The following is a 68460-nucleotide window of genomic DNA, read 5'->3' as shown; positions in this document are numbered from 1 at the left end:
TCCTCACCCCAGCACTTCAGAGGGTGACTGTGCTTGGCGATGGGTCCTTGCGGAGGTGATTAGGGTAAAGGAGGTCACTGGGGGCCCTGATTCACGCTGACTGGTGTCCTTACAAGAGGGGAGAGCAGGACGCAGACACGCATGGGAGGACATGGGGAGGGGACGGTTATCCCCACGCCTGGAGGCCCAGCTCTGCCCACTCCTGGAGCTCGGACTTCCGGCCTCCGGGACTCCGAGGCAGCAGCTTTCTGTTGATTGAACTGCCCCATCTGTGGTATTTTTGTGGCGATCCTGGCAAACAACCGGCCCCAGGTGATGAGCGGGGGTCCCAGTTCTCTGCAACCTGCCATGGATGCCTGCTGGGTGAAGGGAGGGGGGGAGGAAGAGGTGTGTGAGGGGGTGGGGGGAAGGGAGGGCCTGGGCAGCTGTGGGCATCCAGGGAGCTGGGGGAAGAGTTTCTTGCTTTGAACACACCTCAGGTGAGGAGGGATGCTCGGCTGGAGAGTATCGGGAGTGAGCGAGGGCTGTAACTGCCCCACGACAGTCACAGCTGGACGGAGGCCCTCTGAGGACAGGCCAGCCTAATCCAGGCCGGACACAACTTGCCCGCCTGCCCTGCTCCTGCTGTCTTGGCCGGTGAGCCAATGGACGAGCTGGCTCCCCCCGCCCCTGCACCAAGAACCCTGGCTGCCATCCCGAGGGCTGGGAGCTGACCTGCTGGAGGGGTTCCTTGCCGCCCAGAGGGGGATACCAGGGCACAGAAAGGGAGGGGCTTCCCAGAGGTCCCACATCAAATGCAGCCAGCACCCCAGCTCTGCTCCTCGCCCCGACACGCCCGCACCCGTCTGCCTTTTCCTAATTCACCCAGACGTGTCACCGGACACACTGTTGCTTTTGCAGCCCTGGAGAGTCGTCCTCCATCGGGGTGGCCGACGTCCCTGGAGAGGCTGTGAGGGGCCGTGGGGCTGGGCTCCCGCAGAACCAGGACCTGCGCTTTGTCCGAGTTCTCCTCTCAGGGTTTGCGCTGCTCTCCCCAGCAGTCAGCCACAGGCTCTGCTTCTCAGTGGCTCCTGGTCAGAGGCTACCTGTGCCCCCGCGGGGTGGTGGTGCTCACAGGCCTCCCCGCAGAGGTGGGGAGACGTGGCCGGCAAGCTGGAGTTCCCAGGGACTTAGTTTGGGAGGCTGCCTGTGAGGCTGTGGTGTCAGAGGGCAGGGCAGGAACCGGGCGAGGCCTCCGACTGCCAGCTGTCTCCCCAGCCGGGGTGCTGAGGTGTTGGGAGGGCTCCTTGGTGACCAGGATAGGGCTTCCAGCTCACTTCTTGCAGAGAACGCCTGCTTGGGGTGCCTGGGGTGACTCAGTCGTTAAGCGTCTGCCTTTGGCTCAGGCCATGATCTCGGGGTCCTGGGATCAAGTCCCGAATCCCACTCCTTGCTCAGCGGGGAGTCTGTATCTCTCTCTCCCTCTGCCCCTCCCCCATTCCTCTCCCATGCTCTAGAGCTCTTCAAATAAAGAAAACCTATCAAAAAAGAGAGAGGGTGGCGCCTGGGTGGCTCAGTTTTGGGCGTCTGCCTTCCGCTCAGGGCGTGATCCCGGCGTTCTGGGATCGAGCCCCACATCGGGCTCCTCCCCTGGGAGCCTGCTTCTTCGTCTCCCGCTCCCCCTGCTTGTGCTCCCTCTCTCTCTGGCTGTCTCTCTCTCTGTTAAACAAATAAATAAAATCTTTAAAAAAAAAGTAAAATTAAAAAAAGAGAGAGGGAACACTGTTCTGCCAGACCCCACGGAACAGCGAGCCCCTCCCATCTGGAGGGCAAGGAAGCGGGGGGGGGGGGGGGGGGGTGCTGGGGCGGGGCTCCTGGAGGAGCTGGGAGATCCGAAGAGTCTGAGAAGACCCTGCTTCTTTTCTTTCTCTTTCTCTTCCTTCCTTCTTTCCTTCTTCTCTTTCTTTCTTTCTTTCTTTCTTTCTTTCTTTCTTTCTTTCTTTCTTTCTCTTTCTAATTTATTTTTAAATCATCTCAACACCCAACGTGGGGCTCAAAGTTACAAACCTGAGATCGAGTCACATGCTGCACTGACTGAGCCAGCCCGGCGCCCCAAGAAGACTCCGTTTCTAATCCAGTACACACATTTGCCAGGCCAGTGCTGTACCTGCCCCGTCTGTCTTCTCTTTCCAAAATGGGAATGAGACTGTTGTCTCCATCCCGAGGTCCTTAGGATGAGTGAAGGAGACGGTCCGCATGGGACAGTCCATGCGGCATGTGGCACATGCTCAGTTTGTGAGACAGATTGCTGCAATTATTGAACGGAGGGTATCGGGGGCACGTAAAGGAAGAGGGAGAAGTATGGGGGAGTGACTAAAAGACTTGATCCTGGTGACACTCTGGGCCCTGACCCCGGTCACACTCTGGGTCCTGACCCTGGTGACACTCTGGGCCCTGACCCTGGTCACACTCTGGGCCCTGACCCTGGTCACACACTGAGCCCTGACCCTGGTGACACTCTGGGCCCAGACCCTAGTCACACTCTGGGCCCTGACGCTGGTCACACTCTGGGCCCTGACCCTGGTCACACTCTGGGCCCTGACCCTGGTCACACACTGAGCCCTGACCCTGGTGACACTCTGGGCCCTGACGCTGGTCACACTCTGGGCCCTGACCCCGGTCACACTCTGGACCCTGACCCTGGTCACACACTGAACCCTGACCCTGGTGACACTCTGGGCCCTGACGCTGGTCACACTCTGGGCCCTGACCCCGGTCACACTCTGGGCCCTGACCATGGTGACACTCTGGGCCCTGACACTGGTGACACTCTGGGCCCTGACCCTGATCACACACTGAGCCCTGACCCTGGTCACACTCTGGGCCCTGACCCCGGTCACACACTGAGCCCTGACCCTGGTCACACACTGAGCCCTGACCCTGGGCACACACTGAGCCCTGACCCTGGTCACACTCTGGGCCCTGACCCCGGTCCCACACTGAGCCCTGACCCTGGTCACACACTGAGCCCTGACCCTGGTGACACTCTGGGCCCTGACCCTGGTCACACTCTAGCCCGACCCCTCATCACACACTGAGCCCTGACCTGGTGACACTCTGAGCCCTGACCCCGGTCACACACTGAGCCCTGACCCTGGGCACCTGCAGAGCCCTGACTTCACGTGCCTTTTCCTGTGCATCCCCATAGAATGGGAGAGTAATCTGGGAGGCTCTGGGCAGGCCATTAGGAGGTTTGCTCAGAGGGGTGAAGCGTACGTTCCACAGGTCTCAATCAATAGCCCCCCGTCCTGTGTGTCCCAGGTTCCCCAGGCCAGGAAATAAGAGCGATAAAAACACCTGCCCTGGATTCCGAGAGAGTCTGGCTTTCTCCGAGGCCTCCCGTTGTCACCCGGCGCTCTGCAGCAGTGCAGTGAGCTGCAGTGGCGGGGGCGGCTGGCCCTGCCTCCTGGCGCCCAGCTCCACAGCCGGCAGTGAGGCCCGCCTTGGGGACGCTCCAGGGGTGCAGTGTTAGGAGTCTAGAGCCCGTTCGCATTGTGCAGCTGACATGCTGTGTGACCTCAGGCATGATGCGTCCCATCTCTGGGCCCCACCTCTCTGCCCCAGTTCCTGGCCTGCCCCAGCGTCACCGGGCCCGGCACCTCCATACTGCAGATTCCAAGAGAGAATGGACACATATGTGGGACACTTGTGTGTGTCTGTGCCGGGTCCTTGCTGCTGTCCAGGGTGAGCCCAGGACTTGGCCACCGCTGGCCTTCCGGGGCTCCTGGGCCGAGGCCCCTATCTCCCTCCCCTCGCTGCCTCCAGGCTCAGGCCTCCGGCCTCCAGTCAGTCTCTTAATCCCTGAAAAATGGCTGCCTCTTCACTTTGTCCCATCCCTCTCTCTTGAATTTATTTGTTTGTGCCTTTTCAGATATGAGTATAGTCATAAATGCACATTGCATTTTTGATTATTGGCTTTCAATAACTTTCTTAAATTGGGACTAGGTCAGAGGCCGGGGACAGTCTAAGGCTTTGGGCACAGATCAGCCTACTGCCTTCTAGAAGAATCCACAGCTGTGTGCAGTTTTCCTCCGTGCTCATTCCTCACTCTGAGTAACACTGGGTTTTACTGAAAATCACATAAAACAGAGGAAGGCGTGGGCCGGGCGAGGCAGCGCCTCCTTGTCTGCAGGTTTTATTGCCAGGGAAGCCGAGCGCTCCTGTCTGTCCTCCAGCCCTCCTTCCTGCGTTAGCCCGCAGGCAGTTTTAACACTTGCTTGTATATCAAAGATAAAAATCTCTTGTTGTGCATTTTTCTCAGCTTTCTATGTACTTTTAATTTTTGTGCATAAGATTGACATTTTCTTTCTTTTTTTTTTTTTAAGATTTTATTTATTTATTGTCAGATAGAGAGAGAGAGCACAAGCGCGGGGAGTGGCAGGCAGAGGGAGAAGCAGACTCCCCGAGGAGCAAGGAGCTTGACGCGGGGCTCGATCCCAGGACCCTGGGATCAGGACCTGAGCCGATGGCAGATGCTTCACCGACGGAGCCCCCCAGGTGGCCCAAGATTGACATTTTCTATCAAGGAAACTATGAAGCCTTCCCTTTGCAGGAGACCCTCCCACAGCAAAAGCAGAGTTTCTCTGAAGTTGTGTTTCCCTCTGAACTTTGATCCATCTGGGTCTTGATGACCTTTGGCACAGAGCCAGTGATGACAAAGTGAGGGGCTGTGGGGAGGTGAGGGAAAGCCGGCAGAACGCTGTGCGGCCTCGTGTTTCCTGACGGGAGACGGCACTTCTCTGAGTTGCAATCCCTTCCGTCCTCCGCGCGCCTGACGCAGGGTGTGGGGGGCACAGGGGGTCCGTGGCTCCGCAGCTCACAGCCTCAGGCAGCCCCTCACTTTCCGACCAGCTTGAAACGCCTCCGTGTGACATGAAATTGGGAAGATGAGTCCTTAGAATAAAAGGCTAGGGTGGTCTCAGAAAGGTCGAAAGTGGGCCTACGGATAAAAGCCTGAAACCGCGCACTCTTGGAATGGACCTCGACTATTCAGATTGCTGTAAATTCGGCAAGCCGGATTTTTACTACTGGTCAATCTACCATGGTTTCCTTTTCTAGAATGTGACCACCAGCCCCACCTGCTGGTGGACAGGAGGGACAGGACAGCTCTGCCCTTGGGAACAGGGGCAAGTCCAGGCTTAAAGATGCACTGTGGTTTCTGCCCCCGCCCTGGCCGGGCACACGGACCGCCCTCCGGCCCCGCACACAGCCAACCCCTGCAGGCCTTGTCAGAGATCGGACCCGAAGGACACCCCTGGGAAGAGTTGGCAGGGAGGGGACCGTGCCAGGACAATGGAGGTTCCAGGGGTCTCTGCCATGTCCCCCCCCCCCGCCCCCCCATGCAATTCTTCTACTTGACTAACGTTCCCTGTGCGCCTCCCGCACCTGGCCCGGAGCACCAGGGCTGAATGACGCCTCTGCCCCCAAGGAGGTCACTCAGACCAGCGGTCACCAGCCCAGCAACAGGTGCTGGGAAACTCTGGTGAGAAGTCGCTCACGGGAAGGGAGCTGACACCTTGCCCTTTGGCTGTCTTCCCTGGGTCCGTCCTGTGGGGCAGGTGGTCGTGAGGGCGGAGCCCACCCGCAGGGTTCAGGCCTTCCGGTAACTTCACCCCGAGCACTGCTTTGGGCCTCCACATCTTAGTCAGTGGGGCAATGGGGCCGGGAGGCGCCTCGATTCTTAACCCTAACAACACGTCCTAGAGGTACTTGAATTTCAGAACCAGGATCTGATTTGTTCCGCGAGTGTCAGGAGCCGTGCTCCGCGACGTCCCCACCGCTGGTGCTTAGCGTGTCCGCGTCTTTGGCTATTACGGCTCCATAGACCGTCCGCACGCCTTTGCACCCAGGTCAGTATTTCTGTCGGACGACTCCTGCAAGAGAAATTTCCTGAAAAAGGAGAAATGCTGGCACGTTTAAAATTTTGGTTCTACTGGGGCGCCTGGGTGGCACAGCGGTTAAGCGTCTGCCTTCGGCTCAGGGCGTGATCCCGGCGTTCCGGGATCGAGCCCCACATCAGGCTCCTCCGCTATGAGCCTGCTTCTTCCTCTCCCACTCCCCCTGCTTGTGTTCCCTCTCTCGCTGGCTGTCTCTATCTCTGTCGAATAAATAAATAAAATCTTTAAAAAAATAAAATAAAATTTTGGTTCTACTAACAAATCACTACCCCCTGTTCCCCCCAAAAGGTTGCATCAGCTTATAGGGGTGTGTAAGCTCATTTCTCCAGCCCTACGAACACAAAGTTTCAGCCGACACGGACATCTTTGCCACTTCCCAGAATATTCTGGACATGAGCTGCTTTTCACTTACTCATGGTCAGGTGCACTTTCTCGCCTATAAACTGCCTACTCATATCCTTTGCTCTTTTATATGTTGGGATGTATATATTTCATATTAATCTGGGGACATTATATGTCCTAGATATTAACCTTTGCTTGTTACACGATCGGAAATACTTCCTCCTTTTCATTGTTTGCTGTTTTAATTTTTTTTAAAGATTTTATTTATTTATATGGGGGGAGAGAGAGAGAGAGAGCATGAGCAGGGGTGGGGGGAGGGCAGAGGGAGAGGGAGAAGCAGGGGGCTTGATCCCAGGACCCTGGGGTCGTGACCCGAGCCAAAGGCAGATGCTTAAGTGACTGAGCCACTGGGTAGTCCCTCATTTGCTGTTTTTAAGTTCTATTAACGTTTGTTATGCAAATGTTTTTACTTTGAAGAATTTAGAATTTACAAATATTTGTCCAAGGTATTCTGTTCTAAGGCTATCAGTGAGAACCTCTTGCCTTCTCTAAATTGTTTTCGGTTTTCCTTCTCTTGCCTGCTCTTGCGTCTGCCGGCCGTGCGTCGCTCCCTCTGCCTGTCCCTGCGGCTCTCTCTTCGCCTGTCCAGACGGGTAGGATCGCGCCCCAGTGCTGCAGGTTTGGGGCACCGGCTCGAAGCCTCTTGTGCATCCGTGGCTTACATTCACACACCCCTGCATCTGTCTTCCATTCGTCTGTCTGTCCTGCTGCTGGTACTACAATGTCGGAGTATCTGCAGCTTTACTCTAGTTTGGATGTCTGCTGAAGTTCCTGCTTAATTTTTCTTTTCTCTTTTTTCCATTTAATCTTCCAGGTGAGCGGGACCCACACATACGCCACACTGGGAAGTATTTGGAGCGTCTTTTAATATAATGACGTGTCTCCCGCCGTAGAAACAGCCCCGAGGCGGGGATTAAATGCGTGAGGGAGGCACCGTGGAGACCCCGAGAGGCCACAGGGCAGCCGGGCCAGCTCTGAGTCCTGCCGGCCCGATGGGACCTGGGCTGAATTGTTACGGTTCATGGGATTCCAGTGGCTACGGCTCACCTACAGAGAGTAATTTTTTGGACTCTTTTATTTTTCAGAGTTCAGCATGAAGAGTTGTCAGTTAGGTAGTTAATTCACAGCTCTGATGGCAAGGTTCATGCTGGACCGAGGCCGTCAGCGGGCTCAGGGCTGCGGGGCAGAATGGTGCGCTCTGCTCTCTTCGTGGTTGCTCCACGTTGTATTCGCGCTGCAGGTGCCCCGCCTCACGGCCTTTCACGTCCACTTTAAGAGGCAGCGGATACCGGCTTTGTTGTACTATGACGTTAGGAAGCAGTCCCCGAGACCCCGTCGGGTCCGCCGATGCGCTCGAAGGGCTCCCAGAGCTCACGAGAGCTGTCATGCTCACCGTTCCGGCTTGTCGCAGGGAAAGGGCACAGACTGCTATCAGCCAGGGGAAGGGGTGCCCCGGGCAGGGCTCAGGAGGGTCCACACCGCCTCTCCCCGTGGAGTCGTGGGCAGCGTGACCTCCGCTGGCCCCGAAGTGACAGAGCGCAGGAGTGTTGCCAGCGAGGAAAGCCCCCAGCCTCGGTGTCCAAGGTCTTTATCTGGCTTCGGGTCACGCAGACCTGGACGGCTGCCCGCATGGCTGACCTCAGTCTCCAGCCCCTCGGGAGGCTGAGCTGATACCGTGTGGCCCAGAGCCCCAGGGAAATAAGGACCCTGGACTCGGGACGTCCCCGGGCTTGGTGATGACCTCCCAGCAGCTGAGGACACACGCCAGACCTCCCTTGGGCCAGATTAAATTTTTACCAAGAGGACCCACGAAGCTTCCCGGATTGTCCCTTCCTGCCCCTGTTGCACCTGAGCAGCCCCTCTTCCCCGTCCTGAACCAGGCGTCCATGGGGTCCTGGTGAGTCTTAGCTTGGACTTCAATGGGACCATCCCTCCTCCTGTATAATGGCCTGAACTGTGTCTGTCCCAAATTCAGATGTTGAAGTTCTAACCCTCGGGACCTCAGAAGGTGACTGTGTTTGGAGATGGGCCTTTAAAGAGGTGAGTAAGGTAAAAGGGGGTCCTATGGGTAGCCCTAAAACTATATAATTGGTGTCCTGATAAGAAGGGAAAACCAGGACGATGGCCATGTGAGGACACGGGGTGGAGACGCTGGCTGCTCGCCAGGGAGAGGCCGCAGGGGGCCCAGCCCTGCCTGTACAGCGGGGCCAGGCTTCCAGCCTCCGGGACCAGGAGACACTAAACACCATGTGTAAGGTGCCTGCTCCATGGCCCTTCGTCACAGCAGCCTGAACCAGCACTCAGACTCTCACTGGGTCGCTTCAGCAGACAAAGGACAGTAACCGTGATGCCTGATTCTCAAGGCGGATTCAAGACTAAAGGAGAAAAGGAGGTGAGAGCCCCCCCCCAGTGCCTTCTCCCACCACGTTTGGTAAGGTTTGTGGGAAGAGCCCCCCTCTCCCGGCTGTGTAGGGGGCCCATGAAGAGTACCCTCCTGCACCCCACAGCCACCGTCTCTGCCAGGCACCACCTCAGGGGTCTGCGTTCTGCCTGCAGGGCCTGGGATGGGCCAGCCCTGCCAGGTGCTCCCGCTGGTCACCCCGAAACTGCAGCTGAAGCCGCCCGGGACTCTACTCCCATTGCCTCGGAAGGAGGAGGAGGCCGACAGGCCCCTGGGCTCTGGCTGGCCCCAATCCTGCCACCCTGGACTGTGGCCATCTTGTCCCCAGAGGGCACCCAAGTCACTGCTCCTCGGAGCGCCCCGAGTGCTTCTGGGCCCGCGGCCTCAATACCACACGAATGACACACTTTGTGGTTTTGTTTAATGGTTTCGCCGGGTGGAAGGAGTCATTCCCCAGAGACCTTGGACCCCAGCGCGGAGAACACGCATCCGCCTGTGCTCCACGGCCACAGCGGGCATGCAGCCGGGCTTCAGGCTGGGTGAGTCCTGAGGCAGGACCACATGCACGAACTTCATCCCAGAGGCTCCCGGGAGCCAGTGAGGGAGCGGGGCTGTCGGGAAGGACACGTGGCAGGCCCGACCCCAGCCTGACCAGGGGCTCCGAGGCCTAACTCGGGCCTCGGGTTCTGGCTGCCGGGCCCCCCAGGGCAAAGGAAAACCCCTGTGCACTGCTGGGGGGCAGCTCCCTGAGGACCCTGGCAGGGCTGGTTCTGCTGGCCAAAGGGCCGGGGAGGACACCCAGGAAAAGCCAAAGACCCTGGGAGGTTCTCTGCGTTGGTGTGCTGGGGGGGGACATCCATTGGCCTTGAAGGTTTGGGGTGAACTGGCGGGGTCCCCCACCTCTCCTGTACTCTGTCCCCCATTGATGTGCTCACAGCCAGCTTGGTGGGGACGGGGGCTTGGGGCTCTGGGAGTCCTGAGTTGTGCCGCCTCACGCATGTCCCACACCTCTGGGTCACAGGGAGGCCCCTGAGAGGGTTACAAGGACACTGGCCCCAAGCATCAGGCCCATGGCGGTGGCCCCTGGCCCCTGGGTCCCAGCTCCGTTGCACAGGTCGCTGGTGCAGCAGTGCGCGTAGACGTACACGTCCTTGACGGAGGCTCGGGCTTGGATGGGCACGAGGCTCTCGCAGGACTCCACGCAGCTCTTGGCCGCTATAGCGTACTTCTCCTGGGACAGCTCCACGCCTGTCACATGGAAGAAACGTACAGAGGCTGCCGGTCTGCTGACTGTGCTTGGATCCTTCCTCCGGACCCCAGAATGACTCATCCTGGAGCCTCAGTCCTGAGAGCCCATGGACCTCCTCTCCTCCTTGGCACCCACCCCTATAGTGCCCGGAGAGTCATGCTGGCCGCAGAGCCCTGGCTGGACCTGTGGGTGAGGAGTGCCCTCGAGGCCGGGGTCTGGCTGTGCTATGAAGCCACGTTTGATTCACGGGAAATCCCCCGGGGATTCTTTCTGACTTTGGACTCTTTTCTTTTCTTTCTTTCTTTCTTTCTTTCTTTCTTTCTTTCTTTCTTTCTTTCTTTCTTTCTTTTTGAAAGAGAGGTGGGGGAGTAGGGAGGGGCAGACGGAGAGCTAGGGAGAATCCCAAGCAGGCTCCCTGCTGAGCACGGAGCTCCATCCCTAGACCCTGAGACCTTGACCCCGGCAGAAATCAAGAGTCAGACCCTCACTGATTGAGCCACCCAGGCGCCCCAGACCTCAGGGTTTTTTTTTAATAGAGTAAGACTTGTCACACCTCTTCCAGGCAGGGAAGTAGCCCCACCCCATGCCTGCCCTGGCCTGCACCCCCACTCCTGCCGAGAGGTCTTCGGGTCCCAACTCCCCCTCTTGGCTTCTAGGAAGACAGAGCCTGGGAAGAGCAGGGAGGAGAGAGACTCACTCAGCATCCCTGAAAGGCAGGCTTGGGCGCTGCTGGGGCAGTCTACGGGTCCTGAGCACGTGCTCCCCGCAATGTTAGTACAGTTGTGGCATCTTAAGGCCCAGGCTGTGGGGGAAAGAGGTCAGCGTCAGCTACCCAGTGTGCCGGAGCCCCAGGGCCTGGCCACGGCAGGAAGAGAGGCAGGTCCCAGTCTGCCACCCAGGACCCAGGATCCAGGAAGACTTGGGTGCAGAATCAAAGTGTTCCAGGGAGAAGGGGCAGGTGAGGGAGGGCCAGGGAGGGGTTTAGAAAGTACAGCCGAAGAGCCATGGCAGGGAGTGGGAGAGATGAGGCTGGGAAGAGGTGTCCTTCTCCCACCCCGTGCCCCCCTTCCCCCTCCTCACCTCCACCCTGGCACAGCAGGACCAACAGCACCACGGCAGCCTTCATCCTGGCGGCTTCCCTTGCAGAGAGCTCCGGGCTGGGCTGGCGGCTGGGCCTTATGTAGCTGCCACTCCCCTCGTCCTCCGTGGGCTCCTTCCTCCCACCCAGAGGGTCACTGTCACACCTGTCTTGGGCACGCCCCCCCCCCCCCCCCCCGCCTTGGCCAGACACACCCCTACAACAAAGGTCCTTCATCTGAGGCTCAGACAGACAGGAAATCAAGACAGCACTTGGCTGCACTTCTCAAGCTCTCCACCAAAGACAGAGGCAAGGGGGCTTGGGCTCACTGGTTCCCTCTGGGGTCTTTGCGGCAAAGGACGTTGAAAGGAGACAACAGCCAGAAGCAGCCTCTCAGAAATGTGGAGGGCTGGGGTGCCTGGGTGGCTCACTTGTTAAGCATCTGCCTTCGGCTCAGGGCGTGATCCCGGGGTCCTGGGATCGAGCCCCACATCAGGCTCCTCCACTGGGAGCCTGCTTCTTCCTCTCCCACTCCCCCTGCTTGTGTTCCCTCTCTCGCTGGCTGTCTCTCTCTCTGTCAAATAAATAAATAAAATCTTAAAAAAAAAAATAAAGCAGTCTTGCGTACAACTGGTCTGAGAAGTGGCACCCTGCCTCTTCTGTGCTTCGGAGGCCTGGGGCCCCTTGGGGAGAAACCCTGGAGCCTGCGTACCAGAGATGCCCACGCGGCCTGGGTACCTGCTGGCGCTCAGACAGGAGTCCCGTCCAATGCCCTAACGCAGTAGGTGTGCGGCCTCAGGCATGGGGCTCAGCCTCGCCAGCCTCCCTGCGAGGAGATAAAAGTCGGTAGGGCTCTGGGTGGCTGACACGGCGACCAGGTGAGCGGAGGCCTCGCAGGAGGCGCTCAGAGACAGGGGGTTTTTGTTGCCCCAGGGGAAATGGAGGGGAGCAGTATGGAGAAGTGAAGAGTGGGAGCCAATCTGTATCCGGGGAGGGACGTGGGTGTTGTTACTCGGGGGCCCACGCAGGTGTTGGGGAGCAACATGGGCAGACGGGAGGGGAGAGCAGCGGGGCAGAGGGACCACAGGGAGGCAGCTGGGGTAGATTGGCTGGGTTTTGTGGGTTTGGGGCTGTGATGAGAAGGAAAGAGAGGGGCAGCTGTGGGGGCTGCAGGCAGAGGACTTTGTTCAATGGTACTGAGGTAAGAAAGCAAAGAAGTAAGCAGGCCACTTGTCGTTTAGGGAAGCCTCAGACCTTCTGAATACCCTCCTTGTATCTTTTTACAAAATCGTGTTGGGGGCGTCTGGGCGGCTCAGTCGGTGCAGCGTCTGCTTTCGGCTCAGCTCACAATCCCAGGGTCCTGGAATCGGGTCCCACTTCGAGTCCCACGTTGGGCTCCCTGCTCGGCAGGGCTGGGGTGGGGGAGCCTGGGAGGGGTTCTGCTTCTCCCTCTGCCTGCTGCTCCCCCTGCTTGTGCTCTCTCTCTCTCTTTCTCTCTGACAAATAAATAAAATTTTTTAAAAAATAAAAAAATAAAAATTGTGCTAAAATATACATAACATAAAATTTACCATTTTGACCATTTTTAAGTGCGTGGTCTAGTGGCACTAAGCACATTCATGTGGTTGTGCGACTTTCACCCTGGCACATCTCCAGGATTTTTCCATCCTCCCCCCCACGCTGACATCCTGTCCCCCTCCAACACTCCCTCCCCACCCCCTCCCCCCACGCTGACATGTCCCCCTCCAACACTCACTCCCCCAGCCCCCTCCCCCCACGCTGACATCTTGTCCCCCTCCAACACTCCCTCCCCACCCCCTCCCCCCACGCTGACATGTCCCCCTCCAACACTCACTTCCCCGTCCCCTGGCTCCGCCCACCCTCACTTCGTCTCTGTGAACTGAGGACTGCAGGTGCTTCACTGGAGTGGAATACTGCAGGATTTGTTTTTTTTGTGGATGGCTTATTTCACTTACGTCCTCAGGGTTCATCCACGTTGCAGCAGGTGTCCGCATCCCTTCCTCTGAAGGCTGAGTAATACCCTATGATGTGCACAGACCGCGTTTTGTTTACCCGTGTTCATCCCTCCGTAGACCCTGGGTTGCTTCCATGTTTAGCTTCTGTGACTAAGGCTGCTACGAACGTGGGTGTGCAGATGTCTCTTTGAGACCCCGCTTTCCATTGTTTTGAGCATATGCCCGGAGGTGGAATTACAGCATCCCAAGGGAATGCTGTGCCTGCGTTTTTGAGGGGCCGCCACACTGTTTTCCACAGCAGCTGCACCATTTTATATCCCCATCAACAGTGCACATGGGTTCCAGTTTCTCCACATCGTCACCAACACTTGTTATTTTATTTAATAATTGCCACCCTAATGGGTGCGACTGGTCCCTCTTCATATTTGGAAAGCTCCCCACACTGTGGCAGCTCCTTCCCCCACGTGGACTTTAGAAAACTACATTTCCCAGTCTCCCTTGCTGCTGTGGGTCGCCATGTGACTTGGCTCCACCAATCAGAAGTGCCAGGTGGGACCTGACTGGAGACGGGGTTCCCGAGCCCACCAGCAGGTACAGAGTGGTGCAGTTCGAGGCGCACTGGAGCCGGCTCCGGGGATGGCCGCTGCGGGAGTGGCAGAGGAGGCGCGGTGCTGGGGCCACGGTGGACAACAGCAGAGGCCAGAGCGGCCAGTTCTGCAGGGTGTGTCCGGGTGTGCTTTCTGAAAGCCCAGCCTGCAGTTTGGCGGGCGGGGCGGGGGGTGGGGGGAGGCTGCGGGGGCATTCTTTGCACCGAAACCTCCCGCTCAAAGCCTGGTCCCATGGGCTGCCTGGCCACGGAGAGTTGCATGTGGCTTTGTCTGAGGCACCAAATCAGAATCTGCACTTGGTTTCACCAGAGCGCCGTGATGCTCGTGGCAGCAGAGTCCGAGAAGTACTGTTAAAAACAGCAACAATATATTTCCTTTTAAAGCAGCCGCAGTGGGTTAATCGTGTGCAGTGAAAGGCCCCTGGTCTACACACATTTGTCGTAGAGCTTGCTCTGGCTCAGAGCTCCCTGCGGGCAGGCTCTGCTTCCCTCTCTCTACCCACCAGCCTCCTCCTTCCTGGTCATGCCTGCCGGTCCTGGCTGCCTCCTCTCACCTCAAGAGGCAAGGAGGGGCCTGGCTGTGGGTGGGGAGTGGGGGCTGCCACCCAAGGGGGGGTGCTCTGCCTGGTTCCTGCGTCCTCACGGCCGGCTGGCAGGGCAGACGGGTAGTGGCGGCTAGGGGGGTGGAGGGCGTGGTCGCGGTGACACTGGGAAACGTGGCTCTGTGCTGGCACCAGAGGAGGGGCCCTCAGAGCCTCTGCTTATCTGCCCGGCTTTTCAGAATCACTGTCCGGGCGGGAAATGGGCGTCAGGACCCTGGCATTTACCGAAGGCTTTCAGTCTGTTCCGGGAACTTTTCAATGTTCTTTAGGTAATTTAGGCTTAATTACAATGTTCTTCTGTACCTAAGGGCGTAGAAGGGGATGAGGCCGGTGACTTCCTCAAGATCATAAACCCGATGGTGATAAGGGAGTGAACTTCGGGCCAGCGGCTGACTCATTCGGTTCACCAGGCCACTAAATTGTGGTGTTGGTTAATGGTCAGGGATTTTCAGGGTGTGAGGGTTCCAAGAACAGAAACCCAAACATGAGAGCTGGTGGGGTACATTAGGAAGGTCAGTTAAAAGACACTGCATTCTCAGGGATGGAGAAAACAATAAAACAAGACAAAACCAGGGAGCCTGAAGGCTGACCGTGGCTGTGTGTGGTTGTGCGGGCAGGGCCCTAGAGAGATGATGGAGCTTCCTGTTGGCAAGTGGGGTTCGGGGCTTGGGAGAGAAAGATTGGCAGATGGTAGGTTCCCAGATGAGGTCATGGGACGGGGTTGCTGGATTCCAACGGAGGGGAGACCATCGGATGAGGCCAGGAACTGGGCGCTGGGGGCCGAGGTCTTCCGTGAATAGAAAGAGAGATCAGGCAGGAAGCAGGTGCCCGTGTAGAATGGGCACGCGTGGGACCTTTGGGGCAAGGGTTTCCCATGAGGAATCTGGGCAGGTGCCTCTTCCGAGAGCAGCACATGACTCCCAGGCTCACTGCCTCCCTGTGTTGGACGGAAGCTCTCCCGAAGCCCCAGCTCATCCCACCCCCCAGTTGCCAAATGGCTCCTGTAGCCGACCCAGAGGCCGAATGAGTTCCCGTAACTCCACTCTTCCAGGTTTCCCTGTCCTTGAAGCCAGGAAGGAGGAGGGGCGGGGCGCCACTTCTAGCGGGACCCTTGCCAGGTCTGAGAAGCTAAGTTCTTGCTGCCCCCGGCCACGCTGGGCACAGCTTGATCGCCAGTGAGGAAGAGTCCTCTGAAAGCTCCGGTTTGGGGAGGCCCCTGCTCTTGAGACAGCACCACAGCCACCTCCTAACTGGAGCCTATGGGGATGGGGGCAGGCGCTTCTGGCCAGAGAGGGCAAAGAGGGTCGCTGCCCAGGGAGCGGCCCCGAGGAGGTTTTTCACCTCCTAGCCCCCTGAAGGCTTATCACCCTGCTGTCCACTCTCAGGGTCTGGGGGCCGGAGGGCATATACCCGAATCCACTCCCCTGGGCCTGAGCTGGGCCTGAGCTGGGCCTGAGCAGCAGGGACGGAGAAGAGCTGACCTCTTGGGGGTTGATGATGCCGAGAAATGCTTCTTAAGAACGGCCTTGGCCTTGGTTGAAAGTTGATGGTGGTGAGTGTGGCTTCTCTTCCCTCTCTCGTCTCAAAGGTCCTGACCCCAGGAGCCCTCCGCCTGGCATTGTGAGGAGTGTCTGAGTCCGGTCCAGGGGCTCCCACACCCCTGTGAGTTTCACCTCGCATAGTTGCTCCCTGAGTGCTCTGGTCTGGCGCCCTTCGGTCTGGTCTGCTCCCTTTCTCCATCCGGCTCCTCCCTCCTGGGTGGTCCTGCCTCCCTCCCCCAGAACAGTCGGCCTCCTGCCCGGTCTGAATGTGGCCTCTCAAGTGACCGCTCCCCAGCGGGTGTCGACTGGACATTACTTGAGGTGGGAGTTGTGGGGCCTGCTGATCCTCTGAAAGCGACCGTGTCCTCTTTTAATTTCTTTTCTTTTCTTCACAGTTGTGTGCAAGGGTGAGGGGGTCCCCCAGGGCACTCTTTCCCGAGCATGGTCAGTTGGGCGGTCTGGTGTTTGTGACTCAGAGAGAGTCTCCACGGCTCCACCTGGCTGCGTCTCCACCTCACTGGTTCCAGGGAGGATCCCAGCCGCAGTGAGGGCTCCAGGTCAGGGGCCGGGTGGCACCTCAAGCCCTCATCCCCGCCGGACCACGTGCTGTGAGAGGGGGGACCGTGTCCCTGTGGACACCGCTCTGCTCCCGCACCTGCTCAGGTCATGGCGCACACCTGGGGAAGGAGGTTGCACAGCCCAACAGGGTTTAGCTCGCCTTCCCACTCCTCAACCTTCCGCCCTCCGAGCCGGTGGCCTCGCTTCCTATTTCACTGAGGACAGAGTGACCATCCTCAGAGGAGGCCAGCCATGGCACCCAGCACCTCATCCGCCCCGTGGCTCTGCCGGGAGCCCTGTGGCCAGCCCCCCCTCTGCCTGGCAGCGCCCCCCCCAAGGACGAGGCTCCAGGAGTTGCCCCTCTCTCTGCTGCCCCCACCGGCCTGTCACCCCCACTGGCATGTCCAGGTGCTGGGATGACACTCTCCTTTTCCTGAACTTTCATATCCCGTCCAGCTATTCCCCAACCCCGTTTGTCTGCTTCCTTTTATAGAAGATGCCAGAGAATCTTCTCTGTGTGCTGTGGCTGCAGCTTCTCCTGAACCGGCTCAGAAGGTTTACGGCTCAGAAGGTTTACAGCCGGAAGGTTTACAGCCCGGCCCTCCACCAGCACAACTGTGTCCTGCTCCCCTTGACCTCCGCACTGCAAACCCAGGGCTCGGCTTCAGTCCCCGCCTCACTTCCGTACTAAGGCACTCAGTGCCCCCCCCCCCCCGTTCCTGAACTTCCCCCACCGCGGTGGCTCTGAGCCCTCCTCTGGCATGGCCCCCTGCCTCGGTTTCCAGAGCTGGGGACGAGGGGGAGTGTGCGGGTGCGGAGGAGCGCGGGGAGGGGGGAGTGTGCGGGTGCTTCCCACCGCAGCAGCGCAGGGAAGTAAGTCAGCTGGGGGACTTGTAGGGGGCCCGGTGTCAGCGGAGGGGTCGAGGGGTCGAGGGGTAGTTACAGCGGAGCTGCTCTGGGAGGGTGGGGGGTTTTCGATTACGGATCACGAGGCGCCCTGTTCTCCGCTCTGTGTCCCCTGCCTCCTTGCCCTGCCTGCAGCCCCCTCCGCCTTGGTCAGGCTTGCTCTGGGACAGAGGAGGAGTGCTTTCTCCTGTGGCCGGGGACATGCGCCTGAACCCCTCCTCGAACCGCGGCTCCCCCGTTGATGCCCACGGCAGCCTGGCCAGAGCTTCAGGAGGGGCGCCAGCCGCCTCCTCTGACCCGTGGACCCCTGTGGATCTTTGGAGAGGACTGGCCTGGCCTGGTGGCTGTGTCTGTGCGTCTGTGCGCCCGTCAGTGCTGCATGTCTGGCTAGGGGAAGGCTGTCCTTTCAGGGCCTGGTGCGGGCGGAGGGGGACGCCCCTTGGTAATTTCAGTGTCTTTGCTGCACTGGATTCTAACCCAGAACAGACTGGGATCTGGCAGGGGTGAGGCCCCCAGGGGCTGCTGTGAGCCTGTGCTGCCACGCCTGACCCCTGGCCTCGGCGGGGACGGGCCCTTTCTGCCTTCCCCCAGATGTGGGTCATTTCCTGGAAGACGGTCAGGGCACCCTGCCCTCCCGAGGAGTGAGACCAGTGCCTGCCTGGTCTTGGCTGTTCTGGAGCCCCAGGGTTTCCTGGGATGGGGCTTACGGCTCCCCAGACGGACGGCTGATTTATGAGTGCCATTTGCTCTTGCCACAGCGTCAGCCTCGCTCCTCCTGGGGTCTTCGGGGGCAACGAGGCGAGCCCCGGTACCTCACCCAGCAGACACCAGGCCAATGGCTCCCCACGTCTGGGTCTTCCTGCAGTGGTATCTGCCACAGGGACTGTGCGCCCGCTCACAGGCACTTGAGTCATCGGAGGTGTCCTGGCTGGCTTCCTGTCCGTGGGAATGTCCCTCCTTCCAGACAGCCCTTGCTTTCTGTGCTGGCTGCACTGGAAGGAGGGACAGGGGATCTAGGTAGCAGGTGTTCTCTTGCCTTATCTTCATAAAGACAGATAACCTCTGAGCGGAACAGGTAAGAATTTTATTCAGATAAGGGACAGCCACGCCTCACCCAGGGGCAGTTAAGAGAAGAAGGGCTGTAAAGTTTGCAGGTGGGAGCACCAGACCCTGGAACTCTGAAGGCTTCCCCCGGGTGAGAAGCCCAGGGCTCCCGGGATGGAGGTCCTGAGGTGCGGGAAGTCTCGTTAGCAGAGCAGCCCTGACGGGATGCCTGGGACCGAGCAGTGTGTGTGCGGGTGGTGTCAGGCCCTGGGGAGATGCTAGCCCAGTTTCCTGGGGGTGAGGGGGAGCCTGCTTGCTTCTGATTTGAACTGCCGAGGCACGGAGGGAATGCAGGACTCAGGGCCTCATAGACCCCACTGAATCCCAGAGTCAGTCCCAGTTGGACCCAGAGTCCTTCAGGCTGCCAGCTGGGGTCTGCTTTCCCAGAGCGGCTCCTCACCATGCTCCCTGACCCCCGGCCCCCACAGGCAGGAAGGCCTCCTGTGGCCTGGTTTTGTGGGCTGACCCACAGGAGGACCCCGGGTCATGCAGTCACGGGGAGGAGGGTTTCAGTCCCCACTGTCCCACCCATTAGTCTTATATCCTCAGGCAAAGATCTCCATTTGCCGATTGACAAGGTGGAGGGATGACAGTTCCTCCTCCACAGCCTTGTTTACACGTGACCATTATGAACCGTGGGACAGGTGACACTCAGGGGCTCGAGACTGCTCACGATCGACAGGTGAAAGCAGAATCACAGCTTGCGGTGGTTCTCATGCCTTTAGTACGGTGCTGCAGATGCGGGAAGAATCCGGAAGACCGGGAGTTAAACGGTCGGGGTGGACAGTGCGGCTCGGGCCGCCCACAGGGATGCCCATGGTGGACCAGCAAGGAGCACCCACGGTCGCCAGAGGGAGCCTGGCCCCGGGCAGGAGCCCTGGTGCAGCAGACAGAAGGCCGAACCGCACACGGTGCCCTGGGTGCACGCGGAAGGCTGAGGCGGGCTGATGGGGAGTGCTGCCGTCAGAGCCGGGCGCCGAGCAAGGCCGGCCATCCCGAGTTGTCCAGTTGTCCGGGGCTCAGGGCTGCCAGCTGTGGCTCACGGCTCTGCGGTCAGCGACTGGCCCGTGTGTCTGCGCACGGCGGCCGCTGCTGCTGCCCTCGGCCTCACGCGCACATCCCACATCCCGCGCCAGAGCTCAGCTCACGTTCCTTCTTCTTCCCTTCATTAATTTTTTTTTAAGATTTTATTTATTTATTCGACAGAGATAGAGACAGCCAGCGAGAGAGGGAACACAAGCAGGGGGAGTGGGAGAGGAAGAAGCACGCTCATAGCAGAGGAGCCTGATGTGGGGCTCGATCCCATAACGCCGGGATCACGCCCTGAGCCGAAGGCAGACGCTTAACCGCTGTGCCACCCAGGCGCCCCTCTTCCCTTCTTTAAAAGGCAGCTCGAGGCCCAACGTGGGGCTGGCACTCACGAGCGGCCGGCACGCGTCCCCCTCCCCCTCCCCCTCTCCTTTGTTGAGGCAGATTCGGAGTAGTGGCTTCAGTGAGGTCCTGTGGTTAATGAGCTCCTTGGTTGAAACGTTCCATTCAGCACTTGATCCTGCGCAGCAGGCTGAGCTAGGTTCCCCTCTCCTGAGCCATTGCCCTCCGCACTGTGAGCGCCCCCTGTCTTCTCCTCCGACAGCTCAGGACGTCATCACAAATGCAGGGACATTTGTCTTTGATTTCTATTGTTTTGAAAGATTATTTATTTATTTGAGAGAGAGACAGAGAGAGGAGGAGCAGCAGGAGAGGGAGAAGCAGACTCCCCGCTGAGCGCAGAGTGGCCGCCTAGGACCCCAAGATTAGGACCTGAGCCGAAGTCAAGAGTCGGACGCTCAACCTACTGAACCACCCAGGGACCCCTGTCTGTGATTTCTAGAGGCTTTTAGATTTTTCTTTTCACTATTAGTGTTCTGCTTAAAAGAGAGCAGAACCTACATGTGTGCCTTGTGGTGCAGGAGTGTGCAGAGTGGAGGAAGGTATTTGCAAGAGCACGTGGAACCACGCACACGCTGCGGTAACCGTGACCGACTGCTTCATCTGTGGTGAACAGCGTTGCTGCAAACACTTATGTGTGAAACTCATTTTCTTCTTTGGTTTACTATTGGCTAGTGTTCCAGCGAATGGACACACCAAAAATTAGCAAACCCTTTTAAAAAAAATTTAAATTCAATTAGCCCACGTAGTATACATCATTAGTTTTTTAAAAAAATAATTTTATTCATTATTTGAGAGAGACAGAGTGAGAGAGAGAGAGAGCACGAGCAGGGTGAGGGGCAGAGAGAGAAGCAGGCTCCCCGCTGAGCAGAGAGCCCGATGCAGGGCTCAATTCCAAGACCCTGTGATCATGACCTGAGCTGAAGACAGACACTAACCAACTGAGCCACCCAGGCGTCCCATGTGCCGTCCTGAATGCCCGTCACCCAGTTACACCATCCCCCCCCCAGCAAAACATTTTTTGAAAGAAAATTATGTCACGTGTATTTCTGACGTTAACAAAATTACTGAAATAAATATGTTAAGCGTCTGTTTCTATAGATGAGTCTGATCGTCTACTGGGAAAGGACTTCTATCCCTCAAGGCCACAAGGCACCAGACATGCAGAAATTCCCAATAATTAGGTGCTAACTGATGGAATGAAAAACTGCGCGCGGCCACTTGACATTTTGGCAGCACTCCCCTTGTGGTCCATCACAACCACAGGATGAAGAGAAACAGCCTGTCACTCTAGGACCTCTCTCGCAAGGTAGGCACATATTTCTGCGAGAAAGGGAAAGAGCGCTTGCAAACAGAGTGAGGCTTCACGTCAGCAGCGGTGAGGCTGTCAGCCCTGCGCTCCCCCAGGGCACCACGACAGCGGGCGACACCAACCTGTACTTCCCTGCTTCCGCCAGGGTGCTCAGATTAGGACCAGTCACGAGGCTGGTCCCGTCTCAGTCTTTCCTCTTCTAGAAACTATAGATCACCGCAAACGTGTAAGAAAGAAGATGCATGCCTGGGCTGGCAGAAAGGACAGACATCTTCAAACCCCAGAACCGCGTAGAATGACGGGCAAGGGAGCAGCCAGCACGGCAGCCCGCGGGGGTCGGGGTGGGTCCGCTTCTGTGGGGGAAAGGATGCGAGCTGTAGGACCCGAGCGGGATTACAAGTTGTGACTGGAATCCCATGGAAGGGCAGACTTTAAAAAAGAAGAAAAGGATTCTATTTATTTATTTGAGAGAGATGGAGCAAGCAGGAGCTGGGGGAGGGGGAGAGGCAGACTCCCCGCTGAGCAGGGAGCCCGATGCGGGACTCGATCCCAGGACCCTGGGACCCTGACCCAAGCCGAAGGCAGACAGCTCACCGACGGAGCCCCCCAGGCGCCCCCGGGCAGGATTGGAAAGACTAAGCCAGCCCTGACGATGGAGTGCAGACATGTTCTGTCCAGCAGGATCGGCGGAAGAGAAGGAAGCTGAGTTCTGCAAGGCGGGGGCTGAGGAGGAACACGCCTGAGAACCAGGATAAACGCCCTCACGTTGCTTAGGATTCTTGTCACTCGCGTCTTCGGGGAACCCCCAGGCTGAGCAATGAACACAAAACGTGGCCCTGGGCAGGGGGCCCTGCTTGGGGGACTGGAAGAAGCCAGAGAAACGCTCAGGTGGAGCGCAGCCTCGGCCCAGCGCCCCCCCCCCCGCCGAGGAACAGATGTCCCGGGGCTGGACGTCCGTGGTGGTAAAGGCAAGGCTATTTGTGCTCGGAAAGTTCTGACGAGGCCTAGCAGTGAGGAGCATCAGGCAGGGGCTCTCCAGATCACCTGGAGGATATTCAGAAAGGACCCAGAGGACATCCGCAGCCAAAAGGCTCCGGGAATTCCAGGCAGGACGCACGCAAAGGGACTCCTGTGCAGCCTTCCTCCAGTGAGACCGCAGGAGTGCTGCGAACCGAGACACCGAGAGACGCCCTTGACCACGAGCCACTTTCCGGGGAGGTTGTTTCCGAGATGTGCGGGGTCACTCCCAATCCAAGGTCCTTTGATGGGGGAAGGGGTGCGGGGAGGCCCCGAGAGGCGGGGTTCGCGTGCTGCCTCTGCCATGGATGAGCTGTGAGGCTGTGCAGCTGGACGGATTCTCCGAGCCTCGGTTTCCCGGCCTGGGCCACACGGATGAGCTCACGTTCCCTTGCCAGGCTGCTGCGAAGACGAGGTGAACCGTGTGCCCCGCAGCACAGAGGGACACACACAGGCTCCCTCCAGGGGAGCACTTTCCGTCGCAGGCCTGCCTGCCATCACGCGTCAGCACAGAGCAGGGCCTCCACGAAGGAAGCGACTTTGGAGCGGCGGACAAGCAATCCCCATTCAGCGAACGCCTGCTGAAGCAGAGAGCTGGGCACCTGCCAAATGCCAACATTGCTGCGTCCTCCCCGCGGCCCGTGGGGGGAATTCTCGAGCGGAATGCCCACGGGAAGAACTCGAGGCTCAGAGGGACGAAGGGCTGGGCGCGGTGGAAAGCCCGGGCCGAGCTCGTGCCCGTGTGCCTGCAGGGTCTGGGAGCCCTCTCTTCTCCGTGGCTCCACGACCCCTTGAGCTGTGCCGATGGAGCCAGGAGGGTGCAAATTCTTTCATACTCCAGGGAATCTGCACAGGAACAGATGCCCGAGGGGCACCTCGGCGCGGGCAGGACAGGCTCAGCCAGGGTGCGGCCCCTCCTCCCTCACTGCCCTGCTGTGAGCTGAGAGCCTGGTGCTCCCCGGGTGAGGTGGGGGTGGGGTGGGGAGGGAGGGTGAGCGGAGCGACCCCACCCCCCAGCCTTGCCCCCTGGACCCTTCCTACTCCGGGATATCACCTGGCCCCAGGCAGCATGGGACAGGCTGCTGGCCTCTACCAGCGAGGTGACCCCAGCCGGCTCTCAGCTGTTCAAAGCCTCTTCCCCCCACGAGGTCAGGGCTGGCCCCTCTCCTGAGGGCCACTGCGAGAGGGCAGCCGGGCACTGCACACAGAGGGCTTCGTTAAAGGGAGCATGTGGCTGTGCCTGGCTGAGATGGGCCCAAGCCTTCTTCTAGAGGCTTCTCTGCGGTCACCCTGTGGCCAGCCAGAGGAGCTCACCATCCTGCCTGCTTTCAGAGGAGTTATCACTGGCCCAGATGTGCACGTCAGCTCCTCGGGGGCTATCCTAGGAAACAGTACTCCTGACCTGCTTATGCGGGCCCTTGGCTGGGTGCTTCAGCCACAACCTCCTGGGTGCCAGGAGGAGCGCAAGTGGACTGAGCAGAACCGGTAGACGGCGCGCCTAACAGCACAGCTTGAGGCTCTAGGCTGGGCAAGAGCATTGCAGACAAAGAGTATGGTGTTTGAAATGGCAACAAGCAGGACAGGGACCCCAAGTTGTCAGCTCTTCATGGGGGCAGAGTTGAGTACAGAGGGTGTAAGAGATTGGACAGGGAGGAGGGGGATGGGGGCGGGTCCGAAGACCCTGGAGCTTGTGTTGGGGTGACGGGGGCTAAAGGATCTCCGGTGGTGCTGCTTGCTGGAGAAGACGCTGGCAGGACCGGGCACACAGCCAGGACCTGCAACCAAGTGTCATGCCCCTGACCCTTTGTGCAAGGTGCTGGCTGCACAGTGCTGTGGCTCAGGAAGCAGGGCCCTTGGGAGAAAACAGGGGTGGCCTGGGGTCAGGCAGAGGGGGGCTGGCGGTGTGGCTGGCCCGATAGCGTGCTGACGTGACTAGTTGATGGCCCGGAAGGTGAGGAGGGGGAGGGTGGAGGGTATCAGTATGAACTGGTAGATCATCTTTATATCCTCCTGTGTTAGGGTCTCCACCAGGAAGTTGTTCAGCACCTAGGACAGAGGCACGGGTTCCACCTGCACAGCTGGTCAGCCCCGTGGTCCTGGCCTAGCCTCCCCCGCCTTCCTGGACCCTACTCCGCGGGCTGGGTGCAGCCAAGGAGAAGCCCGTGGTTCCCACCCACGGCGCCGGGCAGGCCAGCACCCACCCACCCACCCTCCCATAGTCCAGGCCCTGTCCAGTGGCATCTCCTTCCGGCCCCGGGGTGGCCCAGGCCCGCTCACGTGGTGCAGCAGAAGCAGCATCTCTGTCTCTGCCAGGCGCCGCCCCAGGCACTGGCGCAGGCCAAAGCCGAAGGCCAGGTTGGGGGACCTGGTGCCAGAGCTCCTGTTGTCCAGCCAGCGCTGGGGATGATAGCGCTCGGGCCTCGGGAACACAGAGGGGTCTCGACCCAGGGAATAGATGTGCACCTTGACCAAGGTCTGCGGAGAGGTGGGGAGGGGCGGTGTCAGTGGCCCCCTGCAGGCAAAGGTCAGCCGGGCTTGGCATCTGCTGGAGGGGCTGTGGGGCCCCACTCACCCCTGCCGGGATGTGGTAGTTCTGCAGGACCACGTCCGAGCCCACCTGTCGGTCCACTGAGATACCCACGGGGTACAGCCTGTGCATAGGGGCATCCAACAGGGTCCTCAGCTGTCACGGGGACCCTGGCTTCCCGTCTGCGGCCTTCCTGGCCCAGGAGGCACCGGCCAAGGGGAGCTCCCCGCCACCCTCACAAGTCGCTTCTGGCACCGGGAAGCCCGGATCACGAGGCGCTGGTTCCCTGCACCTCCTGAGCTCAGACAAAGCTCTCCCAGCCTGGGCAGCCCCGGCCAAGGAGAGCCTGGCCCAGGATGGCGCCCGGGGCACTGAAGCGGGATCCCAGAGGAAGAAGCGCCCCCATCCCTTCCGGGAGAAGAAGAGGAGATACAGCGCATGCATCTTGGGCAAAGCTGCTCCCCAGCCCCAGGATCTGTCTGCAGGCCCCACTGAGCACTGCTCTCCAGACAGTGGGGCCGGGGGCAGCCAGGGTCTGCCACACCCACCTCAAGGTCTCCTTGAGGGCCGCCCGCAGCAGGGGCAGCTCTGTGGTTGCCCTCTGGGGATGCTCAGCAATCCTGGCCTCGGCCACCAGGCTCTCCTGGCGTAGGGCCTGCTGCACGTCAGGGTTCCGAGCCAGCTCAAAGAGAGTCATCAACAAGGGGTAGGCCGTCTGCGGGAGCCACAGGGGCAGGGCTCAGATCTTGGCACAGGCCATGCGCCTCCGCCCCCCTAGGGCGTCTCCCCCAGGAAGATGGCCTTCCCCTGGGGACGGGTCTCCTCGGCTCCACGGTGACTTGCATGCCCAAGAAGGACCGACCCTGGGCATCTGAGACCACAAGATCTAAAACCCGCCTCATCTACTTCCCTTGAATCCCTCCAGGAAGGTGTCCCCGGGTTTGGTGAAGATGCCGCCTCCTCCTCCACCTCAGGGTCCGCGTCTCACCCTCCTCGGGGATCTGCCTACACAGGGGTGTGTGTGGGGGACGGCTAGGGGGTGGTTGTACATCCCCAGACCCGTCGGCACCCACCCTGCGATCTCCCCCAGGCACCCACAGGCTGCTCAGCCTGTACCCTGGGGTCCCAACATGGACGGGCCAGCGTGGACCCTAACTGGCTGCACCTCGGCCTCTGCTCAGGGAGTTTCTCCAGCCTGCAGTCTGTGCCTCTGCTCAGAAGCCTGGTGGCACGGCCCGGAGCAGGACTCGGGGCTGCTGGCAGGTGGAGGCTGGGTCCAGGCACAGGAGGCTTCAGCTGCTCTCCACACCCTGGGGCCTGCCTGCATCTCCTGACACCCCGCACCCAGGCTGGGTTGGCATCTGCTCTCACTCCCACAAGCCGGAGCCCCGTGCTGCCCTTTCTATCACCAGCCCGGCACCTCCAAAGCATCTCTAATAAAAGCCAAACGTACTCTGTCCCTGGGAGGGGCTCCTTGTGCAGGCATCCCTCCAGCGGCATCTCAGCCCTCCCCTCTTCGCAGGACCCAGACGTTTGAAGGGGGTCTGTGCTGCTGCATGGCCCTGGGCCTCACCCATTCTGCTCTGGGCCTGGAGCACACCTTCCCTCCCGAGCAACTGCAACGCCTTCCCTTGGAAGGTCAGCTCCCGCGTTGTCCCCCCTCCCCCACCCCCACCCCCCAGATCAGAGCCTTCCATGGGCTGCGAGCAGGGGCCTGCAGGAGCCACTTGGCATGGGGGGGACGCTGCCTGTAGTCAGGAGGCTCCGTGTCCTAGGGCAGGGCTGGTTGCTGGCCTGACCGTGTCCACACTCCCGGCGGTGAGTTCGATGGAGTTGGCCCTGACGGCCTCCAGGGTCATGTCCGAGCGCATGAGCAGCTCCCCGACGATGCCGCTGTAGTGCTGTGGGCGGCCCAGGGCCAGCTCCTGGTAGATTTTCTGGATGGCATTGTTGGCTGTGGGGCACAGAGAGACAGGGACCTGGGCCCAGTGCTAGGCAGCACTTGTCCTCATCCCCCGACCCGGCAGCCGGCCACACCCCCGAGATTCCCTGCTCCTGTGCCAGACGCTGACCATCAGCCCAGCACAACCCTACCTCCCCAAAAAGTCCCTCGGGCCGTGAAGATGCCATGAGCCCCCTGATGTGGCCTCAGCCCTCCCCGCAGACATTGGTGAGTGGACACTGGGGAGCCTGGTGTCCTTGCTACCCAGCACTGCCCCATCTCTGGCCCTCACCATACTGGAAGATGTAGTCCCAGGACTCAAAGTGCTCCTTCCACACCTTGGTGCTTGTCCAGCGTGACAGGCCCCTGGGCATGAACATGAGCTGTGTGGTGGACTTCAACATGGCCTCCAGAGCCCTGATAAAGTTCAGGCTGGCAGCACTTGGGCTATGGCCAAGGAGGCCCAGCCGCTCTCCAAAAAGGGCTAGATTGCTGGCTGTGGAGAGGGTACGGTTGCTAAGCCTCGGGCAGCCGATGGCCTCACAAGGGCTTCCTCCCGCCCCCCCTGCCCCACCCCACCCCACCCCTATTCCTGGCCTGCCCCTGCCACAGCGAGCCCCGCACCTCCCTACCTTCTATGGTGTAGGAGAAGATGCTTGGCTGGATGTCCAGGGTCAGACTCCCCCGGGCATTCTGCAGCACTCTCGACTTCAGGGCCTTTGAGAAATCCCTCGCCACCCTGTCCACCATGGGGATGTATTTCTGCACGGCCTGTGGTGACAGCACGTCTGGGTTGAGCTTCAGTCGGTTCATGCGCCATTCAGGCCCATTTCTGTAGAGCAGAGAGAAGAGCTTCAGGGAAGCCAGAGTCAGCAGCTGAGGGCCAGCCCTGGACCCCATCTTCCTGGTCTCCAAGGGGAAGGGGTGAGTCAGGGAGCTGCCTGCTGGCCCTCAGGGGCAGGCTGCCCACCTGTCAGCCTCGGCTGCAGTCCTGTCTCTCGGGGAGGCCTTGTGTGCTGTGCTCCGGTCTAAAGTGGGGCTGAGTCTGGAACTTCTGCCTGGCTGCGCCACGTGGGTTCATGGCGTTTGCTTGTGCACACCTGCTGGTCCCTTGCTGGCTCGTCAGCAGCCCTTGGGGCCCTCCCTTTCCCGGGAGGAAGGAGGGAGGCTGGCCCTCCTCTCAACCTTTGCCACCCTGCTCACATCATGCCCCAGAGTGAAAGGCCCCTGCCGCCCTTCACTTCCCACCCTCCCTGTTGCTGAGAATGCTGCCCCTGTACCAGTCACACCTCGTCCTGTCCCTGTGTGTCTCCTGTTCCTCCAGGGCAGGAGCCAAACCGTGTCTCACGTGATATACTCAAAACAGAGCACAGACTTTTACTTCTTCCTTTCTGATTTGCATGTCTTTTATTTCTTTTTCTTGTCTGATTGCTGTGGTGACGTATGAAACGGACAAGGAAGAGGTAATAAAACGTTCTCCCCACCTGTAGATGGCATGATATTATATATAGAAAACCTTAAGGGCTCCACCAAAACAAAACAAAACAAAACAAACAAACTAGAACTGATAACTGAATTCAGTAAGGCCGCAGGATACGAAATTAATATACAGAAACCTCTTGCCTTTCTGTACACTAATAATGAAGTGGCAGAAAAGGACATGAAGAAAACAATCCCATTTACAATTGCATCAAAAATAACAAAATACCTAGGAATAAACTAAACCAAGGAGGTGAAAGCCCCATACTCTGAAGACCATAAGACACAGATGAAAGAAACCGAAGACGACACAAAGAAATGGAAAGCTGTCCCATGCTCATGGTTTGGAAGAACGGATCTTGTTAACATGTCCACGCTACCCAAAGCAATCTACAGATTCAGTGCAATCCTCATCAAAAGAAGACCACCAACATTTTTCACGGAACTAGAACAAATAATGCTAAAATTTGTATGGAACCACAAAAGACCTTGAACAGCCAAAGCAAGCCTGAGGAAGAAGAACAAAGCTGGAGGTACCACAATCCCAGATTTCAAGCTATACGACAAAGAGGTATGATCATGCTGTATGGTGCTGGCACAGAAGCAGGCACATAGATCAATGAAACAGGATAGAAAGCCCAGAAACAAACCCACGGTTGTATGGTCAATTAATCTACGACAAAGGAGGCAAGGATATCCAAAGGGGAGAAGACAGTCTCTTCAGCAAATGGTGCTGGGAAACCTACACAGCCCCGTGCAGAAGAATGAAACTGGACCGCTTCCTTACACCATACACAACAATCAACTCGGACTGGATGAAAGACCGAAATGTGAGACCCGAAACCATAAAACTCCCAGAAGAGAACACAGGCAGTAACGTCTCTGCCGTGGGCCATAGAAACATTTTTCTAGACGTGTCTCCTGAGGCAAGGGAACGAAAAGCAAAATTAAGCTAACCGGACTTCTCCAAAATGAAAAGATTGGCACAGCGAAGGAAACCATCACCAGAAAGAAAAGGGGAAGCTACTGAATGGCAGAAGATATTTATCAATGATACGTATGAGAAGCTTAATATCCAAAACATATAAAGAACTCATGTGATCGCACACCAAACAAACAAACGATCCGATTAAAAACGGCAGAAGACCCGAAGAGACGTTTTTCCAAGGAAGACAAGGCAATGGCCAACAGACACATGAAAAGATGCTCAACATCACCCATCATCAGGGAATACATATCCAGCTACAACGAGACATCGCCTCACACCTGTCAGAATGGCTACAATCAAAACCACGAGAAACAACAGATGTTGGTGAGGATGTGGAGAAAGGGGAACCCTCGGGCACTGTTGGTGGGAATGCAGACTGGTGCAGTCACTCCGGAGAAGAGTATGGAAGTTCCACAAAAGTTAAAACTAGTTCCAAAGAAAATGAAAACACAAATTCGAAAAGATACCTGCACCCCTATGTTTATTGCGGCACTATTTATGATTGCCAAGACACAGATACAGAGAGATATTTATATACAAGCTGGGCTATTGCTCAGTCACTAAAAAGAATGGGATCTTGCCATTTGCAACAACATGGATGGATCTAGAGGTATTATGCTAAGCAAAAAAAGTCGGTCAGAGAAAGACAGATTACCATAAGATTTCACTCTTAAGTGGAATTTAAGAGACAGAGCAAATGAACAAACACAGAAAAAAAGAGACAAACAAAAATCAGAGTCTTAAATACAGAGAACAAACTGGTGGTTGCCAGAGGTGAGGGGGCAGGGGTGGGGGGGTAATCGGGGCTGGGTATCAAGAGTACACTTGTCGCGATGAGCACTGAGTAACGTATGGAAGTGCTGAATCATTACATTGTACACCTGATACAAATATAACAGTGTATGTTAATTATACTTCAATTAGAAAGAAGGAGGAGGAGCAGGAGCAGGAGCAGGAGCAGGAGGAGGAGGACGGAAAAAGCATTCTCCCCAACAGGGTGATGATGATTAAATTAGACGAGATTGTCTCCAAGAAAGCCAGAGCCAGAGCACATAGATGGCTCCACGGCTGTCCTCCAGCGAATGGTGGGGAGGGATCTCATTCTCCACCACAATGGAGCAGAAACACCTTCTTTTCTTCAGCTGGCTGCCTGAAGGTAGTGAGAATGATTGCACGCACATGTACACATTTGCACACCAGTGCACACACATATGCCCAGAAAGTTGCGCACAAGACACCAGGACACCTGCATACGTGCTCGCTGACACAGACAACACACGGGAACACAGCCCCAATTCCCACATGCACAACTCCCACAACACACTTGGAACGCTCAAACTGTGCACACACATGCAGACATGCTCATATGTATGCAGGTACATACAAAACCACGTGCACGCGCACAAACACAATGAGCAAAACATGCACACTCGCAAACACGCATACAATGGCATGAACACAAACGGTAGCAAGCCAACGTGGCAGAGACACATGCATTCACACACGTATGACAGCACCGACCGGTGAGCACACTTGAGCGCCCAGGCACACACCACAAGCATATTCCGAGGGCGCAGACAGGTCCACCTGGCAGACACTCCCCCCGGACATACACACACACACACACGCGCACACACACCAGCACATGCACAGGCTGACGCTCACGCAAGCACCCACTTAGAGTTTAGCTGCTGAGCAAAGGTGCCTTCTTCTACTGCCTGCCTTCTCCCCATCCCCCGGCCTCTCCCTCCTAAGCTACCTGTGCTCAACTCTAGGTCCCACAGGGATCCGCCTGCAGAGGGTTACAGTCCCGGGGGAGGGGGCCCTCAGACCCTGGCACACGCACACATGGGTGCCAGGCCACTGACTCCCCTCCCCCAGGCCTGGGCTTCCCTACCTATAGGAAGAGGAAGCCCCACCCTGCTGGAGGTGGGGCAGAGTGGGTTCTCCCTAATGCCAGTGGCCATCCTTCCTCCTCTGTAGGGCTGGAGCCCCCCTGCCCCTCCCCAGCCGCAGGACACACAGGACCCACCTGCACAGGCCCTCGGCAGGGGCGTTTAAGGGCTTCCCGGCCTCACAGTCCCTGCGCTGGGCTGCCCCCACCCCCCAGGCCCCATCCCCCGACTGGCTCTCACAGCAAGAACACGCCACATTTGTGCCCGCGATGCTGTCGGTAGGCCAGCCAGGGATCCAGGGGTGGCCGCCAGGGCTGGGGGCTCTCCACTCGCTGCAGCCTCTCCACGTCCTCGGGCAGCATCACGTGCACCATGTGTGTCCCTCCCACGTCGTACCTGTGGGACAAAGCTCAGAGCCCTGATCGGGGGGCCGTGTCCTCCCCTGGCCTCACTCTGCAGAACCAAGCCGGCCTGCCTCCTGTTGGCCTCCCTTCTCCCCAGACCGTGGCCAGCGGCTCCAAGCAGGCGCTCCCTCCCGCTGTCTGACCCAGGAAGACTCTCCTGCTCTGTTGTCTGCGGTCTCAGCAGCCAGCCAGGGAGGACTCCGTCCTCACCAAGAGCCGCGGCGTCTGTGGTCCGAGGCACAGAGCAGCCACCGCTCAGCTCCCACCCTGCCTTCCAAGGATGCACGCAGAGCACAGGCCACAGGTGACCGGCTGGGGTGTGGCTGTCCGCGTGCGCGGCGCCCAGCGAGACCTCAGCAGCCAGTAGGGACCGCCGGTGAGGGCGCTTTCCCAGGGGCCGAGGCCAGCGGGAAAGGCTTTACCTGAAAATGGGCCCCAGCTCCTGGAAGGTCCGGTGTATCTCCAGGTGAAGGTTCTCAGAGCCCTGCGCCCTCCAGATCTGCAGCAACCTCATCCACTTGTTGCCGGGACACCGGGGTATGGCTTCGAAGGGCAGCACTGCCTTGGGGGCCGGAGCGGCTCTGGTGCCCAGTGCGCGTGCCCAGCTCAGGGACAGCCAGCGCCCTGCCAGCCACCCCCGTGCCTTTGCCCTGAATGCCATTCTGATGCTCCCTCTGCCCCTGGTCAGCGCAATCCTTTTATCTCGCCTGGAGGCCTGGACCGGCCGACTTGATCACGTCATGGGAGAAGCTGTCCCTGGACCAGGCCAGGAAACCCGGGGCAGGGGTCAGGGCTGGAGGCCTCCAGCTGGAGGAGGAGGAAAGAGATGAATGGGCGCCTCGTCTCGCACTTACGCAAGGCCTGCTGGCGGGTGGGTGTCGAGAGCAGGTACAGGGTCTGGACTGGGGGTTCAGTGGGGTTGGGGGGAGGTAGGGGCCCTTTCCTCTTCCCCAGTGGGGGAAGGGAGCAAGATGGACGGGTCCCTTATCTTATCAAGGGATGAGAGGGGCCTGGGCTATTTTCCTCTCCTTTCTACAAGGACCGGAACAGGAAGGGGTGGGGAGGGCATTAATCCCATTAACCTACGGGCCTTTTTGGACCGCTCTTCCCCAGGCCCTAGGCCGGGGGCAGGAGACCGAGCGGGGATCCGTGAGCCAGCAAGGGTCCCTGCCAGGGAGAGGTTTCAGTCCCATGAGGGCAGTTAGGGGAATCCAAAGACCCAGCCGGGGATGGCACTGATGTGGCCGAGGCCCTGTCTGTCAGGCCTGGATCACGAGCAGGGAGTGCCCAGGACACGAGGGTCACTGATGGGGTGGCCTGCAAGCCACTCCCGGGGCAGGGAAGGAGAGGCACAGCTCACCTTGGCCCATGCTTGGCCGACCCGCCTGGCCTGTGCTCAGTGCCCACGCCCTCCTTTCTCATCTGTGGGAAGCGTGCTCTCGGGGGTGCAGACTCGGAGCTCAGGCCAGGGGCCGCAGGATCGAGTCTGTAATGGGGGGTGTGGGCACGGGCTCCCCACCCTCTGGAGGGTGGACCCACAGTTTGGGGTTCCAGGGCATCTATCTCCCCGCGGCCTGGTGAGATTCCCACGAGGTGGCTATGGCCGTCATTGTTCTCATGTTCAGAGGAGGGGACAGAGGCCTCGGGCTTCCGCCACCTCCCAGGGTCCCCCCTCCAACTGAATCTGTTCCCTGCTCCTGCCTCTTCCATGGGCCAGGGGTGGGAGGGGGCCCTTCAGGTGGGGCGGCCGAGGAGTCAGAACTGCCAAGGCCCCTTCAGCAAGCTGAGATGTGCGCTGTGCCTCCGCCCTGGATGGTGGACAAGCTGTCCTCAGGCAGAGAGGCAGGCTGGAGCCACGCTGGCCCAGGCCACTCTGGACACTCCTGCTGCCCGTCCCTGCCCACGGGCCCTCCACCCCCCAGCCCCTCGTGGCCTCTCTGCTCTCGGGCTTGTCAGGGCTGTCGCCAGGGGTCAGCTTCCCGTGTCCCCCCACAGCCTGCCACGAGGAAGCTGGGCATCCGGGTGGCCCGGGGCCAGCCTCTTCTGCCCAGAGGAACCTTGGAGCTGGCTGCAACAGGGAGGCTCCCTCAGCAGCCACTCCTCTACTGGCCCCAAAGCCCCGGAGCCTCCCAGCGCCCCAGGCCCAAGACCCAGGAGCAGGTCCTAGAAAAACCTTCCTGCGAAGCCTCCTCCTCCGTGGGCACACAGGGGGGCTGTCGGTGCTGCCGCTCCCCGTGGCCCCACTGGCCTGGCGGGCCCTCCCCTGGGGGGCGTGGGGGGGTGTCTCCTCTGAGTCAGAGCTGGGGGTCAAAGGGCCACGTGGGCCCAGGCCGGCCAGCCCCAAAAGCAGGAGGGGGCCCGAGAGGGAGATCCCCAGCCCTGGCACTGCCCGGCCGTGCTGAGGGCATGCCAGTGCGGGACGGAGAAGAACAGGGGTCAGAGGCGGGCCAGGGCAAGGCCAGGCCCAGGTGTCCCTGAATGCGGCGGTCACCCCAAGGCCGAGGGTCCGGAAGAGGGACCGTCAGCTGAGGGGCACCCTGAGCCCCGGGCCCTTCTCTGCAGAAGAGCTGAGGTGTGCGGGCTGCGGGCAGCACTTCGGCCCCGTGGGCCCCGTCGGCCCTCCACCCTGCCCTGGGGCTTTCGTCCCAGCTCATCCACACTTCATCCCTGGTCCTTGCTGGCCCCAATTCCAGGGACTGAGCCTGCCCCCCAAGGGGCTTCTCTGACTCCCTCCCCTGGGCTGCGGGAGGCAGCCCCAAGCCCAGCCCAGCCCAGCCCCAGCAGCTGCCCAGAGGCGCCCACCACAGAGCTCTGGTCCCAGCCTCCCAGACGTCGGGGCTCCGGGTCGCCATCTGGAGGCCGGCAGGACAACCGCAGCCGCGCCTGGAGCCCCGCACAGGGACTGTGGGCCAGGGACAGGGCAAGGTGGCTGGCTGTCTTCTGGAAGCAGGAAGCTCTGCACACAACGCGCCCCAGCACCCAGCACTTTCCTCCCCCTTACTTCCATGGTATTATGCTGCCAACAAGAGTCTGCGTGCACTTGTGCACGAGGAAAGCCGGCAGAAACGGGAAGAAGCGCGCCCGGGACGCCGGGTCGCGGTGAAGGGTTTTAAAGGCCTCTCCTTTGCACCACTGAATTTCAAGCGCTGGGAAAGTGGGCCCGGCCTGCCTTCCTCACGGTGCTCAGCACGACCCGACACGTGATGTGGTGCCAGAGAAGCGCGTGCGCAGCCATCGACCCCACGGCGGCGGGCCATGCTGTCCACGGGCGCGCAGAGAGCAGGAACGCCACGGGACAGCGCCGAGGGACGAGGACCCCGTCTCAGTGCCCCCAGGAGCACGACACATGCTGCATCAAGCGTCACGCACGGCGGGAAACGAGACAACGAAGGGCACCAAATACAGCTGTTTCAACTAAGGCCCCGAGCCAGGTCTGGGAGAGAGGGAGCCCCCACGATGGGGTTTTGCGTTGGGGGAAACAGGGACGTCGGCGCACGGGGGATGGGGAGGTTGGTGGCGTGGCCATGGGTGTTCCAGGGCGTGGCTTGGGTCCAGCGTTCCTTCCACTCTGAAGATGGCGCGGGAGAGAAGTCAACAGACCTCGAAGTCTGCAGGCCATTGTCGGTGGGCGGCAGGTACCAGTGCAGGGAGCCTGCTCCTGCCGCCGGGACACAGTCAGGCCCCAGGCTGCTGTCGGTCCCGGGCACGGTGGATTCTCCCCTGCTGCAGGCTGCAGACCGGCAGAGGGCAGGGCCCGGCCACCTGGTCAAGCACTTGTGAAGACAGGGAGGGTTCCCGTGGCCGCCCGGGGGTTGGGGGGGATGTGGGGGGGGGTGCACCCGGCCTCCTCCCAGCAGACAGACCAAAGAGCCCTCCTCGAGCTCCCATTTCAGGCGATCCCAGCAGGAGACAGAGCGGCTACCCGAAAACCAGACAGAGAGTGGACTCTGCAGCGGCCTGCAGCTTCTGCATGGAAGCTGGACTCTATGCGGCTGCTGCGGGCAGCTCAGCGGAGCCACGGGACTCCGAGGGCAGCGTGTTGGCCTTTCAGCTTGCCCTTGCACGCTGCACCAACAACTCGGCCTGGCCTCGTGGGTGAAGACGGGGGCCGTGTTTCTTGAATGCACCCACAGCCCAGGTGTGCAGACACCAGCTGCCGCCCAGCGCCCTGCGCCTCATGCACTAGGTTCTTTGATGCCGTGGAGCCCACGGGTGCCTTTCCACGGAACACGGGCATCTCCAACCTCGGTACCTTGGCGCTTCCCGCTTCCTCCCCAGGATCGTCTCCTACCGCTGTGACTCAGGGTTTCGGTCATGTCGTTCACGTTCTGCTTCCTGTCCTCCACATTGAAAACTGCAGAGCTCCCTGCTTTGAACTTGGGTCTCCGTGAGGCTGGCGCCAGCAGGGGAATGGGTGTGTGGTGTGCGGTGTGCGTGTGTCTGCCTCTTCCTATTTCTCTCCGTCTGCCACCCAGCTTGCTCACCAGTTTGAGACGGGACAGCGTGAGACAGTGAGAGGGCTGTTAGCCAAGCCTGCTGTCCTCAGCGGACGTGACACTCTCTAAGCCTGGCAGCTCTGCGGACCCGACACTTTCTGTGGTGCGGGCTTCTCCCGCGCGGCTCTCTCTTGCAGTGTCCCTGACGTTGCCAGAGGCATCTGTGCTCCTGTTGGGCGCTGGAGAAGCCTCCGACAGCCCAAGGGCACGTGCAGTGCGTTCATCGCTGCCTGTGGCCACTCTGGTATCTCCATCCCGCTAGGCAGCCTACTGAGCGGGATGGGAGAGGGACCCATGCTGGCTCTTGGTCCCAGGGGGCCCTCCCCTGGTCCACTGAAGACACGAGTGCACCTCCCACCCCAGCATCATGGGTGCAGCGGCTGCTTTTTGGTCACAGTTGCCTGGGATGTGTATTTCCATCCTGCGACTTTCCACCTCTTGAAACTTGCACCTGAGAGGCCGCCACCCCCCCCCACCCCACGCCATGTGGCCCTGTGTTGCGGCCAGCCTCAACTCGCTGTCTTTTCCGCCCAGATTCATTCTGTTTACATCCACTGCAATAACTGAAGTAGAATGATTTTACTTTACGTTCCATTTTCAGTTTACCCCATGTTTTCCATTTGTTTCTCTTTTTTTATGGCTTTAAAATACACATCATAAGACCTTCACCTTCCTGACCATTTTTTAGTGCTCAGTTCAGTGGAATTAAGTTCCATCGACTCGTTGTGTGTCCATCACCGCCACCCATCCGCACGTCTCTTTTCATCCCATAAAACTGAAATTTTGTGCCGAGGAATCGATACCTCCCCTCCCCTTACCCCGGCCCTCGGCCCCCTTGGCAAACCCTCCACAGTTCTTACTTTGAATATTGCCTGTGCTCTATTCCCTCAAGTCCCTTGCACTTCTCCCTACTTCTCTATTACACTGTGTCCTCCCATTGTCCACGCATTCTGGTCTCTCTTTGCACTTCCCATCTCTTTTTTTCTGCGAGTTTCATTGAAGCCATGTGTTCAGCTTTGTGAAAAAGAGAAAAGGGGAAACCTCACGAAAATGGACTCAGGGAGCTAGAAGGGGAGGCTGGAAGGGGGCACCTACCCCTCCGTGTCCGTCCCGGGAAGCATCGTGAGTTACGGGCCCTGCAGGGAAAGATGGGGCTCCCACACGAAATCTACCGCCCCTGCAGCTCAGTTGCCAGAAGCCAGCGTCAGCCTGAAGCCCGGTAGCCTCTGGCGGACTTTCCTTCAAAACCACCCTCCCAACTTCCTCCCTCTTCACCCACGTTCCTGCCCTTTGTCAGTGGGACTCGCCAGTGGTTCGTCCTGCTGTCGCTTGCTGGTCCTCAGCCGCAGGTCTCTGAATGCACGCATTTTGCTGGCAAAATCACTGCTGTGAGGTTAACAGCAGACACCCCCAGTTTCTTACTCTGCACCCATGTGTAATATGTAATATTTCACTTACCCCCAGTTTCTATGCTCTAGTCTTCTATTTCTCATTCCTAGCAGCTCTGTGTAGATTTCTTTTACCTTCCAGGGAAATCCCCCTGCTATTTTTGGACTGTGTCTTGTTCTTTTCTCATGTTTTCTATGCTCTTATTCTTCTCTACGCCAATTTACTTTGTGTTCTGTATCTGCTATTTTCAGTGTTTGACAGCCCTGGTGGTCTCTGTCTACTTATCCACTGTATCTTGTTTCCTTGTGTCTTCTGTGAATTTTAGTATTTTAGCAGGTATTTACGCGGTAATACCGAAAAGGTCCTACGCATTCTGAGCGTGGGTGGTTGTTTTAGGTTTCGGGAGGTAACTTTTATTAAATGACTGAAATTCTCTTCTATTCCAGATTGTTAGCAAATCATCGGTGAATGTTGACGGTCATAGGGTTCTTACCCCGGACTCTCTGAAGAGTGCGCGCGACGCCCTGTGGAAGGATGGAACCGTTCTCACCTTGCCGGAGGAAGCCGCGCTGGCTCAGAACCTATCCATTACTTTACTTCGCTCGGCCTTGGTCAGCTCACACTTATCTCTCGTTCATAATTATGTCGCCCCCCGGCTTTCTTGGGCCGTTCTTCTCTCGTGGTGGTGTCCGTTCCGTAAAGACGAGGAGGTGGTAGGAGGTTTCTAAGTGCTTGGGACAGAATGACGTTTCAGACAGGTGGACGTGCTCGTTCGAAGACGCAGAGGCTGCAGAGAGCCTGTGTGTTCAGGAAGGTGCCAGCAGCTGCACGTGTATCGATTAGGAGAGAGGACCCTGGAAGCCTCCGACCGGCAAGGTTTGAAGCCTCGACTCCCGAGCTCCTCCCGTGGGCCCTTGTGTGACGCCCCGAGTCCGGCCGTCGGAGGACAGGGACTGGGAGCTCGTGGAGCTTCAGAGAGATTTGTTCCCCTTGGAAGACTGCTTTCTAGACTCAAGGTGGACCCTCGGCCTCTCTTTCTTCCAGGTCTGAAAGCCGACACCTAGGTGCTAGGACTCGCGGGCGCGCGTATCCCGGCGTGGGGGCTTCGGCCACCTCGCAGCGATGCTGCCTTGCCGGAGCCAACACCCCCACTCCCCCGGCCTGCGCTCCCAGTAGCAGCGGCACTCAGCGAGGAGCGTCTACCTGGCCCTGCTGCCGGCTCCCTCACCCAAGTTCCCGATGTTGGACGGATGCACAGACCGGTGAGCCCACACACCTGTGCCAGGTGTTGGGCCAAGTCCAAGTTCATTCTACAGAATTCCTCATGTTCCGTCTCCCAGAGTCCGGGCAGAGGAGCCCAGCGAGAGCAGCCGTGGTGCCGCCCCCATCGGACCAGGGCTGTCCCTGGGATGCCTTCCCCCCACCCCATGCTGAGGGGTCCTTCACTCCTGGGTGTCTCACGCCCAGATCGTCCTGTCTTCCCACTGGCCCGGGGTCCTCCCAAGGCCAGGAGCATCCGAGCACTGCTCTCCTCGGGGGACGCTCGGGCTCCCCTCCACCAAGTCGGAAGCCCTCAAAGGCCAAGGGGAGGAGAGCGGGGCAGCAATACACAGTGTTACAAGGCTTGTGTTCAAAGAGAAACACTCGTGAACGAGATCGCGGTCAGAGGCTTTGGACTTGCTCCAATGCAAGCTGCGGGCCATGGCCAACGGGACTTGGTCCCCACCCAGCTACCCTAAGGTCCCTCGAAAGTCAGACCTGAGTTCACCAGTGGAAAACAAGTTTAATGCAACAGGTTCCGAGCACGCGCAGCCAGTCCGCTTGCTCTGTGCCGTGGTGCAGAAGGCAGGGCCCGAGGCGTGCTCTGCGGCTCACGGCAGCCTGAGGCCCCCGCACCCAGAGGAGAGCGTCAGGAAGAGCACCAGCCAGGCACTGCTGCTCCCCGAGGCGCTCGCGCTCCCGCCTTGTCTGTACCCTGGCTCTGGGAGGTCCGGCCCCCCTGTGTTACATAACACCCCACGGCAGCACCTTATGTACAGAAAAGGCATAGGCTTTAAGAGGACAAAGGACTTGACTATCCGATCCAACGATTCCTCTACAGGACAATACTTGGAGCACTGCTTTGAAACGTAGAAGAGACGTGGGTATACTCCTAAGAGCAAATACAGACAGAGAGAAAGGAATCGTGTGAATTGAAAGCAGCGCCCAAAGCACTTCCTGTCTGTACCTGTCCAACCCTGATCTTCTGGTGCCCCCCGCAGCCCGGTCCCAGGGCCGTGGTTAGAGGCCCCGTCCGTCTAGGAGGGAGTCAGGAGACAACACCGAGGAGGAACGGGGCAGGCCTTTGTGTTAGGAGCTGCTATTGTGGCTAGGGGTTGCCTTGCCTACAGAGTGGCCATGAGATGCACCCCCCTCCCCGACCCCGCACCCCCTTCCCCAGCCCTGGCCTGTGCATGCCTACCGGGAACCTGGGGCAGGGCTCTCCCTGTGGGAACGTACAGGCTCCTAGGCCTCAGCATCTCGCTACCAGGGAGCACAGGCCTTGGTAACCACGGGACACACAAGGGAGCTGGACCCTTCCCTATCCGGGCCTTTGCCAGGGGCAGCATGGCTCAGCACTGGCTGCGGGGCACTCTTCTGGCCTCACCGCATCTGCAGTTCCTCGTGCCCATCACCTCTCCCTAGGAGCTTCTTGAGGTCTGCGTGGGGCGAGCGTGAGTCCTAAGCCTCCACTCTGCACCCCACACATTTCCGGGAACGTGGGCGGGACCGCCGGAAGTGGCTGCCAGGCTGCATCTGAATTCCCCAGCCCTGACCACGCCACCGCTGGGTGGCGCTGGGCCTCCGGACGCCTCTGGGGTGGGGACGGCTTCGTGTGGCCAGAAGTTCTGGGGTGATTTATACGCGGCAGAGCGATGGTCTCCAAACATTTTAACAGCACACACATTCCTTCCAGAACACATGGTAAGCCCACACCCGATTATGTAGCTCTCTTGTCAAAGCTATTCTCCGCGGGACAGGTGAAATCATTAAAACTTCATTCTTCACTTAAAAATGAATGCAAATAGCGACGCATGGGTGGCTCAGTCGGATGAACGTCCGACTCCTGGTTTCGGCTCAGGGTGATGTCCGGGTCCTAAGATCGGCCTGGCGTTGGGCTCCACGCTCAGTGGGGAGTCTGCTTGGGACTCTTTCTCCCTCTGCCCCTCCCCCTGCAGGGGCACCTATCTCTCTCTCTCTCTCTCTCTCCTCATAGATAAATAATTTTGTGTAAAAATGGATACAAATAATCCCCTACTACGTTCTTCCTGCACCCCACTATTTCCCCTTGGCCAACTCTTGGCGGTCTGGTCTTCCATGACTTGGTCTCCTCGGCCACCCGCTTTCAGTCCTGATGGTCTCAGGACCTTGCTCTCCCGTTTTTTAAAGGTCACTTTTATATTAGCTATTCCCTGTTGAGACAATCTGGACAGACCCCGATTCCTGTTGTATGTACGGACCCGCCTGTGAAGCCCAGCATGAGCTGAGATACTTACTCACGGCAACAGAAGAACAAAAATCAACACCCTGGTTACAGTTTGCCTCCCCGGTGCAGGCGAAACTGTTCTCCATCTCACATACGTGACACCTCAGTGCTGCGGCTGAAAGGAGAAATAAAAACAACGTGGAAAGTTCCAGTCTCCTGTCCTACCAGATGAACACCCACCACCCTGTCCCTCCTCCAAGGAGGACAAAACCAGTGGGTCGCAAGTCCCTTGTCTTCTCTCCTGGACTTCCCTCCTCCTCCCCCCGGGCTGTGCCTCACTCACACACCCACACTCAGACACATGGCACGGACATGTACACACACAGACACGCACCAGTGCACCCAGACCCCCATACCCCCAGCCTGCGCACCCACACCTGCCCTCAAGAGCACCCTCCCCACACTCACACACACACTCACACACAGACACACACACTCAGACACTCACGTGCACACAGACACGTGAACGCACACACTCTCACGTGCACACACCCTCACACACGCTCACGCACTTACACATACAGAGAAACACACTCACGGACACACACACACACACACTGACCCACACACTTGGCATCTCACCTCCAACGGCTCAGCAGATTTGCCATCTGCTCTCCCGGGCCCTTCCTGCTCACCTTCCTGGGCCAGCGACACCCTCCTCGACCCCTCTAGGCCCTGAGTTCTGACCCCTGTACAGTAGCCCACTGTTGGGGCTGTATCAGGGCAGGACCCGCTCCCAGGAGAGAAGCTGGTTACCCTCTCACAGCTGTTTTAGGTCTATGAGATAGCCTTGCAAGATCCCATGACGACCAGGCCAGGCTTGGCTCCCAGCCTGACATCTCCCAGGAAGGCAATCTGAGGGGACACTGAGGAGACAGCAGGGTGCTAGGGAAGAAACCAGGATTCCAGCCACTCCTGCCTGCTCTTGGTGGGGGAGCCCCAAGATGAGAGGCTCTCCCATTACGTGTCCAAATCCACAGGCTGCTCTCCTGACCCTCTCTTGCTCCCTGATGCCTGGGCTTTCAACAGGCATGTTGAAAGAGGCCGCGGCAGTGTCCATTACGGGTGGCCCACCACGTCTGCCGACACATTCTGGCCTGCTGTCTTCTCCCAGTCAGGAGGCTGAGGGGCCCAGACTTACCTTGTTTTCCAGACATGGTGCCATTTGTCTCCACCCGTGGCAGGTCCACCACCAGGAGCAAAGCAAGGAGGATCGTCATTTCCAGCCGTGCCTGGCCCTGGACACAAGGAGTGGGGCCACGTGCTCAGCTCCGTGGCTCCAGGATTAGGCCTGACTCTCTATGAGTGCACCCCCATGGGTCCAGGGGAGGCAGCGTGGTCTCTCGGGGAGGGTGCACACCTACTGGCCCACCCCCTACTCTGGTAACCCAATTTATGCCCGACCATCCATGCCAACCAGATCCCAGGTCCAGCGCCACTCACCCTCGCCCTGACCCCAACCACTCCAGGCCCCACTTCCTGACACCAACCCCGCCCATACCCCACCCCACTCACTACAGCAACTGAGCCTAGGCCTGGCCCTATGTGCCCACACACCAGTTAATAGGCGAGGTAAGCCATGGACATTTATTGAAATGATCGGTATCTTTGGTGTGAACTCCTTTAGAGACACTCTCTGTTATGATTATTACGTATGTTAATCATAATACACAGTGGACTGGTCTTTATGTGATGTGTTGTCCCGGTTCTTTTTAATATTTCTTTGGATAGTTCAATTTTGTATTTTTGTTTCAGTTTTACCTTATACTTAGATCTCTTGGAACAGCTTTCTTTCTCCGCATTTTCCTATTTAAGTATTTACTTCCTGGTTGTCACTTTTCAGCGGTGCCCTTTCTTTCCCGCTGATCACCATGATTAATAATGGCCGTTTTGTGTAACCAGTGAGCCTGTTCTCCTTTCCTCTCTCTGCTTATCTCATTCTTTAGTTTCATTATCTCTGCCTCATCCCAACAGACAGAGGAAGACAGAGGATTTAGCCCTCCGTAGTCGGAGCTTGGGGCCACCACTCCCAAAAGGAAGCATTGCCGAAATGAAAGCCAACCACATTTCTTAGCCCCTCGGAGAACTGAGGTCACAGAAGCGACAGTCCCAAATCCGGCAAGCCAGGTGGACCCCGACAGGCCACCGGAAACACGCTTACCCGGAGCCGAACCTGCTGGGGCTGTACAGCGGTAGGAGCTCGTACATGTAATTTTGACCACGTGCTGCAGGCTGGGTGTGAACAGCAGTCCTCGGGAGTCTCCTGCTCTCACAAGAGTCCACATCCAGCCCCCAGCACTTGACCACCAAGCCCTTTCTTTTTCTTTTGGAAGGAAAGCAGCTGAAAGCGCCAAAAACACACCCTCCGTCTAGGAGCAATGCTCAGGAAAGATGGGAGATGTTCTAACAGGAGACAAAAACGAGGACACTCAATGATGTGAAACCTAAGGGAACTAGAGCTACAGCAAACATTACACGGAGTCAACTCCCACGGCTTGGTAACATGGATCCTCACACTCAAGGCCTCCTTACAGCAGCTCCTCTGAACCAGCTCCACACATCCAGCTTCCAACCGGAAACCTAAGGCATGCCAAACGCCAAGAAAATGGTTTGAAGAGGGAAAGCAAGCATGAGGACAAGACCTATATAACAGCGACGTCACGGTCATCAGAGAGGCATGTGACAGAACTAGGACTGGGACACGAAGAGCACCAGTGGAAAAAGCAGATGGCACGTGAGAACAGGTAGGCAACGTGAGCATAGAGACGAAAACTCTGAGAGTCAAATGGAAATGCTACAAGCCAAAACCAGTGTGGCAGAGATGTGGAATGCTGCAGACGGTGCAGCAATGGACTCGACATACTCGTGGAAAGACTCAGTGAGCTTGAAGACAGGTCAGTAGAACGCTCCCCAGCCAAAACACAAAGACAAAAAATGATGAGAAAACAGAATAGAATATCCAAGAACTGTGGGAAGGTGTTTTTAAGTAACATACAGGTAGCTGAAAGACAAAAAGGAGGAGGAGAGAACAGCACAGAAAGAATTGCCTGAAATATCAATGGCTAAGGGCTTTCCAATGCTACTGACAGACATCACTGGGAAGACTCTGGAAGCTTAGAGAACACAACGGGTACCAGCACCAAAACGAACAAAGGGGAGAGCGCACGCACACACACACACACACACACACACACACAGACAAATTACCTACACCTAGGCATGTTCAAACCACAGAAAACTTTAAGGAACCTGTGCAAAGGAACAATAAGGGGGAATTACAGTGAAACCTCACAGCAGAAACCATGCAAGCAAAGGGAGCATAATAAACATGTCAAGCGTTGGAAGACAAATCCTGCCCACATAGAATTCTGTACGTGGAGGAATTATCCTTCAACGTACAGCAGAACATAGTTTGAAAGAGTATGTAACACGTAACATACACTTTGTCCACTAATGACTTCAACTTTCTTTTAGTGTCAAGTCTACAATGAAATATATCCAACATGTTTGCCATATAAAATACCATCGTGTCTCAAATATCCAAATAAATAGAAACTAAAGTATACAATAAAAAGAACTGCGAGGAAGATCTTGATATATTTATCGGCACGTTCTATACCTCCACACGTTTTTAAATACCACAGATGCACTGAGAGTGTTGACGCTCCCTGCACATCAACAGAGAGAACAGCTCCTCAGGGAGGGTCAGCATCCACCAGCCACCTGCACGCGCCTCTGGGCTCCTCTCCCCACCTGTGTCTGCATCCCCGCTCGGCAGGGCAGGGCCCCAAGCTACTACACCCAGGGACTGGGGAGCAGTAGGCATCTCCCTGCACGAAGTCTTCATCACTCGTTACTTCGTCTTGTGGGAAGTCCTCCCGCCTGCTCTCCATCAGGCCGTGCTCTTCCAGGACAGCCAGGTCCTGGGTCTGCCTCCACCTGGAGCCCACCCGAGGTCCCTGTGCCCCCAGATGCTTCTCCTTGTATATTCGTTGACCCCGAGCTCAAGAGCAACTTGGGGAAAGTGCCTGAACATTGTCTATCCAGATATTCCCTGCTCCTACCAGCCTCTGGACAAATGTGGGGGGATGGGGGCGACCACAGTGTGGAAGATGCCAGAAGCTCACTTGCGCAGCGGCCGTAGTACGACCCAGGAAACTTCTGCCACCCCCTCCCCTCCCCTCCCTATGGAATCAGGTGACCCCAAAGTGTGGGTGGGGGAGGGGCCCCCCCCACAGCTGAGCCCAGACCCTGGCACTCTGCTCCAGGATGGCCCCCCAGGCACCGGGCAGTGCTGCTCTTGCGGCGCGGTCTCGCCAGGTGGCTTGGAGGTTTCGTGTCCAAAAGCACTCGAGAAACTCAGAGTACCTTTACCTGAATACCGGCACCAAGCAAGAAGTGAGTCCCAGGGGAAATGGAGGAACGAGTCCTGTTTGCAAATTCACACCCTTGCAACCCTCACAGCCGCCTCCCCAAGCACTCTCAGCAGAAGATGGAAAGTATTTGGGACAGCGTGGTAATGACGAGGTGACAAAACACAGCCCAACATGGAGGGCCCCAAGGGCCGCGGAAGGAAAGGCAGGCTGCACCGGTATTTGTTAGGAAAGGTCCGAGGGCTGGCAGCCCAGGGTCTCGTTTCCATATTGGAAACTGAGAAAGGGGCATCAAATTCAGCCCGAAGAAAGGGCCTGAGAGGAGGAAGCGCGGAGCCAGGGGAGAGGCGTTTGGGGAGGGCTCCGGGTGGGGCCGAGACCCCAGGGCAGAGGGACGCCCGCCCCGCCCAGAACCTTCTGGAACCCAACTCAACAGCCCTCTCCTCTCCCTTCCCAGAGACACCCAACCTCCTGTCAGTGAACTCGCGTGCCGCTGGGCCTGGGCGGTAAGCCCCCAGAACTTTCTGGAACCTACCTGCGCCTCCTGGCTCTGTGAGGGCGGGGCCTTCGATGCCTGCCTAACCTTCCGGAATCCCTAAAATCTGAGAGTGCGCGTGCGCGCACACGCACACGCGCACGCGCAGAGCCTGACGGGATTTGGGCGCGCCCGCGGAGACGCCCTCGGGGACGCGCTCCTGCTGTGGCAAGCGGGACTGTGGTGCGGAGGGTTCTGCCGCTCACCTGCTGCCGTTGTGCTTCCGAAGCCCGCTGTGTGCTGTGCCCACGACCTCAGGCCGCTCCAGCCCAGGGTTCCAGAAGGTTCTCTGTGGTCCTCGTGGGTCGTGTGCGGACGGTGGGCTCAGGGAGCCGGCAGGCAGGGCGGAGTGGGAAGGGGCAGAGGCGGGGGAGGCGGTGGAGGCCTGGGGCGGGAGGCGGGCCGTCCCCACCGCCTTGAGGGGCTGCCATTGGCCGGGGGGAGGTGGGGGGGGACGGATCTCGCAGGGTGGGGACAGCAGCGGGAAGGCGGCCCCCCCTCCCACAGGGGCTCTCGCACAGACCGCAGCCCCCCACGTCAGCCAGGTGCTCCCCCCACACAGGCGGTTCTCCCCTCCCACAGGGGCTCCCCGAGACTGGCAACCTCTCCTCCTTAAACTATTGCTCCCACTCCCAGACAGGCAGCCACCCCTCCTCAGCCAGGTGCTGCCCCCCAGACAGGCAGGCCCTCCCCTCAGCCAGGTTCTCCTCCCTCCAACAGGTGGCCAGCCTCCCTCAGGCAGGTGTTCCCCCCCAGTCAACAATCCCTCCCTGTAGCCGGTTGGTCCCACCAGACAGGTTGCCACGCCCCCTCAGCCAGGTGACCCCCACTTGGACAGGCGGCCCCCTCTCAGCAGGTGCTCACCCCCCCCACCCCCCCCACCCGGTGACCAGCAGCCCCTTTCTCAGGCAGATGTTTCCCCCTAGACAGGTGGCCCCCACTCAGCAGGTGCTCCCCTACCCAGACAGGCAGGATGCTCCCCCGACAGTCGGTGCCCCCCTCAGCCAGGGATACCCCTTCAGACAGGTGGCCAACCCCCCCCCCAGGAAGGTGGCTCCCCCACCTCCCCCTCAGGAATGTGTCCCCCACCCCACTCTCTGCCACCTCAGTCAGGTGCTTCCCCTCAGGCAGGCACCCACTCCCAACCTCAGACCCTCACCCCTCCCTGTACACAGCAGTCCTCCACTCTCAGGCACGTGGCCTTCCTCACCCTCAGGGAGCCACCCTCGTCAGGCAGGTGCCAGGCTCCTCCTCACTCCGGCTCCCCCTCCAAGCAGGCGACACCGCCTCTCCCATGCAGGGACACGTGACCCTGAGCGCTGATGAGTGATCCTGGCCCTGAAAAGGCATGTGGGGCATCCAGGGAGACAAGCTGCCGGGGCAGGGGCGGCGGTTTCCCAAGGACCCTGGACACAGAGTTGGGGGTGCAGGCGGGGCCCCATGGGAATATAGCACAGAGGCAGGCACTGGCTGGTGCCTGGGGGGCCATCCTGGAGGAGAGTGCCAAGATCTGGACTCAGCTGTTGGGGGGCCCCCCCGATCTGTGGCCTGCACTTCGGGGCCACCTGATTCCGCAGAGGTGGGGTGGGCGGCAGAATGTTCCTGGGGGACACTGTGGCCCGTGTGCAAGTGAGGTTTCTGGCATCTTCCACACTGTAGTCATCCCCTTCCCCTCATGTTTGTCTACACACTGGTGGGAGCAAGAAATACCCGGAAGGACAATGTTCTGGCACTTTCCCCAGGTTGCTCTGGGGATTGACGAGTACATGAGAAGAAGCATCTGGGGGCACAGGGACCTAGGATGAGCTCCAGGTGGAGGCGGCCAGGACCTGGCTGACTTGCTGAGCTCTGCCTGACGGAGAGCAGGCAGCATGACTTCCTGCACGATGAAGGCACCAGTGGCGAAACCTTCGTGCTGGGAAAGTCCTGCCCCCAGTCCTTGGGTGGAGCCCCTGCTGGGCGGGGATGCAGGTGCAGGTGGGGAGAGGAGCTGAGAGGTGCGTGCAGGTGGCTGGTGCACGCTGACCCTCCCCAAGGAGCTGTGCTCTCTGCTCACGTGGGCCCTGCGGACACACATCGTGTGAGGGGCGCTCTGTAGACATGCAGCCTGCTGACATGTAGCCTCTGTCTCCTCACCTACAGGCTCAAGTTCCTGCAGAATGATGCTTCTCTGTGCCTTGCTCCTAGCCATCGGCTGGCCACTGGTCAGCACGCAAAATATATCAACTTGTAAGTATAGGCCCCTCTGGCTGTCTGGGAGGCGATAAGAATTTACTGTGTCATCCAGGGTCAGAGAAAGAGTTGGAGTGCAGTCGCTGTCACCTTAGCCAGCAGAGATCTTCGTCGTCAGTGCAGTCGATGGGCACAGGGTGGGTTTGGAAGCATCCCGGAGCTAGGAGAGGGTCAGAAGCGGTTTCTAGATGTGGCCCTTCCTCACCTGGAGTGGGCAGGAGTGGCTGAGTCCAGCGACATCTGGGAGGCCGCTGGCCTTTTATGACTGTCAGGCGTCCTTGGACAGCTGAAGCTTATCTGCAGAGCGCAGGGTTCCCTCACTTGGCCTCTGGGAACAGGAAATCTCCTGGCTTCTGTGCAGAAGGGAATCCTGCCTATAGCAGAGCATCCTTTAAGGCAGGGGGAAGGGGTGAGCTCTCAGGGGAGGTTGCAGCTGGCTGGGAACAGGGTGGAAAACGCTGGCGCCTGATGCTGCTTAGTCTTCTCTCAGGGACCTACAGTTTGAAATGCCACGAGTGTACAGAAATCAACACCTTCAATTGTCCAACAGTGAAAGTGTGTCAGTATGAAGTCAGGCGCTGTATGATACTCTCTATTCGTAAGTACCTGTCTGTCTCTCATCCACCTTGTGATTTAGTCATTCTCAGGGAGCAGGTCCAATCTGTTTTCTCTGCACCCAGCACCATGGCCCTTGGCCCTCTCTGCCCCCATCCTGGGAGCACCTCGCAGGCACTAGGCTCAGCCCCAGGAGAGGGCCATGTGCACCGTCTTGGAGAGCGCCATCATCTGCAGGGTCGGGCTGCAGTGTCCGCATGTCCTGAGATGTCTCCAGGGGTCGGGGACAGTTGCACCTCTAGGTCCCCATCCCCCGTCAGGCCTTGTTCATGTGTGTTGACACTCCTGGGTAACCTGGGTGAGTCCTCGGGGCCCATTTGATCTGGTCGTCTTGGCAGAAGGCTTCCAGCTAAGCAGACCCAAGAAATGGACATACCATGGACTTGTCAGGGCAACGCCTACTTCTCACAGAAGCCAAGGCCAAGTGTGGGCTCAGGCAGAAAGGTCGGGTAGAGCGTGACCATTCAGGATGCTCTTGCCCCTCACGCAGAGGCTCTCGTGCCCTGAGAAAGGTGTCCCGCTCCCCGGGGCCCTTCCCTGAAGAACGTGACAGCCAGAGGCCAGCGACCACTCGACTACCCGGGGAGGCTGCAACCAGAGCAGGTGCTGTGAAGGGAGGCAGAGGCCTTGTCTGGGGCCCTGCTCAGGGCCTGTCCTCCCGCCCCTGTTCTTCCCCAGCGTCCCTCTGCCTCTTCACATGCCATTCTGTGCTCCGAGCACCCTGCAAAACAGTCCTCTTACTGCCACCTCTTGGTTGTACCAGCAGCCGTACCCTGTGGGCATGTGCCCACTTGGGACTCGGGCAGGAGCTAGGATCTCTCCTCCGTTCCTGCAGGGGGCACCTGTCGTGTGCAGGTCTCGGCCTCTCAGTATGCGGTGATGTGGCTGGAATGGCCCTCGTGGTTCTTAATACGATTGCAAGATGCCCTCAGCAGTAACCATCAGGAAGCTTTGAAACGACAGGGCTAGTCACTTACAAGTCTGGAGCTTACGAGGCGCTCCTGGAGGCACCCGGTGTCGTCCTGGGTAGTAGAGAGAGAGAGAGAGAGGGCATGGGCTGGGGTTTCTGCTTTTATTGGGGTCAAGGGTGGGGGCCCAGGGTTTCTTGGGCCCATCTTTCATTGGCGAATTTAAAACATGCGAGTAGGAATTGGAAGCGTGGGAAGAGGAAACACAGGACACCCAAGTGGTCACCTATGGAAACCAACCCAGATCCCTAAAGCAGACGAGCCTCAGTGGGTGGTGGTGGCCGGGTGCCGGCTCCTGATCGCGTCCAGTGGCTGGTGACTTGTTTACTCCAGATAGCTGCCTTCGAAGTGGATGGCTGAGCAGTCAGAGCTCGTCAGGCACTTGCGTTACCAAAGGAAAAACGCCCCACCATCAGGGCCTCACTGCAGTCCCTCTGGGAGACCTGGATGGGGTGTGCGTTGCCACGTCGGGGTGACTGCTCCTGAATGGGGCTGGGGACTCTGTTTCCAAGCACCTCACCCTCTATGGCTCTGGGGTAGACTTGGCCCGGAGAGAACTCGCCTGAGGTCTGGAGGGCTGAGGTGAAGCCGAGACCGTTGCTCTGGAAGGTCACTGTGGTTTTACCCAGTGGTGGATACCAGGGGACTCCAGCCTCTCCTCCCTTTATCCTGCTGCGTGTCCATCCCATCATCCCCATTGCTGGGCCTTTGACCAAGAGCCGTTCCTAAGAGCGCCGCCGTTGCTTGGCTGCTGGCCTGCAGAGGCAGCAGGGGTGGGCGCGAGCACGTCAGACCTCTCTGGAAGCGTTCTCTCTGCGTGGGCCAGACTGGAGGGCAGAGGAGCATGGCGTTGATGTTTTCCTGCCAAGTGGGCTCTTCCCCCCGGCCTCAGCTCCAAGTAGTAGACCTGGTTCTGGACTGCCCTTCCGATCGCCAGCCTGCCCTTGATACACGCCTGTCTCTCAGCGCCTCCCCCAGTCGTGGAAGCTAGAACACGTGGATTTAATAACTGACCCCCGTAGGGCTTCAGGGGCTCAGTTTTCCTGAGTGACCCTGGTGGATACCGAGACAAAGAATTGACAAGGGCCTTCGGAAGGCTGGAATGCTTTCATATTTTCCCCTCAGGATATTTGCCGACATCTGGGGTTGTGCAAGTAAACAGAACACCTCTTTGGAAAACTTCTGAACCTCAGAGACTGAGCTTCGACCCACACTCAAATTCAGTGATGTCCCAGCAGATGGACAGACACAGTCCCCAGAAGACAACAGAGACGCCAGACAGAGTTCCACACACATATGCCCACGTGATTTTGGGCAACGACGCAAACACAGTCGGTGGGGAGAGATAGCCTCTTCAACTTGATCGGGCAAAATGAACCTTGACCTGAACCTCAAATCGTATTCAAAAATTACCCCCGAAGGATCATGGGCTAAACGTAAAAGGTAAAATCTACAACGTTTAGAAAAAGAAAGCCCAGAGGAGAAAATCGTTGGCATCTGTGGCTGGGCAAAGAGGGTCTAGCCTTGATGCCAAAGCATGACCAATAAGGGAATTGGTGACATGGGACGTCTACCAATGACAAATATTTCTACGTAGAAGGCCCTGTTCAGAGGATGGAAAGGCAGGCTACAGACCAGGAGGAAAAGCACGCAAACCACATATCCCACAAAAGACTGACGTCTTGAGCGTATCCAGAACTCTCACAAGTCAACAGCAAAAATGCAGCCAATCTGCTAGAACAGGCCGAAGACATGAAGAGGGATTTGACCGATGTGGATTCACACGTAGCAGGGAAACCCATGAACAGATTTTCAACATCGTTGGCCACTGGGAAAATGAAAATTGACAAACACAGTTGTTACCATGGATCGGAGTGGCCAAAGTGAGAAAGAGTGGCCACTGCAAAGGCTGGCCAGGACGGTGAGGAAACCAGATTTTCATACACTGCCAGCGACAGTAAGAACTGGGGCAGCCAAGATGGGGACCACAGTCCAGTGTCTTAAAAACTAAACACGCAGCTACCATACATCCCCAAAATTGCACTTCTGGGGGCTTTCGCCAGAGTAATTAAATAAAAACAATGCATGGTTGTTTATACCAGATCAATTTGTAACACGTCACCCCCGGAATCATCCTGGAAGTTCTTCAGTGAGTAAAGGGTAAAGAAACCATGGTACATCCACCCCGTGGGTATTTCTCAGCAGTAAAAAGAGCAGATCTTGATACATCAACCTGAATGAAGGTCTGGGGAGTGACACTGCAGGAGAAAGAGCCAACTCCTAGGTGACAGTCCATGGTCCCTATTAGAGGCCATTCTTGAACTTTAGAGAGGTGGAGCCCAGATTAGTTTTGAGCACAGGGGGAGGAGCGGTCCCTGGCTGGGCATTTGGGTGGAAAAGCCGTCAGTGCATCCATAGGAGGGGACGATTGTGGTGATAAAACTGTTCTTTCTCCTTCCTATTTTGAAAGCCAGTGCCCTGGTTGTGATGGTGTACTATGGTCTTGCAAGATGTTACCACTGGAAGTGACTGAGTAAAGCTACGCAGGATCTTTCTGTATTTCCTGCAAATGCTTTGAATATACAGTTGTCAAAAGTAAAACGTTTAACGGAAAAGGAACTTAAAATCTAACATACCATTTACGTTAACATTTAAATGGCTACACTTAGAAACCCAAGACTTTCCAAGTACACAGAAATTAATATATTCTGCTTAATAGAGGCATGCTTTAAAATGAGAATTCAGGGACGCCTGGGTGGCTCAGTTAAGCAGCTGCCTTTGGCTCAGGTCATGATCTCAGGGTCCTGGGATCGAGTCCACGTCGGGCTCTTCTCAGCGAGGAGTCTGCTTCTCCCTCTGCCTGTCGCTCCCCCTGCTTGTGTGTGCGCGCGCGCTCTCTCCCTCTCTCCTCACAAATACGTAAAAACTTTAAAAAAAAAAAACTTTTTTAAATGCTGAAGTAAAATGAGAACGTAGTAGCTTCTGGGTGGCTCGATCAGTTAAGTATCTGCCTTTCGTTCAGGTCATGATCTCAGGGTCTTGGGATCGAGTCCCACTATGGGCTCCCTGCTCAGCGGGGAGCCTGCTTCTCCCTCTCCTCCCTACCCGTGCTGTCACTCTGTCTCTGTCTCTCTGTGTCTCAAATAAATAATCAAAATCTTTAAAAAATAATAAAATAAAATAAAATGAACGAAAAAAGGTTGCGAATGAACTATCGAACGTGGTATACGACTTAAATATTGGCGCAAGAAAACTCTTCTGCCCACACCGAGGCAAAGGGAACATTAACACAAGAGCGTTACTTGCGTGAAGAGCAACACTGTATGGAGTGGAAGGGGTAAGAAATCCTGGAAGAAACCACCGTGTAAATGCACCCACTCCCAATAACAGGATGAAGATACACCCAGAATAAGCCTGCATAGAATTTAGGAGCGGTAGGTAGACCCACAGTCACGGCGTGATTGTCGTGAACACAGCTCTCCCCGTAGCTTCTAGGCGCCAGACCAAGGAGACAGAACGTACGCAGCTGTACGTACACCTGCGGTGGATGAAGTCTTTCTGCAAAGGATCAGAGAGCAAACGTGTTCAGCGTCGTAAGCCCTCTAGTCCTGGTGCAGGTACCCAGCACCGCCCGTGAGGAGGAGGAAGCAGCCGCAGAGGGTGAGGACGCATAGGGATCGTCCCTACGGCCCAACAAATCTTGACTGCTAGACGCAGCTGGTGGACTGGGCTTGTCCCGCGGGCTCTTGTTTGCCAGCCTCTGCTACAGAAGGTCTGAACGACGCCACTTACAGACGAAGAATAATCCTTACATATACAGCAGCAGAGCCACACGTGAGCGAGTACGTGTTTCACTAGGTCGCTGATGACGTTTGCAGTACTGCGCTCATGCCAGGACGGTATGCAGTCATCTACGTGTGCCAAAGGACTGAAAGTATTCAGAGTTCCTTTTCTGTTACGGTGGAATTAAACCAGAAATCATGACTCAGGAAAGAACCGGGAAATGCTCCACTTCTTCGGAATTATTACCGATCACCAAAAGAGAAGCCACCATGGAAATTAGGAAATACTGAGGTCTCAACAATTAGGAAGCTATAACATGGGAAGAACGAGTGGAGAGCAGCTACCGCAGTGCTGAGAGCCAAATACGGAACCCTCCCGGCATCTAGCGAGGAGAGAAAGGGGGAAAAGGCCCCAGGCTTCTAGTCAGGAAGGTCAGAGGAATAGGAAATCCACCCAAAGCAATGAGGAAAGACATGTAAAGAGGATAGCAGCAATCCTTGAGATAGGAAGGGAAAACAAAACAAAACACAAAAGATAAAATCCCCACAGAGCCAATAGCTGATTCTTTGGAAGGATTCATAGTACTGGAAAAAACAGAGTAGGAGAAATCAAAGACAGAAACATACAATTCATAATTTCATTATCAGAAATGAGAAGGGAGGCATCCATGAGACAGTACAGACCTTGTATAGATAATAAGAGCCCATTATGAATCACCTTCTTGTGATCGATTTGAGCTGCGTGATGAAATGAACGGTACCTTGAAAAACCACATTTTAACTATATCTGACCCACGGTGACATCGTAAAGCTGAAGTGTCCCGAGTCCTTTCTGGAAAACCTCCCCAACTAGAGAGTGCTTCTCTGGCAAATTCCCCACTAGCTTTATGGGAGAAATCAGCCCAATCTTACACAAATGCTTCCAGAGAATAAGCAAGGAGGATTGCTCCCCAACACATTCCTGATGACGCCTGACCCTAACCCAAAAACCCAGCAAAGACGTTGGAAGAATGGAAATCACAGACGATCCTCTCTGAGGACTAGAGATGCAAAAATACTGGCCAAATCGGAACCAATAGAATCCTACTGCAGATAAGTTATCCCCCAACCAATGAATTGCAGTATCCTGCATGGGATCCCGGAACAGGAAAAGAACGTTAAGGAAAAATGAATGAAATCTGAACAAGGTGTGGAGTTGAGTTAATAAGAATTTATCAGCGGTCGCTCATTGTGTGGGACAAATGTGCCATAGGGCAGTAAGTAATGAGAAACAAGAGGGGACTGGGTGTGAGTTGTGTAGAACACACACACACACATTCAGGCAGTGGCCTGGATACTCAAAAGTCAGTTCCAAAAAATCCCATTGTATTTTTTGCACAACAACAAATTCAAAATGAAATTTTCAAGAAAACCATAGCATTTTAAAAATCACCACAATACCCAGAAAGGAATGCAACCAGATCTCTGCAAGATTTCCACGTCAAAACAGCGAAATTGCCTTTGAAATGGAAGACTTCCATAAAAGGATACACCAAGCTCATGGAGGGTGAAACGCCGCCGTAGAGGTAAGATGGCTGTTCTCCCCAAATTAATCTAAAACTTCCATGAAATTCCAGTCCGAGTTTCAGCATGTCAATGTGTGTGTGTCTGTGTGTGTGTGCAAGTTGATTCCAAATATGGGAATGTTTATGGAAATATGAAGGGCTAGGAACGTCCAAGGCAATGTTGTGGAGGAGGAGAAAAGCTGGAGGACTTGCACTCTTAACTCTCAAGATTACTTACATCATTTCGTCAATTCGGACAGTCTGATGTTGGTGTCAAAAGATTGAAAGATGGACCTACAGAGGTGAGAAGAGATCTCACATGTGTCTAGTTACGTGATTTCTGGCAACGCTGGCCCTGCAGGTATTGGACAACGATGCTTGTCTGCACTCACCACTGGTGGGTAGCTGAGATCTTATTCGCCGTATCTACTTGACGCAAAAGAAGCAGCTTCAGGTGCTTCGTGGATCTCCATGTGAATACTGAAAGAGCAAGGGGCTACTAGGTATTTATCCAAAGAATACAAACATAGTAATTTGAAGGGGCACATGCACGCTAATGTGTACAGCAGCAGTGTCCACACTACCCAAAATATGGAAAGCGCCCAGATGAATGGATAAAGAAGGTATGTGGGGGGGGGTGCATACACGCAGAAATGGAATGTCACTCGACCTTCAAAAAGAATGAAATCCTGCCATTTGCAATGACATGGATGCAACTAGAGGGTATTACGCAAAACGAAATAAGTCAGGGAAGGACAAATGCCATATGATCTCACTCGTATGTGGAGTTTAAGAAACAAAACAGATGAGTGTAGGGGAGGGGAAGGAAAAATAAAATAAGATGAAAGCAGAGAGGGAGGCTACCATAAGAGACTCTTAATTGTAGGAGACAAACCGAGGGTTCCTGGAGGGGCGTTGGGGTGCTGGGGTAACTGGGTAATGGGCATTAAGGAGGCCACTTGCTGTAACGAGCACTGGTTGTTGTATGCAACTGATGAATCATTAAACTGTACCTCTGGAAGTAATAAAACGGTGTATGTTACCTAAAGTGCATTTAAAGAGAAAAAAATTTTAAGGATGTTAGTTGAAAGATGCTTTCTAAAGTAAATACATACATAAATAAAAGAACATAGGCGTTTTTCCTGGACGGGAAATGTAGAAGAATGTCTGTGTCCTTGGATAATTACGAATTTAAGAAAACTGAACAGTATAGAGCTGGTCGCGTGGGGAAAGTGGCAAATGGGATTACATAAAAATTCACAACTTCTCCCCCTGAGAAGATTCTGAGAAGACTGTGAAAACGATGCCGTAGATGAAGAGAAGCAGTTCAGGACACTGTCTGCTCAGGGGCTCGCGTTCAGTACGTAGAATGAACTTCATCCTAAAATCAGCGACTGAGCGAGCAGAGCAGACCACTGGATAGAAGTTCGAGCAAGAAGGCTTGAAGGCTGTTTACCAGACAAGGATATCCAAATGGGTACTAAATATGCGAAAAGATGCTCAACATCACCGTCTTTGGTGGAAACGCAACTCAAAGCCATGATACGGAAAGCCCAAAAGGAACGATTAAACATTCACAGACGACCACTCGTGTGTGGCAAGACTCTGAAGCGTCCGTGCCTTTGGGGTGTAAACAGGTACCGCCGGTCTGGAAAGCTCTTCAGCGGCATCCGCTAAAGCCACACATACGCATGTTAGGGACTGTAAAGCACTCACACCCGCTCACCTCAAGATGAGGACAAGAATATTCCTTGCAGCACCGTTTGGGGATAGACAACAGCCGGAAACGATCCTGACGTCCATCAGCCATCAACCGAGGAATATTCATCCGTGGAAAAGCATACGACTAGGAGGGTAGACGGAATGCAGCAAGGGGCCACAGCAGGGGTGGAGTTCCCAAACACAAAGTAGAGAAAAGAAGCCAGACACCAAAACAAGGCAGGATTTCCTGATCACCAAGTTCAACAACAGACAAAATTAACGTACAGGCTCTGAATCGAGGCACTTCTTATCCTTGGCCTCGGCTGCTTATAGTGCCTGATGGAGGAACAGAAGCAGGAAACGAGGGTTTTCATCCAGTTCTGTTCCTGGAACTTGATGTCGGCTATATGGGCGTGAGCGCTTCATGAAAATCCACTCAGCATTCGGCTTACGGTTATGCACTGTGCAGCACGGCACTGAGCTTTCAGAGACCCTTTGCATGGCAAATAAAGAAAAGCAAGTGACTGGAGCCAGTGGTTCGTTCCTTCTCTTTAACCCCAGAGCCGTGAATGGATCATCAACTGTGGCAAGTTCCAGGGAGAAAGTATCGTGCAAACACTAGGGTCACCGGGGGAGCAGAAGTCATGAATGAGGGCCAAGGAATTGAACTCAAGGACTCTGGAAGGAGGCCTCAGATGGAGCTTGCTTCAGTGGGGTCGGCTGGCCGAGGCTGTTGGGTGTGCCCACCAGTGAAGGTAATCACAGCAGTTGTGGGACCGTCCATGGGACAGAGCGTCCAGTCTGCCCTGGGGAGCAGGTTGGCATTAAGCGTGCAGGGACATTTCTGTGTGGGGCCAGGAGCTGGGAACGTCTGGCCGAGGGGCCACTCCAACTGCAGAAAATCAGCTGAGGGCCACCCTTTCAGGGGCACTCCACTTCAGGGGCTCTGTGATCCTGTGGGACATAAGCAATTATGGGGACAAATAATGAACAGGGCATTTCGTGTGTACAGCTATGTGCCAAGGTGCCATCCTACTATTAAGGGAGAGCCGGAGGCAGAGGTGAGGTGGCAGTGTAGACAGAAAAAGATCTCCCGAAGTTGTTCATGGGGGAACCAGACCCTCTGGTGGCCTTACTTGCTCATCAGTGAAGAATTCTAGGCAACATGGTAGCATTTGCCGACGTGGACGGTGGGCATGGAGCCAGTTAGTACTGGGTGCGGTGTGCTTCGATAGTTGTAGCAGAAAACCTGACATCAAATTTTTTCATCTCTATTTCCCTAGGTTTGAATGTTCGGGAACTCTTAGTTCACAAGAACTGTACAAGCAACTGCACCTTTCTATATCCATCCGAAGTACCTCCTGAAGCCCCGAGAGTCTTAAAAACTAATAGTTTTTATTTTGTTCGCTGTTGTAATGGTATGGTTTGCAATGAGGGAGGACCTACTAATTTCGAGAGGGATATCCTGCCTGAGTATACAATTGAGGAGGAGTTAGAAGGAACGGTGCGCTTGGGGGAGTCAACATTTTTCCTGAGTGTTGCCTCCCTCCTTGTCAGCAATACGCTGACATGAGAAGCCCTCTTGGGGGGTCTGAGCTCTCCCCCCATTCCTCAGAGCAAGTTCACTGTCCTTTCCTCCCTTGTGAGCCGGGGACCCTGACCCACAGGGCTCCCAGTTGGCGGGTTACCCCTTTCCTGCTCATTTCAAGAGAGAAATAAAGCACATCGTTGTTTGGGTACTGCTTGCCCAGAGATTTCTTTGTGGTTTTGGCATTTGATCTGTTTGTTCCTCTTTAGACATCATCTCACAAGTAGACCGAAGCCTCTCGTCACGTTAGCATACAGAGGTCGAGTCTTTGAAAGAAAAGCAGAACATTTACAGGGGACAGTGCACCTGTTGGCCAAAAGAGGAATCCCAGCTACACCCAGGCCCCAGGCACCTGGGGCCACCTGAGGCCCCATGCTTCCGGTCTCAGCTCGGGACAATGGACGCAGGAGGCTGCTTGGCGATAAGGTGGCACGTGGACAACGGGCGTCTGACGTTAGAGACTGTGCCCGGTGCCTTTGTGTGGGTCGATCAGACAAGTCCTGCATGAACCGGAGTCCTCCATCAAAATGGCACCTGTCTTCACCCCAGGGAGAGAAGGTTTCCTCAGATGCTCACATCTGAGAAGGGCTAGGGGCTCAGAGCCAGCTGGGGAGCGCCTTGAAATGGCAGGGAGACTCGGGGCCGCTGCTGTCATTTTCATTGCACACGTGGTCCGTGTCACAAAAGAGATGTGAAGGGCACAGAAGAGCTACAGCTTCATTTGCCCTGGTTCTCTCCTCCTCCTCGAAACCTGATTTTAAATTAGATAAAATTCACATAACAGAAAGTTTATCATTTCAAAGAGTGTAATTCAGTGTTTTCTAGTATATTCACCATGCCGTGCAGCCATCACAGCTGCATCACCATCTAATTCCAGAACATTCTGAGCCCGAGGGGAAACCCTGCTCCACCAAACAGCCTGTCACTCTAGGACCTCTCTCGCAAGGTAGGCACATATTTCTGCGAGAAAGGGAAAGAGCGCTTGCAAACAGAGTGAGGCTTCACGTCAGCAGCGGTGAGGCTGTCAGCCCTGCGCTCCCCCAGGGCACCACGACAGCGGGCGACACCAACCTGTACTTCCCTGCTTCCGCCAGGGTGCTCAGATTAGGACCAGTCACGAGGCTGGTCCCGTCTCAGTCTTTCCTCTTCTAGAAACTATAGATCACCGCAAACGTGTAAGAAAGAAGATGCATGCCTGGGCTGGCAGAAAGGACAGACATCTTCAAACCCCAGAACCGCGTAGAATGACGGGCAAGGGAGCAGCCAGCACGGCAGCCCGCGGGGGTCGGGGTGGGTCCGCTTCTGTGGGGGAAAGGATGCGAGCTGTAGGACCCGAGCGGGATTACAAGTTGTGACTGGAATCCCATGGAAGGGCAGACTTTAAAAAAGAAGAAAAGGATTCTATTTATTTGAGAGAGATGGAGCGAGCAGGAGCTGGGGGAGAGGGAGAGGCAGACTCCCCGCTGAGCAGGGAGCCCGATGCGGGACTCGATCCCAGGACCCTGGGACCCTGACCCAAGCCGAAGGCAGACAGCTCACCGACGGAGCCCCCCAGGCGCCCCCGGGCAGGATTGGAAAGACTAAGCCAGCCCTGACGATGGAGTGCAGACATGTTCTGTCCAGCAGGATCGGCGGAAGAGAAGGAAGCTGAGTTCTGCAAGGCGGGGGCTGAGGAGGAACACGCCTGAGAACCAGGATAAACGCCCTCACGTTGCTTAGGATTCTTGTCACTCGCGTCTTCGGGGAACCCCCAGGCTGAGCAATGAACACAAAACGTGGCCCTGGGCAGGGGGCCCTGCTTGGGGGACTGGAAGAAGCCAGAGAAACGCTCAGGTGGAGCGCAGCCTCGGCCCAGCGCCCCCCCCCCCCCCCCCCCGAGGAACAGATGTCCCGGGGCTGGACGTCCGTGGCGGTAAAGGCAAGGCTATTTGTGCTCGGAAAGTTCTGACGAGGCCTAGCAGTGAGGAGCATCAGGCAGGGGCTCTCCAGATCACCTGGAGGATATTCAGAAAGGACCCAGAGGACATCCGCAGCCAAAAGGCTCCGGGAATTCCAGGCAGGACGCACGCAAAGGGACTCCTGTGCAGCCTTCCTCCAGTGAGACCGCAGGAGTGCTGCGAACCGAGACACCGAGAGACGCCCTTGACCACGAGCCACTTTCCGGGGAGGTTGTTTCCGAGATGTGCGGGGTCACTCCCAATCCAAGGTCCTTCGATGGGGGAAGGGGTGCGGGGAGGCCCCGAGAGGCGGGGTTCGCGTGCTGCCTCTGCCATGGATGAGCTGTGAGGCTGTGCAGCTGGACGGATTCTCCGAGCCTCGGTTTCCCGGCCTGGGCCACACGGATGAGCTCACGTTCCCCTGCCAGGCTGCTGCGAAGACGAGGTGAACCGTGTGCCCCGCAGCACAGAGGGACACACACAGGCTCCCTCCAGGGGAGCACTTTCCGTCGCAGGCCTGCCTGCCATCACGCGTCAGCACAGAGCAGGGCCTCCACGAAGGAAGCGACTTTGGAGCGGCGGACAAGCAATCCCCATTCAGCGAACGCCTGCTGAAGCAGAGAGCTGGGCACCTGCCAAATGCCAACATTGCTGCGTCCTCCCCGCGGCCCGTGGGGGGAATTCTCGAGCGGAATGCCCACGGGAAGAACTCGAGGCTCAGAGGGACGAAGGGCTGGGCGCGGTGGAAAGCCCGGGCCGAGCTCGTGCCCGTGTGCCTGCAGGGTCTGGGAGCCCTCTCTTCTCCGTGGCTCCACGACCCCTTGAGCTGTGCCGATAGAGCCAGGAGGGTGCAAATTCTTTCATACTCCAGGGAATCTGCGCAGGAACAGATGCCCGAGGGGCACCTCGGCGCGGGCAGGACAGGCTCAGCCAGGGTGCGGCCCCTCCTCCCTCACTGCCCTGCTGTGAGCTGAGAGCCTGGTCAATGGCAGGTCAGTAAATACTTCACCAGTTTTATGGTCTGTCCAGATTGTCTCAACAGGGAATAGCTAATATAAAAGTGACCTTTAAAAAACGGGAGAGCAAGGTCCTGAGACCATCAGGACTGAAAGCGGGTGGCCGAGGAGACCAAGTCATGGAAGACCAGACCGCCAAGAGTTGGCCAAGGGGAAATAGTGGGGTGCAGGAAGAACGTAGTAGGGGATTATTTGTATCCATTTTTACACAAAATTATTTATCTATGAGGAGAGAGAGAGAGAGAGAGAGAGAGATAGGTGCCCCTGCAGGGGGAGGGGCAGAGGGAGAAAGAGTCCCAAGCAGACTCCCCACTGAGCGTGGAGCCCAACGCCAGGCCGATCTTAGGACCCGGACATCACCCTGAGCCGAAACCAGGAGTCGGACGTTCATCCGACTGAGCCACCCATGCGTCGCTATTTGCATTCATTTTTAAGTGAAGAATGAAGTTTTAATGATTTCACCTGTCCCGCGGAGAATAGCTTTGACAAGAGAGCTACATAATCGGGTGTGGGCTTACCATGTGTTCTGGAAGGAATGTGTGTGCTGTTAAAATGTTTGGAGACCATCGCTCTGCCGCGTATAAATCACCCCAGAACTTCTGGCCACACGAAGCCGTCCCCACCCCAGAGGCGTCCGGAGGCCCAGCGCCACCCAGCGGTGGCGTGGTCAGGGCTGGGGAATTCAGATGCAGCCTGGCAGCCACTTCCGGCGGTCCCGCCCACGTTCCCGGAAATGTGTGGGGTGCAGAGTGGAGGCTTAGGACTCACGCTCGCCCCACGCAGACCTCAAGAAGCTCCTAGGGAGAGGTGATGGGCACGAGGAACTGCAGATGCGGTGAGGCCAGAAGAGTGCCCCGCAGCCAGTGCTGAGCCATGCTGCCCCTGGCAAAGGCCCGGATAGGGAAGGGTCCAGCTCCCTTGTGTGTCCCGTGGTTACCAAGGCCTGTGCTCCCTGGTAGCGAGATGCTGAGGCCTAGGAGCCTGTACGTTCCCACAGGGAGAGCCCTGCCCCAGGTTCCCGGTAGGCATGCACAGGCCAGGGCTGGGGAAGGGGGTGCGGGGTCGGGGAGGGGGGTGCATCTCATGGCCACTCTGTAGGCAAGGCAACCCCTAGCCACAATAGCAGCTCCTAACACAAAGGCCTGCCCCGTTCCTCCTCGGTGTTGTCTCCTGACTCCCTCCTAGACGGACGGGGCCTCTAACCACGGCCCTGGGACCGGGCTGCGGGGGGCACCAGAAGATCAGGGTTGGACAGGTACAGACAGGAAGTGCTTTGGGCGCTGCTTTCAATTCACACGATTCCTTTCTCTCTGTCTGTATTTGCTCTTAGGAGTATACCCACGTCTCTTCTACGTTTCAAAGCAGTGCTCCAAGTATTGTCCTGTAGAGGAATCGTTGGATCGGATAGTCAAGTCCTTTGTCCTCTTAAAGCCTATGCCTTTTCTGTACATAAGGTGCTGCCGTGGGGTGTTATGTAACACAGGGGGGCCGGACCTCCCAGAGCCAGGGTACAGACAAGGCGGGAGCGCGAGCGCCTCGGGGAGCAGCAGTGCCTGGCTGGTGCTCTTCCTGACGCTCTCCTCTGGGTGCGGGGGCCTCAGGCTGCCGTGAGCCGCAGAGCACGCCTCGGGCCCTGCCTTCTGCACCACGGCACAGAGCAAGCGGACTGGCTGCGCGTGCTCGGAACCTGTTGCATTAAACTTGTTTTCCACTGGTGAACTCAGGTCTGACTTTCGAGGGACCTTAGGGTAGCTGGGTGGGGACCAAGTCCCGTTGGCCATGGCCCGCAGCTTGCATTGGAGCAAGTCCAAAGCCTCTGACCGCGATCTCGTTCACGAGTGTTTCTCTTTGAACACAAGCCTTGTAACACTGTGTATTGCTGCCCCGCTCTCCTCCCCTTGGCCTTTGAGGGCTTCCGACTTGGTGGAGGGGAGCCCGAGCGTCCCCCGAGGAGAGCAGTGCTCGGATGCTCCTGGCCTTGGGAGGACCCCGGGCCAGTGGGAAGACAGGACGATCTGGGCGTGAGACACCCAGGAGTGAAGGACCCCTCAGCATGGGGTGGGGGGAAGGCATCCCAGGGACAGCCCTGGTCCGATGGGGGCGGCACCACGGCTGCTCTCGCTGGGCTCCTCTGCCCGGACTCTGGGAGACGGAACATGAGGAATTCTGTAGAATGAACTTGGACTTGGCCCAACACCTGGCACAGGTGTGTGGGCTCACCGGTCTGTGCATCCGTCCAACATCGGGAACTTGGGTGAGGGAGCCGGCAGCAGGGCCAGGTAGACGCTCCTCGCTGAGTGCCGCTGCTACTGGGAGCGCAGGCCGGGGGAGTGGGGGTGTTGGCTCCGGCAAGGCAGCATCGCTGCGAGGTGGCCGAAGCCCCCACGCCGGGATACGCGCGCCCGCGAGTCCTAGCACCTAGGTGTCGGCTTTCAGACCTGGAAGAAAGAGAGGCCGAGGGTCCACCTTGAGTCTAGAAAGCAGTCTTCCAAGGGGAACAAATCTCTCTGAAGCTCCACGAGCTCCCAGTCCCTGTCCTCCGACGGCCGGACTCGGGGCGTCACACAAGGGCCCACGGGAGGAGCTCGGGAGTCGAGGCTTCAAACCTTGCCGGTCGGAGGCTTCCAGGGTCCTCTCTCCTGATCGATACACGTGCAGCTGCTGGCACCTTCCTGAACACACAGGCTCTCTGCAGCCTCTGCGTCTTCGAACGAGCACGTCCACCTGTCTGAAACGTCATTCTGTCCCAAGCACTTAGAAACCTCCTACCACCTCCTCGTCTTTACGGAACGGACACCACCACGAGAGAAGAACGGCCCAAGAAAGCCGGGGGGCGACATAATTATGAACGAGAGATAAGTGTGAGCTGACCAAGGCCGAGCGAAGTAAAGTAATGGATAGGTTCTGAGCCAGCGCGGCTTCCTCCGGCAAGGTGAGAACGGTTCCATCCTTCCACAGGGCGTCGCGCGCACTCTTCAGAGAGTCCGGGGTAAGAACCCTATGACCGTCAACATTCACCGATGATTTGCTAACAATCTGGAATAGAAGAGAATTTCAGTCATTTAATAAAAGTTACCTCCCGAAACCTAAAACAACCACCCACGCTCAGAATGCGTAGGACCTTTTCGGTATTACCGCGTAAATACCTGCTAAAATACTAAAATTCACAGAAGACACAAGGAAACAAGATACAGTGGATAAGTAGACAGAGACCACCAGGGCTGTCAAACACTGAAAATAGCAGATACAGAACACAAAGTAAATTGGCGTAGAGAAGAATAAGAGCATAGAAAACATGAGAAAAGAACAAGACACAGTCCAAAAATAGCAGGGGGATTTCCCTGGAAGGTAAAAGAAATCTACACAGAGCTGCTAGGAATGAGAAATAGAAGACTAGAGCATAGAAACTGGGGGTAAGTGAAATATTACATATTACACATGGGTGCAGAGTAAGAAACTGGGGGTGTCTGCTGTTAACCTCACAGCAGTGATTTTGCCAGCAAAATGCGTGCATTCAGAGACCTGCGGCTGAGGACCAGCAAGCGACAGCAGGACGAACCACTGGCGAGTCCCACTGACAAAGGGCAGGAACGTGGGTGAAGAGGGAGGAAGTTGGGAGGGTGGTTTTGAAGGAAAGTCCGCCAGAGGCTACCGGGCTTCAGGCTGACGCTGGCTTCTGGCAACTGAGCTGCAGGGGCGGTAGATTTCGTGTGGGAGCCCCATCTTTCCCTGCAGGGCCCGTAACTCACGATGCTTCCCGGGACGGACACGGAGGGGTAGGTGCCCCCTTCCAGCCTCCCCTTCTAGCTCCCTGAGTCCATTTTCGTGAGGTTTCCCCTTTTCTCTTTTTCACAAAGCTGAACACATGGCTTCAATGAAACTCGCAGAAAAAAAGAGATGGGAAGTGCAAAGAGAGACCAGAATGCGTGGACAATGGGAGGACACAGTGTAATAGAGAAGTAGGGAGAAGTGCAAGGGACTTGAGGGAATAGAGCACAGGCAATATTCAAAGTAAGAACTGTGGAGGGTTTGCCAAGGGGGCCGAGGGCCGGGGTAAGGGGAGGGGAGGTATCGATTCCTCGGCACAAAATTTCAGTTTTATGGGATGAAAAGAGACGTGCGGATGGGTGGCGGTGATGGACACACAACGAGTCGATGGAACTTAATTCCACTGAACTGAGCACTAAAAAATGGTCAGGAAGGTGAAGGTCTTATGATGTGTATTTTAAAGCCATAAAAAAAGAGAAACAAATGGAAAACATGGGGTAAACTGAAAATGGAACGTAAAGTAAAATCATTCTACTTCAGTTATTGCAGTGGATGTAAACAGAATGAATCTGGGCGGAAAAGACAGCGAGTTGAGGCTGGCCGCAACACAGGGCCACATGGCGTGGGGTGGGGGGGGGTGGCGGCCTCTCAGGTGCAAGTTTCAAGAGGTGGAAAGTCGCAGGATGGAAATACACATCCCAGGCAACTGTGACCAAAAAGCAGCCGCTGCACCCATGATGCTGGGGTGGGAGGTGCACTCGTGTCTTCAGTGGACCAGGGGAGGGCCCCCTGGGACCAAGAGCCAGCATGGGTCCCTCTCCCATCCCGCTCAGTAGGCTGCCTAGCGGGATGGAGATACCAGAGTGGCCACAGGCAGCGATGAACGCACTGCACGTGCCCTTGGGCTGTCGGAGGCTTCTCCAGCGCCCAACAGGAGCACAGATGCCTCTGGCAACGTCAGGGACACTGCAAGAGAGAGCCGCGCGGGAGAAGCCCGCACCACAGAAAGTGTCGGGTCCGCAGAGCTGCCAGGCTTAGAGAGTGTCACGTCCGCTGAGGACAGCAGGCTTGGCTAACAGCCCTCTCACTGTCTCACGCTGTCCCGTCTCAAACTGGTGAGCAAGCTGGGTGGCAGACGGAGAGAAATAGGAAGAGGCAGACACACGCACACCGCACACCACACACCCATTCCCCTGCTGGCGCCAGCCTCACGGAGACCCAAGTTCAAAGCAGGGAGCTCTGCAGTTTTCAATGTGGAGGACAGGAAGCAGAACGTGAACGACATGACCGAAACCCTGAGTCACAGCGGTAGGAGACGATCCTGGGGAGGAAGCGGGAAGCGCCAAGGTACCGAGGTTGGAGATGCCCGTGTTCCGTGGAAAGGCACCCGTGGGCTCCACGGCATCAAAGAACCTAGTGCATGAGGCGCAGGGCGCTGGGCGGCAGCTGGTGTCTGCACACCTGGGCTGTGGGTGCATTCAAGAAACACGGCCCCCGTCTTCACCCACGAGGCCAGGCCGAGTTGTTGGTGCAGCGTGCAAGGGCAAGCTGAAAGGCCAACACGCTGCCCTCGGAGTCCCGTGGCTCCGCTGAGCTGCCCGCAGCAGCCGCATAGAGTCCAGCTTCCATGCAGAAGCTGCAGGCCGCTGCAGAGTCCACTCTCTGTCTGGTTTTCGGGTAGCCGCTCTGTCTCCTGCTGGGATCGCCTGAAATGGGAGCTCGAGGAGGGCTCTTTGGTCTGTCTGCTGGGAGGAGGCCGGGTGCACCCCCCCCCACATCCCCCCCAACCCCCGGGCGGCCACGGGAACCCTCCCTGTCTTCACAAGTGCTTGACCAGGTGGCCGGGCCCTGCCCTCTGCCGGTCTGCAGCCTGCAGCAGGGGAGAATCCACCGTGCCCGGGACCGACAGCAGCCTGGGGCCTGACTGTGTCCCGGCGGCAGGAGCAGGCTCCCTGCACTGGTACCTGCCGCCCACCGACAATGGCCTGCAGACTTCGAGGTCTGTTGACTTCTCTCCCGCGCCATCTTCAGAGTGGAAGGAACGCTGGACCCAAGCCACGCCCTGGAACACCCATGGCCACGCCACCAACCTCCCCATCCCCCGTGCGCCGACGTCCCTGTTTCCCCCAACGCAAAACCCCATCGTGGGGGCTCCCTCTCTCCCAGACCTGGCTCGGGGCCTTAGTTGAAACAGCTGTATTTGGTGCCCTTCGTTGTCTCGTTTCCCGCCGTGCGTGACGCTTGATGCAGCATGTGTCGTGCTCCTGGGGGCACTGAGACGGGGTCCTCGTCCCTCGGCGCTGTCCCGTGGCGTTCCTGCTCTCTGCGCGCCCGTGGACAGCATGGCCCGCCGCCGTGGGGTCGATGGCTGCGCACGCGCTTCTCTGGCACCACATCACGTGTCGGGTCGTGCTGAGCACCGTGAGGAAGGCAGGCCGGGCCCACTTTCCCAGCGCTTGAAATTCAGTGGTGCAAAGGAGAGGCCTTTAAAACCCTTCACCGCGACCCGGCGTCCCGGGCGCGCTTCTTCCCGTTTCTGCCGGCTTTCCTCGTGCACAAGTGCACGCAGACTCTTGTTGGCAGCATAATACCATGGAAGTAAGGGGGAGGAAAGTGCTGGGTGCTGGGGCGCGTTGTGTGCAGAGCTTCCTGCTTCCAGAAGACAGCCAGCCACCTTGCCCTGTCCCTGGCCCACAGTCCCTGTGCGGGGCTCCAGGCGCGGCTGCGGTTGTCCTGCCGGCCTCCAGATGGCGACCCGGAGCCCCGACGTCTGGGAGGCTGGGACCAGAGCTCTGTGGTGGGCGCCTCTGGGCAGCTGCTGGGGCTGGGCTGGGCTGGGCTTGGGGCTGCCTCCCGCAGCCCAGGGGAGGGAGTCAGAGAAGCCCCTTGGGGGGCAGGCTCAGTCCCTGGAATTGGGGCCAGCAAGGACCAGGGATGAAGTGTGGATGAGCTGGGACGAAAGCCCCAGGGCAGGGTGGAGGGCCGACGGGGCCCACGGGGCCGAAGTGCTGCCCGCAGCCCGCACACCTCAGCTCTTCTGCAGAGAAGGGCCCGGGGCTCAGGGTGCCCCTCAGCTGACGGTCCCTCTTCCGGACCCTCGGCCTTGGGGTGACCGCCGCATTCAGGGACACCTGGGCCTGGCCTTGCCCTGGCCCGCCTCTGACCCCTGTTCTTCTCCGTCCCGCACTGGCATGCCCTCAGCACGGCCGGGCAGTGCCAGGGCTGGGGATCTCCCTCTCGGGCCCCCTCCTGCTTTTGGGGCTGGCCGGCCTGGGCCCACGTGGCCCTTTGACCCCCAGCTCTGACTCAGAGGAGACACCCCCCCACGCCCCCCAGGGGAGGGCCCGCCAGGCCAGTGGGGCCACGGGGAGCGGCAGCACCGACAGCCCCCCTGTGTGCCCACGGAGGAGGAGGCTTCGCAGGAAGGTTTTTCTAGGACCTGCTCCTGGGTCTTGGGCCTGGGGCGCTGGGAGGCTCCGGGGCTTTGGGGCCAGTAGAGGAGTGGCTGCTGAGGGAGCCTCCCTGTTGCAGCCAGCTCCAAGGTTCCTCTGGGCAGAAGAGGCTGGCCCCGGGCCACCCGGATGCCCAGCTTCCTCGTGGCAGGCTGTGGGGGGACACGGGAAGCTGACCCCTGGCGA

General features: G+C 57.4%; 3 protein-coding genes across 4 annotated transcripts; 1 reads left to right on the top strand and 2 right to left on the bottom strand.

Annotated features, from left to right (window-relative positions):
- Nucleotides 1-9149: 9149 nt before the first annotated feature.
- On the bottom strand, nucleotides 9150-11137 carry LOC113247599 (lymphocyte antigen 6B-like). The gene is made up of 3 exons (XM_026488802.3): nucleotides 11069-11137; nucleotides 10686-10790; nucleotides 9150-9987 (listed from the first exon to the last, which is right to left on the bottom strand). Exons 1-3 carry the CDS (start codon nucleotides 11112-11114, stop codon nucleotides 9755-9757), a joined length of 384 nt encoding a protein of 127 aa, XP_026344587.1. The 5' UTR covers nucleotides 11115-11137; the 3' UTR covers nucleotides 9150-9754.
- A 12912-nt stretch (nucleotides 11138-24049) lies between these two features.
- Nucleotides 24050-32013, bottom strand: LOC125281076 (cytochrome P450 11B1, mitochondrial-like). Of its 2 annotated transcripts, XM_048212711.1 has the most exons (9): nucleotides 31775-32013; nucleotides 31189-31344; nucleotides 27219-27418; nucleotides 26879-27082; nucleotides 26444-26598; nucleotides 25193-25359; nucleotides 24690-24768; nucleotides 24395-24592; nucleotides 24050-24163 (listed from the first exon to the last, which is right to left on the bottom strand). In XM_048212711.1, exons 1-9 carry the CDS (start codon nucleotides 32011-32013, stop codon nucleotides 24050-24052), a joined length of 1512 nt encoding a protein of 503 aa, XP_048068668.1. The 2 variants fall into 2 exon arrangements, with proteins under 2 accessions (XP_048068668.1, XP_048068669.1); XM_048212712.1 differs by lacking the exon at nucleotides 24395-24592.
- Nucleotides 32014-38938: 6925 nt separating this feature from the next.
- Nucleotides 38939-58086, top strand: GML (glycosylphosphatidylinositol anchored molecule like). Its single transcript, XM_048212702.1, has 4 exons — nucleotides 38939-39225; nucleotides 47814-47875; nucleotides 48394-48501; nucleotides 57797-58086. Exons 1-4 carry the CDS (start codon nucleotides 38939-38941, stop codon nucleotides 58084-58086), a joined length of 747 nt encoding a protein of 248 aa, XP_048068659.1.
- The last annotated feature ends 10374 nt before the right edge of the window (nucleotides 58087-68460 follow it).

This window comes from Ursus arctos, unplaced genomic scaffold, assembly GCF_023065955.2.
Source record: "Ursus arctos isolate Adak ecotype North America unplaced genomic scaffold, UrsArc2.0 scaffold_6, whole genome shotgun sequence".
Lineage (NCBI taxonomy): Eukaryota > Metazoa > Chordata > Mammalia > Carnivora > Ursidae > Ursus > Ursus arctos.
This window is presented reverse-complemented; position numbering and strand designations above follow the sequence as displayed.

Bases quoted from the DNA above. Each gene is read 5' to 3' on its own strand.
- LOC113247599 (XM_026488802.3), bottom strand. From the start codon at position 11,114: ATGAAGGCTGCCGTGGTGCTGTTGGTCCTGCTGTGCCAGGGTGGAG. The intron at 10,791-11,068 runs GTGAGGAGGGGG...TTTCCCCCACAG, and splicing joins CCTGCTGTGCCAGGGTGGAG to CCTGGGCCTTAAGATGCCAC. The intron at 9,988-10,685 runs GTGAGTCTCTCT...TCCATGTGACAG, and splicing joins CTGCCTTTCAGGGATGCTGA to GCGTGGAGCTGTCCCAGGAG.
- LOC125281076 (XM_048212711.1), bottom strand. From the start codon at position 32,013: ATGGCATTCAGGGCAAAGGCACGGGGGTGGCTGGCAGGGCGCTGGCTG. The intron at 31,345-31,774 runs GTAAAGCCTTTC...TTTGTCCCACAG, and splicing joins GAGCTGGGGCCCATTTTCAG to GTACGACGTGGGAGGGACAC. The intron at 24,164-24,394 runs GTGAGCGGGCCT...CCTCTGTCCTAG, and splicing joins TGCTGCTTCTGCTGCACCAC to GTGCTGAACAACTTCCTGGT.
- GML (XM_048212702.1), top strand. From the start codon at position 38,939: ATGGCCAACGGGACTTGGTCCCCACCCAGCTACCCTAAGGTCCCTCGA. The intron at 47,876-48,393 runs GTCAGCACGCAA...GTCTTCTCTCAG, and splicing joins TAGCCATCGGCTGGCCACTG to GGACCTACAGTTTGAAATGC. The intron at 48,502-57,796 runs GTAAGTACCTGT...CTATTTCCCTAG, and splicing joins CTGTATGATACTCTCTATTC to GTTTGAATGTTCGGGAACTC.